The sequence below is a fragment of the Lytechinus pictus genome, chromosome 3 (genome assembly GCF_037042905.1).
Source record: "Lytechinus pictus isolate F3 Inbred chromosome 3, Lp3.0, whole genome shotgun sequence".
Taxonomy (NCBI): Eukaryota; Metazoa; Echinodermata; class Echinoidea; order Temnopleuroida; family Toxopneustidae; genus Lytechinus; species Lytechinus pictus.
Window position 1 is genome coordinate 73,393,327 of NC_087247.1, and position 72,089 is coordinate 73,465,415.

Here is a 72,089-nt window from a genome sequence, read left to right on the forward strand (position 1 = left end):
AAATTGCTGATTTTTGTCATCACGATTAGCAGTGACTTAGTTTTAAAGCTCCAATGGTAGTGTGAGTGAAACTACTAGTGAAACCGAGTAAAAATTTGCAGATCCATGTCTATGATGGCAATAAGAACCAGGGGCCGCAGAACGGTTTTGAAAGTGGGGGGGGGGGGGGGGCTGACCATGCAAAAAAGCCTCCTCAGCCCCCCCCCCCCCCTCAGCCTCCGAGAACTAATGTCATGACTTTGCTGAAAATAAACTCATAGACCTAATCTATGTGTGTTTACTACATGATTCTCATTTGTTGTTATTTCTCTTGACCTTTAAAATTAAGTGGAGTACCGTCACAAAAAAATAATCAAGAGCGAAAGAATTGGAACAAGTGGAGCGCCTCTGGCAGTCTCGTCTGCATTACACGATTCAATATAGCAGCAAAGTTGACTTTGAAAACAACCATCAAATAATTTTTGCAAAAAACGCAATTCATATAATAATATACTACGTTCATTGACCCTAAATGAAATCTGACATTGATCATGTGACCTGAGACTTGTATTTTATTACCCTTATGTCCACATTTCATGAACTATATGTTCCATAAACCAAGGCTCGACATTACCTCAGGGAACCATTATTGAAAAATGCTAGGTCTTGGTGGCCCGAATCGGGCAACTAATAATTTTTAAAGTAACGCAATTTTTCTCCCGATTTTGCCATCATTTTATCAACTTTCTACAATTCAGATTGCAAGCCAGAATGTCTTGCAGCTTTTTCTAGGATCTACACAAAGTTTGCATATTATATGAATATAATGGGTTTGAGAAAGTATTAATTGTGGAAATATTTTTATCCCAGGTTCGCCCGAGGGAAAATAGTAACATTGCCGGACCAACCAAGGATAAAATATTTCCACTACACTTTCGAAAGAAATGCCCGGTATATTTATTTTATATCTCTTCCATATTAAAGTTTGAACATAAATTTTTGGTAATCTAGTCCTAATTGACCCATCTCCATGATCTGGACAAAATGTAGATCGGCTTAGCTCTAATTTAAGCAAAATTGGCTCATCATCGGCTAGCCAGTTCCTGAATAGACTGCGCACGGCTACCACCGGCTCCCATGCAAGCATCACTTGTGGTTTGGTGTTACGCGTCGGCAGTAATGAGGTCGATCTTCTAATAATTCTAATAACAACTTACCGGTTGTTAACTGATCCTGCAGAACTAAAATCAAGCAGCCCGAATCATTCGATCATCATCATTAATATTATTATTTTCAGCATACAGTTTAATTATAAACAAGCAAGACGCGATTTCATATTGACATTTACTTATCGGAGAGTGTGTGATTCAGCGATCATTGCATTTTTACCTGTGTTGATTGCGCTGTGCTAAGCGGACTCCTGATAAGCTTCTGCGCCATTGCATCACTAGACTTGCCCGGTGCAAGCAGTCCGTCGTACGCTGTGACCGAGTGATTGCGTGGTTTTCAGTCAGACGCAAAATAGTAAAGAACTATTCTACTCTGACGTCACGATCTATTCTGATCACCGATGAATTTCATTTTTCTGGTGAAATTATGATTCGACATGTGAAGGGCTCTCGACCAATCAAATAGCAACAAATTTTCAGTAAGGGATATTACAACAAGAGTGTCCCTAAGGCAAGCACATAATACGCCCGCCTGTAACGTGGAAAATGAAGTTATTGGTCAAGCAAGAAAAGTGGAAGGTGGCGACTTCACCTTTGACCTTCTGACCTTAAAATCAATAGAATTGCTGGGATCTATGCTTGTATCATACACAGCAAATTATATGAGCCTAGGTTAAGTTCAACTGAAGTTATCGCATTTACAAGGACTGCAGAATGGTAAGATGAAAATGACACTGTGACCTTGACCTTTTGACCTCAAAATCAATAGGCTTTCTGGGATTCATGCTAGAATCATACACAGCAAATTATATGAGCCTAGGTTAAGTTAAACTGAAGTTATCGCATTTACAAGGACTGCAGAAGGGTATGAGATGAAAATTTGTCACTGTGACCTTGACCTTTGACCTCAAAATCAATAGACTTCCTGAGATCCATGCTAGTATCATACACACCAAATTATATGAGCCTAGGTTATTAAAGTTAAACTGAAGTTATCGCGTTTACAAGGACTGCAGAATGGTAAGATGAAAATATGTCACTGTGACCTTGACCTTTGGACCTCAAATCAATAGGTTTCCTGAGATCCATGCTAGTATCATACACACCACAGTATAAGAGCCTAGGTTAAAGCTCGTGGATAGTGTTGGTAAAGGATACAAAAATTCCAGTTGAATGGATCTTTCCTATTGAATAACGATTGCTGATGATGATTCAATGCGAAATTGACAGAATTTCTTCTTGGAAATATTAAATTTTAAATAAACTCCGAGAAATAAAATCATTCTCCTCGGCTGAATTTCAAAGACAGTTCGCTGAATTTATGCGCACTTATATAGCGCCCACTAGCCGTTCCACTTTTAGCAAACCGAAATATCCCTGCGAGCGTAGTCTGCTAATTCCGTGTACGTCGCTCGTCGATCATTGTTCCTTAGTTTTAGCATGGCCTCCGTCGAGTTTCTCCCCCAGCGAGTTCGGCGAGGAGCACAGGAAACCGTTGAATTTTTGTTAGATGGGTTAGATAATTATTTTAAAAAATGTGGACTAACTTACCCCTTATGCTGTCCCTCCAACCTGTAGTTCACATGTTACAGTAGTTTATTTTGACGTTCATGAAAACGTATTAGAGATGAGTCTGTCAAAATTTTGGCTACAAATTTCCACGTGCGACAAGATTGGTTCATGGTTCTTGAAACTGCGAGATACATTATACTGCATGCTGCGATGCGATGCGATGGACATTGGTCACGCTCGCTCAGCTCGGCGCTTCGGCCTGCATTCTCTCACGCTTTATCCAACTCTATGCATTCTGTTCATACACAGTTTTGCGTGTACGATGTGTTCATGTCTTTCACGTCATATTTCAGCGCATGCATTGGGGAAGGGAAATTAATTTGGAAGTGGGAAAAGGGAGAAAAGAAGAAAGGGAAAGGTAAAAAAAAGAGGATAACAAGTAAAGGAAAAGAAAGAACAAATGAGGCAAGGGAAACAGGAAATAAGAATGGAACGAGCTAACATGAGGCAGATCAATTTCGCGGCCAATATCACGAATATGGGGGGGGGGGGGAATTTTTCACCCATTATTTTCCACGATCGACCGCTCTGAGTTGATTTTTGTTTGTTTCTTTCTTTGAAGGTGTAGACCTAACAGTCAGCTTTATTCTTATAAAACAACATAAATGCAGGGGCCGCAGAATGGTTTTCAAAGTGAGGGGGGGCTGAGTCAAATGTTTTTTTTTTTTGGGGGGGGGGGTGACCATGCAAAAAATCACAATCAAATGGTCATTTTTACTTTTTTGAACACGGTTATGGAAAAAAGCAGGGGCTGGAGCCCCCCCCCCTCGCTTCCGCGACCCCTGAAATGTATAATCCTATACGTACTAGTCAATATAGTGCGAGTGATGCGCGAGTTAAAATTTTTCGTAAATGTCATATTTTGTCCTGAAAATAAAACATCTAACTAATAACTATACTGCAAATACGAAGCACAAGCAGATTTTTTTTTCATATATATTCTGGCCTTATAAACAAGGGACCTGTTCTGATTGTAGTAGCCATGAAGACGATACATAGGCCTATATAATTATGATGGCCTATTTCAAGAATGGAATAATGCGAGCGCGAAGTGCGGGCTGAACATTTTTTGACATTCCAACAAGAAAATTGACATTCTAAGCATTAATCCTGAACTGAATAGGTATATAACTAGACAATACGAGCGATAAGCGCGATGGGGAAAATTAAGATTTAGAGCTAAAAACGGGACACTAGTTCATGTTTTGTAAGGCGTGAAGATGGGTAATTAGGCATCTTCCTACGTAATACGAGCGGGAAGTGCGAGCAGAATTCTAATCTGAAAACTATTTCAAACACTGAAAATGAAACTGACTGGATGTGGATCGCACTCAATAAATGATTCAAGCGCGAAGCTCGAGCGGATATTTTTCGGAAATTATTCTGACCTAGGACGGGAACATTCTAAGGACATTTTGTCATATGAAAATAGAAATTATCTACCTATTAAGTGTCCCCAAGCGCGAGATGAAAATTCTTTCAATTATAAAAAAAGACAATATAGTTATTAGCAATTCATGAAATGTTATTGTTATTATCTTATTTACTACTCTAATAAGCCCAATAAGAGCGAGAAATTTGTTAATATCAATTTCTGAAAACTGGATATTCTAAGTATTTTTCTATTTATGAATAGAAGGCATTGGTTGATATATCTTTAACAATTAATGCGAGCGCAAATCACGAACCGATTTTTTTTAAATAAATTGTCATGAAAAGGGATTTTAAATAGTTTGTTATAGAGATAAATAACTAACCAATCGAAATGTGAGCGCGCAGCGCTAGCTGATATGTTTTGACAATCAGAGCTGATATGTTTTGACAATCAGACCTGAATAAGAATATTTTGAGAATTTATTGTAAATACGAAGACTAGAGATTGGGTACTTGACAAATAATGCGAGCGCGTAGCGCGAGCTGCATTGATACTCGATCAGACCATAAACGGACTACGGCTGCACATTAAAAAAATCAATTTGTAAATCAAGCAACGTGATATTTTAAGCTCCATATCAGCCCATTGAGGATTATTTGTATCTCGATATCAAACATGCAAGTGCGAGCGAAAAATTCATATAGTGATATGAAAGATTCTTATTTTTTTTGTATTTTCCAAGTCTTCTTCTCACCTTATTTTTTTCATTTGTCTTCCTCCTCTTTTCCTCCTTTTTTTCTCCTCTCTTTTCCCTTTTTTTATTTTCCCCACTCCTAGAGGGACCCGGGAACTTCGCCCTGGATCCGCGCTCGCATTATTCATGTTATTAATCTAGAAAGATCCCAAATTACTCATCCTTTTCATTATTTACAAAACATGAATGATGTGTCCCGTTTTAGTCTAAATCTCTTTTTTTTACGCTCGCGCTTCGCCCTCGCATCAATAGTTCAGTGATATATACATATCCTGTTTACGTTTACAAAAAAGCTTAGAATTTCCCTTCTTTAGGTAAAAATGTACTTCTATTTGATTGTTGAAATATGCAACGCATTCATGGCTAACTGCAAGACGTCCTTGACAGGTGCATGGTTCCTTTTCGATCAGATCAAAACGTATATTTAAAATTTCTGTTCACGCTTCGCAGTAATTATTTAGTTGCATATATACACGATTCGTTCAGGCTCACAAACATTGCCCAGAATGTTAAAATTTCAAATACAAAATTAGCTCGCGCTTCGCGCTCGAACTATTTATATAAGGCTTATGAGATTATTAAATATTTATGTTGATTTATAGGAATACAGCTAATGGACTACCCCTTCAAATAAACATACATAAATCAACTTCGAGCGGCCGATTGTGGAAAATGTGACTGAAAAATCCCCCCCCCCCATATCAGCGAAGCTGGATCCGCCCCTGTACCCAACATATCATTTGTAAATATGCCTCTATAAAGGAGCTATATACAGTTCTTTACTTGTGTTTCTGCTCAGACTCATTAGAAAGGTGCAAATTGGAAACTTGAAACTGATCATGCATCCAGTGCCATTTGGCCAGGGTATACCAATCATGGTACAAGAGCGATTTATATAGTTTATGGCAATATCGAATTGGACTGTGTCAGGCAAGGTCGCCAATTATAGTAAAAAGATTCTTATAAAATTTTACGTTGTGAAGAAAGTTCAAAAATTGTCACTCGTTTCGTGTTAGATGTCAAGTAAGATTTTTTATTTATTGGAACGTGGAACAAAAGAAAATGTATCATTTTGGATTTTGAAATAAAAATTGGTGGAAACAGCAAAACAGACGGGCCCATATTTTATAATGGCAATTTTCGTACATTTAGCTCTATTGTGCAAGACTCTCTTACACTGGGGAAATGAAACAGAATATATGATAAATGACCATGCATGAATGAATGAATAAATGCATACAATTATTAAAGTAAATAAATAAAAATGTATGTCTATGAGCAATTTTCAAAATATACCTTGGTCGCCCCCAGCCCTGATCCGCCAATTTACATGTGGAAAGAAAAATTATGGGAAAACTGGCGTATATGCTGTATTCTCGACCGCTGGTCTTTCTCACATTCATAAAATATTTTGGGAATAAGTTTTGACTTTATAAAATTATGAAGTCAGAGATCTTTTCATTACAAGAGATTCGTACTTTGTTTCGTTGACAAACAAAAATTACACGTTTTATACAGCCGAAGGCCAAATACTTCCTCGTGCAGTATTATTTTGTCCACCCTATGCGATTGGTGAGGTTGGGGGGGGGGGTAGGCCTATTGGCGAAGGGATAGGCCATGCAGTTGAACAAATAGGCATTTTCACAAGAAAGTGTGCGTGAAGAAATAATATTACTTCAATGCACTATGAATTATGATGCAATTAATTTAGGCCGATATCGCAACATGTTTGTTTTGGGTTTTTTTGCTTTTCTCTCACTCATAACAGTCCGAGTGACAATATATATCCGGTTATTCATGAGGGACGTGTATCGTTTGGTTGTCAAGTTAGAAACAAAGAATTGCAATAATAAAGTTAGTCAGACTAGACAAATTCCCAACGACTCGTTCCCATGCAGCTCGATCCCCACCCAACCCCCCTCCCCTACGTTCTTTCTTTCTCTATATAATTTCTTTCTTTCATTGCATTTTTTCCCCTTCCCGTTCTTTCACCTCCTTTTTCTGATAATGACTTGAAAATCGATCAGTGCTTGGCTTGTAAATCATTGTCCCTGCCATTTTTTTTGCATCTCTCCCACAGTTCAATGTTTAATTAAAGGTCAAGTCCACCCCAGAAAAAAAAAAGTTGATTTGAATCAATAGAAAAAAATCCAACAAGCATAATTTTGAAAAATTCATCAAAATTGGATGTAAAAATGAGTAAATCAGTATGGCATTTCCAAATTTCACATAGCCTATATTTTTCACAAAATAGTTATATGCACAACTCAGTATTATGCAAATGAGAGTTGATGATGTCCCTCGATCACTACCAACCGCGTAGCCAGGATTTCATTTTGGAGGGGGCGGTAAATGCACGCGAAGCGTGCCAACACTTACAGAGCGCGCGAAGCGCGCTCCCTAGGGGGTGGGTGCAGGGAGGGGGAGTTTCCCCCTCCCTTGCGAAGCTTTTGGTGTTTCATAAATTAAAATGAAAAGGAGCCATCTCTCTTGTCTTTAGTACCTATATATCAGCTCCAATTCAGTTGACTATATTGTGATTTTGAACATTGTTTTCAAAAAAGATTGTGAACGCACAAAAAAGGAATACAATGGAGGAAATTAAAATGATAATAACCCCGCGCGAAGCGCGGAAACTAAAGCGTTTTATCAATTTTTTGCCATGAAAAGGGTCCGAGAAAACGGTATTCTCAAACACATATTGGATACTTCCCTTGGAAAGATCAGATTTGATTACAAACAATTTAGCGACAGTGCATATCTTTAACTCGCAAAACAGAGGAGAAGAAGTGTATATGCCGGGAGGAAGATATTCCTCCCCGCGCAGAACAACGAAACTCTGAAATTTCAAAGGGCAGACGTTTCATCAAATGCAGATATCTCCAATACCCGATCGGCTCTAATTCAATTAATTATTGAACTTCATTACAAGGAAAATAGTGCGCAAAAAGTTGAAACTTCTGTGATTTATTGAAACTATATAAAAAGGATACCTAATTTCTTTGACTTATCCTGAAGCGCTTCATTTTGAATTATAAAGAAACTTTGGTGTCATTCAAAATTTCAAACTGAGGGCGCAAAACAGGACAGGAGATGAATGTGCAGGGAAATGACATGAAGTTTAATAGAATTTGATAAAAAATATTGTACTTTTTTATTTAATAAGATACGAATTTTATACCTTCCTCTTTTTAAATTAGGAACCTGTTTGCCCCAAAAATTATGGTTGTTTAGTAATGAGCTGAAAAGCGGGAGAAGTTGACTTTATGGAGGTGACGGCAGAAATTGATATAAAGATTTCACCCAACCGGAGCCGACCCGACCAGAAGTTGCGCGATCAATTAAAAAAAAAGATAACTTCATATACTTCGGCCTAACCATGCCCTAATGTATACATTTGAACTTTACCCGGCAAGAAACACATATATAGCTGAGGTGGAAAAACAGGGTTAGAGAAAGGGTGGGGGGAACAATGGAGATCTTCAATATTGTCATTTAACCGCGCGCAGCGCGGAAGCAAAATTCATATATAAATCTAAAGCAAGAGTGAAGGAGTTTCTCTTTTGAGAAAAAAAAAGAATAAAAAGAAAAAAAAAACTCAAAGCTACCTTTCTTCCCTTTCCTCCCTTCCCTTTTCCTTTTCTCCTCTCTTTTTTCTCTTTTTTTTCTTTTTGGGGACGTTTTTTTTTTGGGGGGGGGGAGGCGACCGCCCCCACCGCCCCCCTGGCTTGTTTGAATTATATTTCAATTAGAGATTTGAAAATAAGGACCAACTTGACTGAACCATAGATATAATCCTCAGCGGTTATTCCACATATTCAGGAAAAAAATAAAATTATGGGGAAATATATAAAATGATATCGAGGCCCTATATCGACGTTACACCCGACCCACATTATTATTTTTATTGTTCTTTTGGTAGGCCTATTTAGTTAGTGAGATAGTGGTTATTACCATGTGAAATGGCCATATTATGGAAAGATATACGATCAAACTGAATAACATTATTTACAGAACTTTATCCAATAAATTACTTATTCCATAGGATAGCCAGTTTTCTGAAACTCGGCATGCTGAGCTGTATACTAGGCCCATGGTTTCGATTGAATCAAATTATCTCGGGACACGCAGGATCTCTCCATGTACATGACCAGTGAACTGAACTCTTCATGACCTTTAGGAGGCCCGGTATACAAGATCATTGCATGCAATGTATCTGTTGACCTTATTACGTAACGTCTCCACACGCACTATTCAACACAAACACACACACTCATACCGTACACCCACGCACAAGTGAATGAAATTCCCGGCCAGTCCTGCTGCATACACAGAACATACATCCAACGTGCACACTGTACTAGTCTACGAATTCAGACACAATTAACCCAAAGACTGTTTATATATCATTTTAGTGAGAATTAAATCAATGCATTTCCAAAACATAAACAGGATGCACAATCTTGGAATTTTCTTTGAATGTAAGGGTTATTTCTGTTGGTTTCATTTTCCTTTCTTTTCTTTTGAATCCTTAGAATCGTAAAATAAAACTTTTTGTCAATCTGAAACAACATGAGCTGAGGCTAATACGCGGGAAGTCGGAGAAGAACCAAAAAAAGAAGTTTTTCCAATTCTAATTCTGTGCTGTACGTTATATTCATTCTGATTTATAAATTGTTCCAGTGTTATATTAGCAATCAGAGAGCAGATACTTATTTGCAACAGCTAATATCGTGGTTGCATTTTTTTAATGGGAAAGATGGGACGGTCGAGGTTTGTTATATGCAAGCGGCCCCCAGCCAAGGGCAAGTTCAAACTTCAAGGAAGGTAGGAATGAGGTACGTACTCCTAATATCGATCAAGGCTGTTTAGATCTAAAGTCTGCTCTGCCGTTCGTTGTAATGTGATGCAATCATGCAAGGAAAGTCTGGAAACGGCAATGTATCTACGACTATGAGCTTCGTAAAACCATAGAGCTGTAAAAGCTCTATGGTAAAACTGATTGACAACGCAATTGTGTAGCGAGGACTACATTATCGTTCTCGCGTAGCACACGCACGGCAGAGGCGGTGGTGCGCACTTTGAGTGTCTGCATGCAGCTACGTTTAAAAAACCTGGGTATCCCGACAAGGTAAAATCCACACATGTAAGAGCATAATTTATCATGAAAAACACCTTTTCATTTCATATCATCCACATCATGACTGTTTTAGGACATACACATTCATATAATATACAAATTAATTAGAATGGTGACATGCCGATTTTGAGGAATTACCAAAACTATCCACCCTCTTTAAGTAAAACTGAAGTTCTCGCATTTACAAGCATTTACCGACGGACAGACACCGAGCGTGATACCATAATGCGTCCCGTCTAGGACGGGCGTATAATACAAAAGTGGAACACCTCTGGGAGTCTTGCCTGCATTACGCAATTCAATATAGCAGCAGTGATTCCTTTGAAAACAGCCAATGAATAATTATTTACAGAAGAAAACACTGATATAATAATAAAATATTTTATCCATTGCCCCAAAATGACCTTTGCCATGTGACCTAAGACATGCACAAAACAACCATTCATACTTGATTACCCTTATGTCGATGTTTCAAGAGCTAGATCCATAAACTTCTTAAGTTGTGATGCCAATTCAACATACTCCCAACACAGCCAGAGAGCATTGACTTTTAAATAATCTTTGATCTTGGCCATGTTCCTGAAATGCACAAGGGTATTCAGGGATACATTGCTGCTCTTACATGTATGTCCAAGTTTCATGAAAAAGATCCATAGACTTTTAAAGTTATGATGACAATTCCACAAATACCCCCAACATTACCAAACTTTGTTGACCCTAAATGGCCTTTGACCTTGGTCATGTGACCTGAAACTAGCACAGAATGTTCAAGGATACTTGATTGCTCTCATGTCCAAGTTTCATGAACTAGATCCATAAAATTTTAAAGCTATAATGACAATTCCTCAAATTATCCCAACATGGCCAAAGTTTGTTGACCCTAAGTGACCTTTGACCTTAATCATGTGACCTGAAACTCAGGCAAGATCTTCAGTGATACACTATTACCCTTATGTCTAAGTTTTATGAACTAAGTCCATATAGTTTTGAAGTTATGACAACATTTCAAAAACTTAACCTTGGTTAAGATTTCGATATTGATTCCCCCAACATGATTAAGTTCATTGACCCTAAATGAGCTTTGACCTTGTGTCATGTGACCTGAAACTTAGGCAGGATGTTCAATAATACTTGATTACCCTTATGTCCAAGTTTCATGAACTAGGTCCATATACTTTTGAAGTTATGATGACATTTCAGACAAAAACGTAACCTTGGTTAAGCTTTCAATGTTGACGCCGCCGCCGTCGGAAAAGCGGCGCCTATAGTGACAAAAATATAAACACACCGCATTCCCAAAAGTGAAAAATTCTTTGCTTTACTTTTATTATACTCCAGTATGAATGGACTACTTTTGCCACAGCTGCTGAAAAAAAATATTTGAAATAACTTAATGGGATTTTTTTCTTTCCTCCCCCCCCCCCTTCTTTTCTTTTCATTTTTTATTTATTTGACTGTCCTGTTGTTTCTTCTGTTTCTTTTCTTTTCTTATATCATTTTAAATTTCTTTTTTCTTCATGTTCTTTGTATTTTCTTCCCTCATTTTTTTTCTCTTTTGTTTTTATTTCTATTCTTTAATTTATTTTGTTTTCCTTTTTAATTATATTTTGCTCAAATTCTTTTTTTTTTTTGGGGGGGGGTTCCCCCTTTTATGCATTGTTCTAATTTTGCAGCATTTTTCTATCATTTTCTCCTGCTGCAATATGCTGCAACAGAGAGGAAAAAACAACAACTGGATTTGGGACCTGCATACTCTAGGTTTCAGGATTCGAGGAGGAAAAAAGGAAGAATAGTTGTTTTGTGTCTGAGTTTGTTATGAGCATAATTTATTTCCTTTACCATAACTTGTGTGTGTCTGTATGTAGATCATAGAATAAAGTCCACACATGGGAACAATGCAATTCATTTATTCTCTTTCAATCATTTCATGTTTATAATGATATGAACAATTTATATTTTACTTTTGATTTGTAATTCAACAAAAAACCCAAACATGGCCAAAGTTCATTGACCCTAAATGACCTTTGACCATGGTCATGTGTTCTGAAACTCGCATGGGATTTTCAGTGATGATAACTCTTATCAGGGGTGTGAGTGGTCACAAATAAAAAGATCTGAAAAAAGCTGAAGAGTGTTGAAAAAGTCTGAAATAGAAAGAGCTCCCATACTTTTTGTACAGAGGAAGGCCAAAAATAAGCTGAAATTAAGCTGAAAATCAAAACAAAAAATTCTGAAATCAGATAAAAATCTGAACTCTCACACCCCTGTCTTATGTTTAAGTTTAATGAGCTAGATCCATTAACTTTAAAAGTTACTATGGTAATTCAACAAATACCCCCAACATGGCCGAAGTTCATTGACCCTAAATGGCATTTGACCTTAGTCATGTGACCTAAAACTTGGAGAGGATGTTCAGCAATACTTTGTTACCCGTATGTCTAAGTTTCATGAACTAGGTCCATATACTTCGTGATGACATTTCAAAAACTTACTTTGGTTAAGATTTTGATGTTGATTCCCCCAACATGGTCTAAGTTCATTGACTCTAAATGACCTTAGCCTTGGTCATATGACCTGAAACTAAAGCAGGATGTTCAGTAATACTTGATTAACCTTATGTACAAGTTTCATTACCTAGATCCATACACTTTCTAAGTTATGATGACATTTAAACAAGGCAAAAGCGATTTTGTATCTCGCCCACTTATGAAAATAACCAGAAATATTGTGATTTGCAAGGGTATGCAACAGAATTGTATCGAAACTTCATTGTGAAATTACTGGGATGGAATAACACTTGTCATAAGAGCCTTGCACGTAAACTTTAATGTTGACATGAAAATGACCTATGACCTTACCATGTGACCTTCGACTGCAGCATAACATGCTGGTCGTCTAAGTACATCTACCATCCAAGTTTGGTTGAAAAGTGACTTACTGTTGCGGAGTTAGGTGTCATAAGAGAGTCTTGCATGTAAACTTTGATGATGACCTGAAAATGACCTTTGACCTTACCATGTGACCTCCTACTGCAGCATAACATGCAGGTCCCCCAAGTCCATCTACCATCCAAGTTTGGTTGAAAAGTGACTTACGGTTGCAGAGATAGGTGTCAGAAGAGAGTCTTGCATGTAAACTTTAACGTTGACCTGAAAATGACCTTTGACCTTACCATGTGACCTCCGACTGCAGCATAACATGCAGGTCCCCCACGGTTGCGAAGTTAGGTGTCATAAGAGTCTTGCATGTAAACTTTAACGTTGACCTGAAAATGACCTTTGACCTTACCATGTGACCTCCGACTGTAGCATAACATGCAGGTCCCCCAAGTCCATCTACCATCCAAGTTTGGTTGAAAAGCGACTTACAGTTGTGGAGTTACAATGTATGCGTCATAAGGTTTGTGACGGACGGACGACATTTGGATCCCTAAGTCTCGCCTTCACCTCTGGTGGGCGAGACAAAAACTTAACCTTAGGTTAAGATTTGATGTTGACGCTGCCGCTGTCGGAAAAGCACCGCCTATAGTCTCGCTCTGCTATGCAGACAAGACAAAAATTGGGCAAGTAGTTTTTTCTATCAGGGCAAACTTTTTGTTGGGCAAGTGATGAAAAAAAAAATTTTGAGGCCTCTAAAACTGTTCCTCGTCTGCCAGTCAACAACAGCAACAGCTCAATGACCATTCAACCAGTGGAGGAGAGTAAGGTCGTACCTACGCAGTTCCATGTCCCAAGGAAGGTTCAATCATGGTACTGGCATCATACCCTGAGAGGGTCCATGAACTTGATCTGCTTGACATCGGCAATAGCTTCATTAAAAAAAAAACAGCTCCACCTCAAGGTCTTTAAGCCATTATCATAACCATGAAGCCTTGAAATCAAGAGAGCACTATGATTGTAAAATGTGGATACAAACTAGCATTGAGTAGATACAACTATAGTTGTGTTTGTTTTAAGTATCTTGATGAATCTGCAAATCTGCATGAGTGACAGGTATCATCACGATGTACCATTTATCACATGACTTTAAAACTCTTTTTTTTTCTTACCTACCCCATTATTTTGTGTTACTTTGTTTCAATAGGTTTCATCATGTGCCATGTAAGTATCACTTAGTTGATTATGAACTTGTTCCTACTTGCTGTTTTGTACTCCCATCCATCTAAGTGTATTTTTTCCTAATCACCCTTCCCAACATTTTGTTTTGTATGACTTGAAAAATTGAAAGACTTTTTCATCCATTAAGTGAGGAGTACCAAGGACTTACTGAGTAAATAGCTCCACACTGAGAAACGTTTCCCTTCAAAAACCAAGAAAGATAATCTTACGTTCCATGTAAGCATCATGCATTTTCATGAACTACTATATTTTGACATATTTTTTTATTGCATCAGTGTTCAGAGGGAATACAAGTAGAATGCCTCTGGCGGTCTCACCTGCATCACGCGATTCAATATAGCAGCAGTGCTGACTTTGAAAAACACCATTTAAATAATTATTCACAAAAAACACCATTCATATAATGATACAATACTACGTTCATTGACATTGGACCTTGAGCATGTGACCTAAAACTTGTCAGTGATACTTGATTACCCCTATATCCACATTTTATACACTATATCTATAAACTTTGAAAATTATGACAGCAATGTAATAATTACCTCTAAAATGGCCAAAGTTCAATGACCTTAAATGACCTTTGACTTTGGTCATGTGACCTGAAACTCGCATGAGATGTTCAGTGAAACTTGATGACTCTTATGTCCACGTTTTATGAACTAGACCTATACACTTACAGCAGGGTGCGACATAAGCGCTTGCCCGATTGCCCGGGGCAAGCAAAAGTTAGAGTCGGGCAAGTGTTTTGAAGTAAAGACAAAAACTACTTGCCCAAATCGGGCAAGCAAAATTCTCACTGTGAAATTAAATTTTAGAATGTTTCCCCATACTTCACACTCAAAAATACAGAAGAGAAAGAGAGAAAAACAAAGTTAACAACTTCCCTCAATTCAAATTGCAAGCCAGTTTGCGACATTTTTTGTGATCTACACACAAAAACACACACACAGAGTCAGCATACATACATGTGGCTGGTGCACCCAGCCTCCAGCCTGTGTGTGCAGGCATGCATGGATCTCCATGCTGCTGTGCACTATCCCCGATCAAACTCCGAATCAAAGTGAACAAGCTCACATGAAAAATAGTTTTTCCAACAAAATAATCACAAAATCGGCAGGAAATTGTTATACTTATATGGAGTCTCAGATTACTGATTTGGTGATGTGATCGGAGGAGCAAGTTATTGAGTTTTCATAACTCGTTTCAGCCGTTGTTTTGATTTGGTGTTGTGATCGGTGTAGTGGGAAGAAAGATGCGTGCAAGTCCACGATGCCGCGATGATTCATTTGATTTTTAAGTTTGTCAATGTTTCTCTGTGAAATTTTATTTATTTCTCAAACGTTAACTTTTCCAACAATTTTTACAATATATTTTAAACAAATAGCAAGATTTTTGTTAAATGATTGCATTTTTTTGTTTTGTTTTAAATTTGAGCTTTCTTCCTCTTTCTTTTTCTTCCTTCCTTAATCTTTACTTGCTACCTTCCTTCCTTTCATTTTTTCTTTCTTTCTTTTCTATCCTTTCTTCTATCTTTCCCGCTTGCCTTTTTTGTTCCATCTATCTTTTCAAATTTTCCTAGCTTTCTTTCCTGATCTTTTTTTCTCTCTCTCTCTGTTCATTTTTCTTTGTTTCCTTTCCTTTCTTACATGTACTTTCCTTCTTTCTTAAAATTTCTTCTTCTTCCTCTAATTTTTCTTTGCTTCCTTCTCCCTTCCTCTCCTTTTTCTTTTCCTTCTTCCATTATTTTCTTCTTTTTTATTCTCTCTTCACTTCATTCTTTCCTTCCACTAAAGTTTCATCCTTTCTTTCATTCTTTATTTTCTTCTTTCCTCTTTTTCCTTATTCTTTCTTTCCTTTTTTTGCTAATTTCAGTCCTTCCTTCCTATTTTTCCCCTTTCTTTCTTTCTTTCTTTTCTTTCTTTCTTTCAAAAAATGCAGGAAATATTTTTTCTTCATTCTCTCTTTTTTCCCTTTTTCTTACTTTGTTTTCCCCCTTTTTTCTTTCCATTCTTTCTTTCACCCATTAATTCATTTTCCCTTCCTTTCATGTGCTTCTTTCCCTTTTTCTTTATTAATTTCAAAGAATGAAGAAACCTTTTTTTCTTTCCTTTATTATTTCTTTCATCTCCATTCATCTCTTTTCTTTCCTTATTTCTTTCTCTCCTTCATCCTTTCCTTCACCCATTCATTCACCTTCCCTCTTTCTTTCTTTCTTCCTTTCTTCCTTCCTTCCTTCCTTCCCTTTCCTTTCCTTCTTTCTTCTTTAGTTATTTTTAGTGATTCCCCTTATTATTTTTTGTCACGATCATATACAAAAGCACATGAAAATATATGATAGAGAAAATTAATCAAATGGTGTATTGACACCAATTTCGGTCATAGGAGGTAAAATAACTTTGAAAAAAAATATTACAAGGTACAATAGTTCACATTAAAATGAAAGGAAAGGGGCAATGGTATATAAAATGGTAGTACTTTTTTGAAGCGGTAAAACATTATTTTGAAGTATTTTTTTCGGGCAAGTGAAATGTATTTTCAGGCAAGTATTTTCCAACTATTTAGAAATTCACTTGCCCAACTGGGCAAGTGCTTCTAAAAAGTTATGTAGCACCCTGCTTACAGAGATATGATGGTAATTCAACAAATACCCCAAACATGGCCAAAGTTCATTGACCTTACATGAAGTTACATGACCTTTAACCTTAATCATGTGACCTGAAACTCGCACAGGATGTTCAGTGATACTTGATTACTCTTATGTTTAAGTTTCATTAATCAGATCCATAAACTTTCAAAGTTATGATGGTAATTCAACAGATACCCCCAATTTGGCCAAAGTTCATTGACCCTAACCTTTGACCTCGGTCATGTGACGTGAAACTCATGCAGGATGTTCAGTTATACTTGATTAACCTTATGGCCAAGTTTCATGAACTAGGTCCATATATCTTTTAAGTTATGATGACATGTCAAAAACTTAACCTTAGGTTAAGATTTTGATGTTGATTCCCCCAACATGGTCTAAGTTCATTGACCCTAAATTACCTTTGACCTTGGTCATGTGATATGAAACTCAGGCAGGATGTTCAATAATACTTGATTAACCTTATGGCCAAGTTTCATGAACTAGGTCCATATACTTTTTAAGTTATGCTGTCATTTCAAAAACTTAACCTTCGGTTAAGATTTGGTGTTGACGCCGCCGTCGGAAAAGCGGCGCCTATAGTCTCACTCTGCTATGCAGGTGAGACAAAAAAGCATTCATCAGTACGTTCCAAGTACGTATCAATTAGTCAATAATGAACATCTTGTTCCTATTGGTTGTTTTGTACTTCCATCCACCAAAGTGTATTTTCCCTAACCACCCTTACCAACATTTTGTTTTGAATGACAATGCAAAAAACAACAGTCTACTTTGTCAGTCAATTAGTGAGGATTAACAAGGACTTATTGAAAAATGTTTTACTTTGGCAACCAAGAAATATAATCTTGAAAGAAAACAAGTGGAGTGCCTCTAGCAGTCTAACCTGCATTACACGATTCAACATAGTAGCTAGTGCTAAATTTGAAAACTACTATATAATAATTATTCACAAAAAGCACCATTCATATATTGATACAATACTACGTTCATTGACCCTAAATGACATTTGACCTTGATCATGTGACCTAAGACTTGTCAGTGACACTTCATTACCCCTATGTCCACAATTCATAAACTATATCCATAAACTTTCAAAGTTATGAAGGCAATTTAATAATAACCTCCAACATGGCCAAAGTTCATTGACCTTAATGACCTTTGACCTTAGTCATGTGACCTGAAACTCGCACATGATGTTCAGTAATACTTGATTAACCTTATGGCTAAGTTTCATGAACTAGGTCCATATATTTCCTAAGTTATGATGACATTTCAAAAATGTAACCTTAGGTTAAGATTTTGATGTTGATTCCCCCAACATGGTCTAAATTCATTGACCCTAAATGACCTTTGACCTTGGTCATGTGATCAGAAACTCAGGCAGGATGTTCAGTAATACTTGATTAACCTTATGGCCAAGTTTCATGAACTAGGTCCATATATTTTTTAAGTTATGATGATATTTCAAAAACTTAACCTTAGGTTAAGATTTTGATGTTGATTCCCCCAACATGGTCTAAGTTCATTGACCCTAAATGACCTTTGACCTTGGTCATGTGACATGAAACTCAGGCAGGATGTTCAGTAATACTTGATTAACCTAATGGCTAAGTTTCATGAACTAGGTCCATATACTTTTTAAGTTATGCTGTCATTTCAAAAACTTAACCTTCGGTTAAGATTTGGTGTTGACGCCGCCGTCGGAAAAGCGGCGCCTATAGTCTCACTCTGCTATGCAGGTGAGACAAAAAAGCATTCATCAGTACGTTCCAAGTACGTATCAATTAGTCAATAATGAACATCTTGTTCCTATTGGTTGTTTTGTACTTCCATCCACCAAAGTGTATTTTCCCTAACCACCCTTACCAACATTTTGTTTTGAATGACAATGCAAAAAACAACAGTCTACTTTGTCAGTCAATTAGTGAGGATTAACAAGGACTTATTGAAAAATGTTTTACTTAGGTAACCAAGAAATACAATCTTGAAAGAAAACAAGTGGAGTGCTTCTAGCAGTCTCACCTGCATTACCTGATTCAATATAGCAGCTAGTGCTGAATTTGAAAACTACTATAAAATAATTATTCACAAAAAGCACCATTCATATATTGATACAATACTACATTCATTGACCCTAAATGACATTTGACCTTGATCATGCGACCTAAGACTTGTCAGTGACACTTCATTACCCCTATGTCCACAATTCATAAACTATATCCATAAACTTTCAAAGTTATGAAGGCAATTTAATAATAACCTCCAACATGGCCAAAGTTCATTGACCTTAATGACCTTTGACCTTAGTCATGTGACCTGAAACTCACACATGATGTTCAGTGATACCTGATTAACTTTATGTCTAAGTTTTATAAACTAGGTCCATTTTTTTTCCTAAGTTATGATGACATTTCAAAAATTTAATCTTAGGTTAAGATTTTGATGTTGATTCCCCCAAGATGGTCTAAGTTCATTGACCCTAAATGACCTTTGACCTTGGTCATGTGATCAGAAACTCAGGCAGGATGTTCATTAATACTTGATTAACCTTATGGCCAAGTTTCATGAACTGGGTCCACATACTTTTTAAGTTATCCTGTCATTACCAGCCTTATGTTCAATGAACATTTAATCATGAACTACGACTTGATACTGGCCGTTTCATTGTCATAGATTCATTAAAGTATATTTCCCTAAATAATGGCCCCCCAAGAAACAGAAATTGTCCTTATAAATCTTGAGTTATTCACGGGTGACCAACACACAGTCCCCAACATTCTTAATCCATTTGCTCAGGCATGCGGCAGCTGCTCAGATAAAATCAAAATCAAGATGTTTGTTCCACGCCACTTCTGGATGCAATACATGCTTTGGCCACAAAATCCTCAGGTGTCATCCTCCACTCTCATTATTTTTTAATTACAACAATGTTTTTGTTACTAAAATAGGTTTATTTCATTTCCGGAAAAACAAGCCTTATTTCATTTTCCGACTAATGAACCCTTGTTCGTTTTCGGACTAACAAACCTTTGGAAGAACAAACCTGATTTCGTTTTCGGACTAACAAACATTATTTTGTTTTCAGACTAACGAACCTTCGGAACAACAAACCTTTGAAATAACAAACCTTCAGAATATTTGAAACTTTGGAATAACGAACCTTCAGAATAACAAACGTCACCTAAAAATACATCTATTTCGAGAAACTTGATGTGAGTTTTAGCCAGTAATCGCCCTCATTAGGTATTTTTGTACAATCAGAACTTAGGAAGGGAATTTCACCTCAAACTGTTTCTCATGCATTTGTTTCTGTAAAACTTCTATTAATGTCAACAGGGAGGAAAGATACTGACCTTAAGATTTCTGGGTCAAGGTCATCCATATCCTTGGTGAAAAGGTAGGGTGGGTTGCTGACAATGGCATCATACCGGTGTCTGTTTCCATACTTGGAATCAAGACGTAGAGGACTCTCATTAGTCAGAGCAGAGTGGTGAACACAGAGACGATTGCTTAGACCATGCCTGCAATGTTTCAACAAAGCAAAAGCGATTTTGTGTCTCGCCCACTTATGAAAATAACCAGAAATATCGTGATTTGCGAGGGCAAGCAACAGAATTGTATCAAAACTTCATTGTGAAATGACTGGGATGGAATAACACTTGACATAAGAGCCTTGCACGTAAAGTTTAATGTTGACCTGAAAATGACCTTTGACCTTACCATGTGACCTCAGACTGCAGCATAATATGCAGGTCCCCCAAGTTCATCTACCATCCAAGTTTGGTTGAAAAGTGACTTATGGTTGCGGAGTTAGGTGTCATAAGAGTCTTGCATGTAAACTTTAAGGTTGACCTGAAAATGACCTTTGACCTTTCCATGTGACCTCCGACTGCAGCATAACATGCAGGTCCCCCAAGTCCATCTACCATCCAAGTTTGGTTGAAAAGCGACTTACGGTTGCGGAGTTAGGTGTCATAAGAGAATCTTGCATGTAAACTTTAACGTTGACCTGAAAATGACCTTTGACCTTACCATGTGACCTCTAACTGCAGCGTAACATGCAAGTCCCCAGAGTCCATCTACCATCTTAAGGTTGCGGAGTTAGGTGTCATAACAGAGTCTTGCATGTAAACTTTAACGTTGACCTGAAAGTGACCTTTGACCATACCATGTGACCTCCGACTGCAGCATTACATGCAGGTCCCCCAAGTCCATCTATCATCCAAGTTTGGTTGAAAAGCGACTTACGGTTGTGGAGTTATGTGTCATTAGGTTTGTGACGGACGGACGACGGACGACTTTTGGATCCCTAAGTCTCGCCTTCACCTCCGGTGGGCGAGACAAAAAGGAGAGTGGAAATCTTATTAATACATTTTAAATCGAGTAATTATAGATAACTCATAAAAGGTACAGAAATGATATTACTGAAGTCATTGAAGATGCTGTTTTGTTGTTGATTTTTTTTTTATAAGTGATTGCATTCCAACTTGCTGGCATCTGCTGATAAATGAATATCTTTAGCAAGTCCCTTAACCCTAAAAGGCCAGGGGGGATTTCGCCCCCCTCTACATTTTTCACGATAGATCCGCTATGCAAAATTTTTCAACTGCGCCGCTCACTGACTTTATTTTCAAATCTCTCACAAATTTTGAGACCAAATTTGCGACGCCCGGATACGCGGTTACGAAATTACACAACATTATAAAGTGCATGTCAGACCCAAAACTGCTCATAAAAGTGAATTCATACTGTACAAATCCAATGCAAATTGTGTATTTAGTCAAACTATGTATCATTATTTCTACTTTTACTGACTTAATTAATTTTGTCTTGTTTACGATCATAATTAAGTCTGCAACAATTTCTATCAAAAAAACAATAAAAAACAAAGTCAAAAAACAAAGAAATACATAAGAAATTTAAAAACAATGAAATACATAGAAAAAAATTTGCAATACCAAATTTTTTTTAAAGTATATTTGATCAGTACCCTACCCTGCAGAGTCTGTGAATAAAAAATTAGCAGCTTGGGGGCTGTATGATGGTGCTTAGAGCAAATGTTTTATTTCAAGCATAAATTAGCATAATTAATTCATTAAATGAAAAATCTTATTTTTTCGAAAAAATTAACCATACATTCTTGTAGATTTTATCGCACACAACCACTGTGCAAATTTTTGCGGCACTAACCCGATTGAAGACCTGAGATCTCGGCAGATTCAGCCCCCTGGCTCTTTTAGGGTCAATAATGGAGAGGAGTTTACCCTGATGTCAAAAAGCAAGGGTGCTGCTTGCAACAAATGGTGTCAACAAAATGAAAATGAGACCATCAGTATCTCTCTTATTATTCTGGAGATTTCCTTCAAACTTTCATTGACAGGTTTCTCTTGTTTTTCTGCTTAGATGGATACCAACTTGACATCTGGGTGAACTTCCCCTTCAGTTTACAATTTGTACATGTAGCTTGCAATTGACAATCCCACTGATGACTCTAAAATGACAACTGAACTGAACTAAATTGAGGAATACCCTGTATTAACTTCTGTCTTTAATGAGCTAACAACTGGATCAGTTTTACATCTCCACAACTGGCCAGTGAAGTGCACGGTATACCTTTCAAGACTACAGTGGAGTCACAAAATTTAACAAGAAAAAATTTGTTTACGAGTGAAAGGGAAACAGTGAGTGACCTAAGAGAAGTGGCAATTACCTTAAGGCATTTTCTTGTGTTAGCCTAACAGCATCCTTACTTGCATCTATTGCTGTTATGTGTGCCTAAGTGAAATTGAAAAGGTATTAATATGCAAGATGAAATAAAAGTACACAGAATCAAGATTTATTAAGATTACTTCCTCTTCATTGATTGGCATCTCCATAGTAAGTTTTTATGTTTATTAATATAGGAATTCAAATAAAACAAATCACAGGTCTGACCGTCTCGCCTGATATCACAATCGAAAAAAATATGCAATATGGTCTTTTGACCCCTCAATGACCTTTGACCTTATCATAATCATGAACACACGTGTGGAATTGCCCAATGGCTACTTTTACCAGTGTAAACACAACTGATGCAGAAAAAAAAGAAATGAGAGCAATTTGAATAAAACTTGATCTTTTGAACCCTAGATGACGTTTGAACCCATCATCTTCATCACACTTGTGGTATTTGCGGTATTGCCAAAGGATCGTCTCTACCAAGTGTAAGCACAATTGATGCAGAAATAAAGAAATGAGAGCAATTTCAAAAACATGACCTTTTTGGCCCTTACGGAGATGACCCCATCATCATCAACATATGGTATTACCCAAGGATCACTTGAACCAAGTTGAAGTGTGATAAAAATTGATGCAGAAATAATGAAATGAGAGCAAGGTAGACAAAAACTTTATAAAAAAAGGATGGGCATGACATCATTTGACCTTTTGACCCCTAGATGATCTTTGACCCCATCATTCTCATGGACTCACATGTGGTATTACCCAAGGATCCTATGTACCAAGTATGAACTTTTTAATCGATGCTGAAATAAAGAAATGAGAGCAAGTTGAACAAAAACTTTAAGATTTTGGTAACAGACTAACAACAAAAGTGATCACTTGGTCTCTGCCAAACTCTGTTCAGGCGAGACAAAAAGGACAGTGAAAGAATGTGAGCATAGAGCATAATTCACAAAGATTTTGTGTGTATATATTTCTAAATAAACATAACCTTTATGCTGTTTGTGCCAGCTGGATCTGAGGACATAAAATGAAACAAATCAAAGTTAAGTAAAGTTCATTTCAGACATCTCAAGCATTTACCTTTATTAAATTTTGCCATTCTAACTGAAGGTGGGTTTACATTTCATAATTCATGTCATACTCGTTTCTCCACACTTAAATATGACAGAATAATACTTAATAGAAGAAAAAATCAATCCATTTATTTCATGCAAATCACTGCTATATGTAAAGCAGATATCATCGTAGTGGTTCAGGTGTGTAGGGGTGGGTGGGGTGGGGGGCAATGGTGGTGCTCGAGGAAGTGTTTTGGCCAAGGTAATAAGTTATGGATCTTATAGAACTATCCATAGATTATGAAAATATAAAAGGAGAACAGTTTGGGTTTGTTTTAATGGGGAAAGGAGTGGGGGGAGTAGCCATGATGTGAGCATAAATTAATAATTTATTTGGAAAAAATAATCATAATTCATTACCACACAAAATGTTTTATGGACATTCATCTTTCCATTCATAAGAATATAAAACTAAAGCTTTCAACTCTCATTTAATTAATATGGCTAAAACATTTCAGCATCCATTCCAAATTCAACCAAATCATCCAAAGATTTTTTGACTACACCCTCTATGGCCTCTTTGTTTCTGAATCCAACTTCTCCTTGTGAAACAATTAATCTGTGTCATGAACTTGAAATCTTCCAAAGCAACAGGAGCTGATGATGTATTAGCTTATGGGCATTTTCACCACAGATGGACACAGAGGCAAAAAAATCAAGTAGATATTCATGTCAAATGCTTTATGTTTTTTAATAAAACAAGACCTGAAGTTTCTGAGACAAATTTTTTTCCGACTCTGGCAGCCATTTTTTATTTCAAAATGGCTGCCAAAGTATGGATACAAATTAGTGTTGAAAATAGTATATTGATACATATTTTGTTTTGACAGATTTTTAAAGAACAGGTTTGATCATGATGTTTTCGCCTGTGATTTAGCTTGCTATTATAACACTTTTTAAAATCCCACAGAAAGGAACACCAGTAATTCATTCATCTGATAAAAAAACATTGATGAAGTATGTGATATGGTATGTAATGTCAGTTACCGAAAACATGAACTTTTTTTTCTCATTTCCTGGAAAAGAGGATATATTATATGAAACTTGGTAGATTTCCTCTCTAGGTAACACCCCTCCCTTCTACACCAAAATTAAAGATTACCAATTAACAATGAAGCCATAGGGTACCATTAAATATATGTAATGTCAGTTACCAAGTGGAAAATGTAATGTCAGTTACCGAGATGTAATGTCAGTTACCATGATAAAACGTTGGTTACCAATATTGAAATGCAAATATGTGGTAAATTTTATGGTGAAGAAATATTGTATACTTGTTATTTAAGTCTTTCACTTTAAAAGTCACACCAGAAGGAGCTTGCTATTGACTTTTAAAAGGTATAGTTCACAAGGAATACTATATGAAATTATGAAGGAAGTTGCATTCCCATCGTGCAAAAAAAATTACTGTGAAATTGTTTTGTACATGCACTTACCAAGTACCTAATTGTTTGTATCAGACAATTTTTTGTTTGGTTTTCGGGGGGGGGGGGGTAGGGGGTACTTTTCCCAACCTATTGCCTAAATCTGCAACATTTTTTAAGCTTAACATTGTGATGAAGGGGATTTCCAGGGTCCCTTTTTTAGTTTCTAGGATTCTTTTGAGCATTGCCTCGCTAAAAGTAAATTCCTGGTTTTTATACCTGTTAGTAGTGTGGATGTGTGATACAATTTTGTTTTTGGTTTACAAGTATAGATGAAAAGTGAAATTTGACAGTTCTGATCAATGTTGCATGGATCTACTAAAACTGTGGTTTTTTTTTCAATTTTACAAATAGTTCAGTTTCAGTTTAGAAGCTGGAGTTTATTTTTTGTTGACAGCTTATAAAACAAATTAGCAAAGAAAATGATTAAACAAATTATGAAGAGAATTGAAATTGCTTGCACTGACCAGAATAGAAATCAATAAAACTACATGGCTGCATGAGATTCGGGGGAGGGGTACATGTAGCCTAGGGGAGGAGACCCTTATTCATTTTGCCTTTTTTGAGGGGAGGGGGAGGTTGGAGAAGGAAAAGGTTTAAAAAGTCAATATAAAACTGATGAATATATTATGGGTGTATAATCAGAAAAATCCATGTGTACAGTCAATGCAATATTAAATTACTATAGGAAAACATGTAGCTGCTATGACCCCCCCCCCCCCCCCCCCCCCCCCGGAGTAAGTAAAACATACATTTCTTATCTTTGGATAATTAAAAATGTGAAGTATTATGAAACTTTTATGATTTTAAAAAGCCTTACATATAAGTACCAAGAAAATTATGCCTTTGAAAATCATATAGCACTAGTAAATGTTAATGTGTATATTGTCAGTTACCGACTAGTAATGATAAAAATGTTCAAATCAAAGAAAGGAATTAAGAAAAAGAAAAAGTTTTTTCATTGGATTGTTCCTAAAAACTTGGGTATACTTCCCCATCAAGCTCACTTTCATGTGAAGCCCTGCACAGAAGATACAATGCAATGATTCCACACATTTGACTTCCATGTGTTATCTCTATGGCAAATTAAGTGTAATGTCAGTTACCGTAATGTCAGTTACCAGCATGGTTGTGGAAAAATTATCATAGTCCCCAAAAGACAAAAACGAATTGTTTAATATTTTGACACATCTTAACCTAGTAACTGAGGTATATTTACATATTCAAATTATTACTCTATCTACTCAGGGACATGAGATATTTCAATTTTAATGAACACCCTGAAATTGCATGTCCTTTTGCGTAATGTCAGTTACCGACACATTTTTGCTTGCTGATGCGTAAAAAAATGTGGTTACATAGGAAAACTTAGTATCAGAGTATACAGCAAGGTTCACTTTATTAACTCTATCAAAAGCAAACTCCCATCATTTGTTGTTTTAGAGATACACACAATGAAAGGTGTGAAAACATTGTGCTGTGTAATGTCAGTTACCGTGAAAATGCCCTTATGTAGTAAAAAATGTATACACTTTTTGTGGAACCACTTTGTAATGTTTATAATAAATCTCTTGTATCAGGTGTATCCCCAATAAACTGAAAGTGGCCAAAGTTATAAGATAGCAGGGCTCAAAATTAGCAGTTGCCCGGGTGCCATTGGCAACCAAAACTACCGGCAGGCAACCTAAAAGTCCTACCATGGTTGAGGGCCATTATATACATGGAAATATAGCAAAATAAGTGAACAAGTTGAACATCTCTGGCAGTCTCACCTGTATTACGCAAATCAATATAGCAGCAGTGCTGACTTTGAAAATAATTATGAAAAAAAAACACCATTCATAAAATGATACAATACTACATTCATTGACCCTAAATTACATTTGACCTTTATCATGTGACCTAAAACTTGTCAGTGATAATTAATTACCCCTATATCCACATTTCATAAACTATATCCATAAACTTTGACAGTTTTGACAGCAATTTTTAATAATTATCTCCAACATGGACAAAGTTCAATTACCTTAAATGACCTTTGACTTTGGTCATGTGACCTGAAACATGAGATGTTCAGTGATACTTGATTACCCTTATGCTCAAGTTTTATGAACTAGATCCATATACTTTCAGAGTTATGATTGACCTTGGTCATATGACCTGAAACTCGCACAGGATGTTCAGTGATACTTCATAACTCTTATGTCCAAGTTTTATGAACTAGACCAATACACTTACAGAGTTATGATGGTAAGTCAACAAATACCCCAACATGGCCCAAGTTCATTGACCTTGGTCATGTGACCTGAAACTCGCACAGGATGTTCAGTGATACTTGATTACTCTTATGTCCAAGTTTTATGAACTAGACCAATAAATTTTCAAAGTTATGATGGTAATTCAACAAATACCCCAACAAGGCCAAAGTTCATTGACCTTAAATGACCTTTGACATTGATCATGTGACCTGAAACTCGCACAGGATGTTCAGTGATACTTGATTAACCTTATGTCCAAGTTTCATGAACTAGGTCCATATATTTTCTAAGTTATGATGACATTTCAAAAACTTAACCTTAGGTTAAGATTTTGATGTTGATTCCCCCAACATGGTCTAAGTTCATTGACCCTAAATGACCTTTGACCCTGGTCATGTGACCTGAAACTCAGGCAGGATGTTCAGAAATACTTGATTAGCCTTATGGCCAAGTTTCATGAACTAGGTCCATATACTTTCTAAGTTATGATGTAATTTCAAAAACTTAATCTTTGGTTAAGATTTGGTGTTGACGCCGCCGCCGCCGCTGTCGGAAAAGTGGCGCCTATAGTCTCACTCTGCTTCGCATGTTATTATTATAATAAATACTTTTCACAGGTTGACCATATTAAACACAGGAGTAAAATAGCTTGAAATACCTTCCTCTCTATTAGTTATTTGTCTGAAGGAAAACACAATATGCTTAACTCCCTCTCCCATAGATTCTGTGAAAATTTGAATGCTCCCTTTGGCATGAACTTAAATGTAAATCACGGAGTGGCTGGTTAAAAACAAAGGGCCTCTGAAGGTCTAGTATGATTTTTCTGAATTTCAGTTATTATATTTAATACATACTTCATTAACTCAACATAATGTAAGATTTCAGGGTGTCCATGATTGGAATATGTTACCCTGCAATGTAAAATGTTCAACTGTAACAAAATTCAAATATTCATGTAAAAAAATAAATGCTTGATGTTCACCGAGTAGAACCCATTTCTTTCCTTCTCCCCACTCTCTCTCCGTCTCTTTTCATTTTCTTCACTCTTTTGCCATCTTTCTTCCTTACTCACTCTTCATTATTTGGTGATGTTCTGCATGGGGTGTACGCTGGTGCGTTGATCTGAGTGTGCTTGTCATGTATGAGGTATTTTTTTTATTTTTTATTACATTACATTTTATTTGATTAAAATTTGTCTATTTGTTTACTTTGTACAGGTCCCCATATTCGCAAACTTTTCTTGGGGCCCTTCCAATTTTTTACTTGCAAATTTTGTATGTGTTTGCTTTACTTATGTTTTCAATGGAAAATAAATGAAATAAATAAAAGTGAAATAAATATTACTCTCTTACCTTTTCAAATTCACAGAGGAGTGAGAGACAAATGGCACCAGAACCACACCCAACTTCAAGAATTGTAAGTTCTTCATCCTCTTCATAATGACTGACAAGTAGATCTACCAACATCTTTGGATACAAAATGGCAGATTGATAAATAATTTAAAGTTTATAAGAGCAACCAAGTTGAGTATTAAATACTACTACTGCACTTTACATGCTTACAGAGAACATGTACATTTGCATATTTTAATCACAACCAAGGTGGGATGGTTATTAAATTTTCTTACCTCTGTCTCTGGTCTAGGTATAAAAACTGGAGGCTTCATCTTCAGAGTGATGTCACGGAAATCCCATTCTCCTATAATATACTGCATCGGTACTCTGTTAACATATCAAATAAAACAGGTTCAAGGATGTAGCCAATAGTAAGTAGTGAGTACCAAGCAATGTTTTTTTTTTCAGGGGGGGTAGGTGAATTTTCACAACCTAAGTACTGCCACCTGCCTCAATCTGCTCCTTTGGATGAGCTTTAATAATTTCAGTGAATGGGGATTTTCAGGGTTTTTTCATTATTATTTCTGGGGCACTTTTGATCATTTCTGGGGCAAATTGGCCATGACCCCTGCATCATATTTTTATTTCCTTGGTTAGTGCTCCACCAAGTCACAAGTTCATGCTTCAATCTGTACATTTTGGGGTGCAGCACTGTGCATTTTGGGCGAATCATTTTCACCATAGCCACAAAAACCGAGACGATATTTGAAATACACATTCAATCAAAGAAAAGTCTATGGCAGGGATTTTGATGCGCTTTCTTAGGCACACATAGTAAATACCCCATTGACGTCATTATAGAAAGCTGATTTCCACAGCCAATTCATTCTACTGACCTTGTTTTTAAAAAAAATCTAGTTTTAAGATTGATATTAGTGATGACGACATCAAGGGCTTTCACAATGTTATGCAAAAGCATTCAGCACTAGTTGCATATTATAGATACCTTCGACTTCACAGCATCACCACAATTTACACACTTGTAAATTGTTCATCATCATTTAATAAAACACATTTAAGTAAACTGAATTTTGCATGTTGAAATCTAAAAGCATATTGGAATAGGATATGAATATCTAATAGAGCAGAGTATTTGAGTTACAAATAATTGGATCAAGTAATCATTTTTTTTGTTTTTACTTCACAATGCCTGGATTTTATTCCATTTAAATTTAGGCTAGTTGAGGACTTGATGGTAGCATGCAGCACCCCCGGGGGGCCAGTCAAATATATTGCTGTACTGCCTGTACACACGCATGACCAAAAAAAAAACGTGTTTAAAGGGATGTTTTTTCAGTTTTGGACGCGGCCGTGATTTTCAAAATAAAGGGGTAGTTTTGCGATTGACTGGTCAATGGTCAATCAAAGGGTGAAACATATTTAGGGTATTTTTTTTAAAAAGCTTTTTTTTAAGACTAGCCAAACGTGTTTAGGGTATGTTTTTTTTCCCCAAGCTTTTTCTCCAGGGTCATATTCTGGCGACAACTTGTTTAGGAGCCAAAATGTGTAAAGCCCACGAAAAACTTGTTTAGGGGGTTATTTTGCACACAGAGAAAAACTTGTTTAGGGGGTGTTTGGAAATAATTTGGCCATGCGTGTGTACAGCAATACATTTGACTGCCCCCCCCCCCCCCCGGGGCAGCACCCAATTACTAACAACATCCCTGGGGCTACCAAAGTACTAGCCAAGATATCTTGGCTAAAATTGTTTTTTAAATTAAGCAACTTGCACATTAACATTACATCATGTTTGAATTACCTTGCCAATTTCTGACTGGCTAAGTCAGTGATCCTCTTTCTTTCATCAGATGACAAGATCTTTGTTTGGTCTATTCTTGCAAAATCTGAAAGCTGCATTAAGATACATTTTATATATTATAGGTGATATATTACTACAAGACCTAAAAATTTCCCAGTATATGTTGATAGATGCTATCAGAGAATAAAGACTGCTCTATTGACCATCAACAATACAATGTCTACCACCACATCATATAAAATTGACGAGCTTGGGTGCACAAGGTACTACTCCATCTACCTTGTAACTTCAGGGGGGTGTTTCACAAAGATTTAAGTATGACTTACGTCGCACTTAAATGCCAACAAGTACATGATATGCAACGTGCAATCTTATAGATAGATACGCAGTAGTGCGCGTCCTCATGACACAATCTGACCAATGCGATCAAGCCTTTTTTACCGTACGCAACTCGGTATTTAAGTGCGACTCTAAAGGCCACCGCACACCTTACGACCCGACTGGTCGGCGACTGGCTTGCGACTGAGTGAGGGGAGATGAATCGCAAGGCATTCATAAGCCTCGACACCGCACACCTTGCGATCCGATCTGCGACTCACGCATGCGCTTTTTGCTTTTTGGCATTGCAACTGAGAAAGTGCGCTTACTACTGCGTATGCGCGTTGTTTATCATAATACGCATCGTGCAACTCTGCTGTGTGATTGGCTGGAAGTTGGATTGAGCTTGCGATCCAGTCATAAGGATTCGACATGTCAAATCCTTACGATTTTCCTTGCGACTTGTCTCTGACCGGTCTGCGACGCTCAAGCTGACAAGAGCTGTGACGTCACATCTCCCCTCACTCAGTCGCAAGCCAGTCGGCGACCAGTCGGGTCGTAAGGTGTGCGGTGGCCTTTAGTCATACAAAAATCTTTGTGAAACACCCCCCAGATCATGTTTAAAAAAAAACTAAAGAGGTCTCAAAGGAAAAGTGATGAGCTTTCCAATCTATATAGTAGAGTTAATTACTGTTCACCTTCCTTACCTTCCTTCCTTAAATTGCCCAACATAATGTTGACTTCAGTGAGCAAAATGCTAAAAACAAAAAAGTTATTGAATTTTAAAGTTAAGCAATTAAAGGTCAAGTCCACCCCAGAAAATTTTTGATTTGAATAAATAGAGAAAAATCAAACTAGCATAATGCTGAAAATTTCATTAAAATCGGATATAAAATAAGAAAGTTATGACATTTTAGAGTTTCGCTTATTTTTCACAAAACAGTGATATATGCACAACTCAGTGACCTGCAAATGAGACAGGTCTATGATGATGTCCCCCACTCAATTATTCCTTTGTTTTTTATTGTTTGAATTCTACAATATTTCAATTTTTACAGATTTGACAATAACGATCAACTTGACTGAACCATATGCTAATTCCATATATTCAGGGAGGAATTAATTGTTGTTTCACTTGACAATGAGGAGAAAATTCGAATATTTCATATTTTATACAATAAAATACAAAAGACATTAGCATACCAACCAGGATGTGCATGACTGTTTTGTGAAAATTTAAAATATCATTACTTTCTTATTTTACAGCCGATTTTTATGAAATTTTCAGTGTTATTCTTGTTGGATTTTTCTCTTTTTATTCAAATCAACTTTTTGCTGGAGTGGACTTGTGCTTTAAAAAAAAACAGTTATATGCATCAGTAGGCTGATGATGTCTCATCCTCTTTTTCGCCTTTTCAAAACATGAAATCCTAATTATTTCATATGTTGTACGAATAATTATCTTACACACTAAATCAGTAGACAATTTAATTTTGTTCATGGAGGACAAAATTTCAACATAATTTTCATATAAGATACAAAAGAATAAGTGGGCATATGATATCACCAGCTTGACAAGGACTTCAAAAGAGTAAACATGTCACTGTGATCTTGACCTTTTGACCTCAAAATCAATAGGCTTTCTGGGATCCATGCTCGTATCATACACAACAAATTATATGAGCCTAGGTTAAGTAAAACTAAAGTTATCACGTTTACAAGGACTTCAGAAGGGTAAGATGAAAACATGTCACTGTCAGATCTTGACCATTGACCTCAAAATACATAGACTTCCTGGGATCCATGCTCGTATCATACACACCAAATTATATGAGCCTAGATTAAGTTAAACTGAAGTTATCACGTTTACAAGGACTTCAGAAGGGTAAGATGAAAACATGTCACTGTCAGATCTTGACCATTGACCGTTTGACCTCAAAATCAATAGGCTTCCTGGGATCCATGCTCGTTTCATACACACCAAATTATATGAGCCTAGGTTACGTTAAACTGAAGTTGTCACTTTTACAGTACAAAGACTTCAGAAGGGTAAGATGAAAACATGTCACTGTGATCTTGACCTTTTGACCTCAAAATCGATAGGCTTCCTGGGATCCATGCTAGCTAGTATCATACACACCAAATTATATCAGCTTAGGTTTAAGTCAAACTGAAGTTATCGCGTTTACAACGGACGGACAGACAGACGGACGGACATCGAGCTTATAGGTACCATAACACGTCCCGTAGGATGGGCGTTTAAAAAAATTGGCGACAGCCACCCAAAGTGAAACAAGTGAAAATAATTATTCACAAAAAACACCATTCATATAATGAACAAGTGGAACGCCTCTGGCAGTCTCGCCTGCATTTTGCGATTCGATATAGCAGCAGTGCTGACTTTGAAAACAGCTATTAAATAATTATTCACAAAAGAATACTATTTCCATTGACCCAACATGACCTTTGACCATGATCATATGACCTAAGACATGTGCAAAACAATCATTCATACTTGATTACCCTTTATGTCTATGTTTCATGAACTACATGTGTAGATCCATACACTTTCTAAGTTATGATGCAAATTCAACAAAAACCCCAAACATGACCAAAGTTCATTGACCCTAAATGACCTTTGATTTTGGTCATGTGACCAGAAACAAGCACAAGATATTCAGGGATACATGGTTAATCTTATGTCCCAAGTTTCATGAACTAGATCTATAAACTTTAATAAAGTTATGATAATTCCACCAATACCCCCAACATTATCAAAGTTCGTTGACCCTAAATGACCTTTGACGTAGGTCATGTGACCTGAAACTAAGGCAGGATGTTCAGTAATACATGTACTTGATTACCTGTATGTCTAAGTTTCATGAACTAGGTTCATATACTGTACTTTCTAAGTTATGACATTTCAAAACTTTAACCTTGGTTAAGATTTCAATGTTGACGACGCCGCCGTTGCCGTCGGAAAAGCGGCGACTATAGTCTCGCTCTGCTATGCAGGCGAGACAAAAATGCTATGTTCATTGACAATAAACGACATTTGACCTTGATCATGCAACCTAAGACTTGTCAGTAATACTTAATTACCCCTATATCCACATTTTATAAACTAGTATATAGTCTATAAACTTTGAAAGTTAGTACAGCAATCTAATAACCACCTCCAAAATGGCCAAAGTTCAATGACCTTAAATGACCTTTGACTTTGGCCATGTGACCTGAAACTCGCATTTGATCTTCAGTGATACTTGAATACTCTTATGTCCAAGTTTTATGAACTAGATCAATACACTTACAGAGTTATGATGGTTATTCAACAAATACCCCCAACATGGCCAAAGTTCATTGACCTTAAATGACCTTGGTCATGTGACCTGAAATTTGCACAGGATGTTCAGAGATACTTGATTACTCTTATGTCCAAGATTAATGCACTAGACCAATAAATTTTCAAAGTTATGATGGTAATTCAACAAATACTCCCAATTTGGCCAAAGTTCATTGACCTTAAATAACCTTTAACCTTGATCATGTGACCTGAAACTCGCACAGGATGTTCAGTGATACCTGATTACTCTTATGTCCAAGTTTCATGAATCAGATCCATAAACTATCAAAGTTATGATGGTAATTCAACAAATACCCCCTACATAGCCAAAGCTCATTGACCTTTGACCTTGGTCATGTGACCTGAAATTCGCACAGGATGTTCAGTGATACTTGATTACTCTTATGTCCAAGTTTCATGAATCAGATCCATAAACTATCAAAGTTATGATGGTAATTCAACAAATACCCCCAACATGGTCAAAGTTCATTGACCCTAAATGACTTTTGACCTTAGTCATGTGACCTGAAACTCGGGCAGGATGTTCAGTATATAATACTTGATTAACCTTATGGCCAAGTTTCATGAACTAAGTCCATATACTTTCTAAGTAATGCTAGGTAGGACAAAAAAAAAACGAAACAGCATTTCTACTAAAAAGCATTAATTACCTTAATATATTCTTTATTAGCATTATTGTCAAAGACATTGCTAAAAACTTACCATAAAATTTCCTAAATAGGGAAAAATAAGGCTTAAATTCTCCATAAAATGTGTCTGGAAATGCAGAGCATTTTATCCCATCCCCATAGGCTATACTCATTACTGTGTGGGCTAGTGGCTGAAAATAGGCATTTTTAAGTCTTTATGCTGACCTAGACTGTTTGAGCCTCTGTGAGGTGCCATGGAAACATGTCACATTGATAGATTATCAACTTGGCTGCCAGAAAATGTGAAGATGTTGCTACATTAATTTTAATTTTTGAACAAATAATATTTGGTGCCCCATGTCTGCGCACCTATTCACTTTACACACGATTCAGGGATTTTGATCTGAAAGGCTGTAGGCATGGTAGCTTGAGGCCGTCACTTTTCGCACCATTTTCAGTCAGATTTTTTAATAATACCTGTCTTTGCATTTTGCAGATGTAAAGTTTGCGGTCATTGCGTATCTTCTCTCTCTAGAATCGCACAGAAACATGTGTGCGCAAACAAGGGGCCCTGGTTTAGCTAAAAATTAGCATGATTAGGGGTAGACAGCTGGCAGCCGTCTGTTTCGAGGAGTTTTTTAACATTTTTTTTTTTTTTTCTCCTTGTACACAGACGGCTAGCTAGCGTGCAGCCACCATTAGGGGACTTGCAATGCAAAATCCCCCCGTCGGGGCTCTTCAATTTTTGTCTTTAATGAATAAAATTTTTGAAAATTAACGTGACCAAAATGCAAATTAATATTCCCTCTTGGCATTAATTGCCAAAAAACAGAGAAAAATCAAGTTAAAAGGAACAAAAACAGTGACTTACCTCAGCTGTCGTGCAAATTCACTTCCGTTTTATCCGATCTTAAGTACATAAACATATGGCCATTGAGTCCCCTGTACAGATCGCGCTAGAACTTCGGTCTCTGTATTTGGTGAGTGAAGCCAACGGAGTTCAGCTGAACAACCAACATAACAGAGACCGAAGCTTTTGGTCTAGATTAGGGGGACCTTACCTGACCATACAAAGCGATAGGCAATGCAAAAACTTATACTAGAGGAAAAGGCCTACTCATACATAGTCATGATTACAATTGTTCAATTATCATAGTTTTCTTTAATCCCAAGACAAAAGAGGTCTCAATAATTTTAAGCTGAGAGCGAAGAAAACGAAGAAACCGTGTACCTACCTCAGACGATGTTCGTGCAGGCTCCACTCCACTCCGGGTGGGTATAGGTGGAGCGTAATGTAGCGGTAGTGAAGTGGAGACTGGAGTGGAGCCAGCACGAACTTCGCTCGAGGTACCGTATGGGTACTAGTATTCAACCCGGCATAATTCAAAGATTTTGACATATTCCCCAAAATATTTAGAAATAGGGAATTTATCTTAATTTCACACCTTTGTTATTTCCAGGGTAATCTGTTGTCGATATTTTCTTTGTCAATCTGTCGACTGTATGCGCGGAGGATCGAATTATGCGGCGATGGCCTTTTGCACTGAATGGTACTAGTATTCAACCTAGTGAGGATTGATAGCAAATCTCAAAAGGGTTTAGATTGCTAAATTAGATCTAGATCTATGTAAATCTCTGGCTTTGATTAATTCCCTGTTTGGTCTCATCTCAAATGGTCTAGTCCATAGTCGGATGGGACAAGGGCAGATTGAAAGACAGGGCCATCTTTCATCGCTAGGTTGAATACTAGTGCCGACGGGTTGAATACTAGTACCAAAATCCGTCGCCGTATAATTCGATCGCCCGCGCACACAGTCAACTGGTTGAAGAAAAAAATAACGGAAAAAGAATAACCAGCATTTGCTCTTGGAAATAAGACGGGTCTGAAATTCAGGTAAATTCTATATTTCTATATATTTGAGGAAACTCTCCAAACGGGTTGAATACTAGTGCCCTTACGGTAAGTAGCAGTAGACCTACCTGCTGAATTCCTAAAGCATGAGCAACAATATTCTCAGCAGAAACATCTGCTTCTGGAACATCTTCATTTTCAAATTTTTCAACCAGTTTAGAAACCACTCTGGACACACTTTCATCACCATTTGATGTCCATGAAAGGTAAGTTCTTATTCGCTCCTGCCGAATATCATGTTTTGGTCTTTGTTCAACGAAACCTTGAAGTTGAAGTCTGACTTGATTGGAGGACGATGATGAAATTCTTGTATTCAACCTCGAGTTCTGCTGGCGCCAACAATCACTAGTAGATTGTTTGGGTCCCAGAGACGACCCACTTTTCATAACATTAGAAATTAATTTAGGCCTAGTGAAAGACAATCGCATTTTCCCCTGAAAATCACTTGATGACGTCAAAAATGTTTCAATCCAGCCGTAACGACCACTATCGAGTACCGGTAACGTTTTTCAGGGCCCGGACATCGACAATTCGGTATTTGCGCTTGCGCTTGCGAATTGCGAGAGCTATCAAAATCCCTACCAAGTACCAACGAACCAACGAACGTAGAGGGCAGCAACACACAAGCGTCAAGGCCCTATATGTTTATATAGGGCCTTGACAAGCGTCAGAGTTATCAATAGCTAGACCCAGGCCCCCGAAGCTCCGCCATTTTGTTGGAGACATTTGGGCAAATCCTAAGCCCCCATTTGCATATACATGAATAATTCATCAGTTCGCTGCTCCACACATCCTAATAGATTCTTTATATGACGGAACAGAAAGTAGAGATCAGCGTCACGCATGCGCATTGAGCGAGGTCAACTTTGCGTTAATTATTCATGAAATTTAATATATTCATCACGTGATTAATCTACTGCTTACTACTATTGACCAATCAGCGTTGTTCACTACAATGAGTCATCATGCATGCATCGTTTTTCAATCCGTGTATAGAATGCAGAGCCCCGGACCGGTCCACAGCCTGACACTTCTTAATCTTGTTTAACCTGAAGATGGGGGGGGGGGGGTGAATCGGCCGATTTTTTATCTTCTCTTTAACATCGGTGTATAAAATGAAAGGGGAAGATATTTACGAACTAGTTTATTTCACAATAAGTTAACAATACGCCAATATAAATAATGATGTATTTTAGTTTGAACATTTCACTTTAATACTGGTTTTGTAATTTGGTTCTTTCATTTAAAAAAAAATTACGACCTTTCTCGATCTGCTGTTCTCCAGATCAGAATCACTAGATGCATGTTTCACATCGCAGTGTAATTAGAACCTATCAATTTTCTGTAGTAGTGTTGTTTTTTACGCCAAGCTAGCCTTTCCAATTATATTGATAATGATCATTTAATTCTATTTTGCAGGGGGTGGGTAATCTAATTTCTTTGTGTTCACTCTTTAAGAGTACAGATAAGTGACATGTTATTACCAAACCTCATCAATTTCAGGCAGGGTGAATCTAGGATTTTTCCAAAGGGGGGGGGGGCACATTTTCCCAAGGAAAAATTTGACGAGCAAAAAAAAAAAAGGGGGGGGGGTCTTCACTTTCAAAAGGGGGACACACTTCTGTTTTAACAGCATTTTACATTACAATTTTTAATTGAGCCTCTCAAGGGGGGGGGGGCGCACTGGTCGGCTTTGCCCCCCCCCCCCCCACTCTTTATGAATTGTTTCTCCCTCATTTATTCCAGCCTCCTCTCAAAATAAATCAAGAATAAAATGGCCCTTTATGGTTGCTCCCTGTTGGTAATTTGTCAATTGGCTTTGTCCACTCTCTTGTGCACCCTGGCCTATGCCCCTTCACATTATTATTATACATTATCTATTCTTTTAATCTCTCTTCAGCTCTCTCTTTGCCATATCGCACTGTTATTATTCAACCACACACACAACTCTTTCTCTTATATTTTCCACCTCTCATCTCTTCTTGCAATTCATTAAAAAGGGTCAACAGCAAACTTGAAATCACCCATGTATCTTTCCCATTAAAAAAAAATATATTTTTAGAAATTCTCTGTCACATCTACATAACAGCCATGGATCAAAATTCTTTAAGGGGGGGGGGGTGGGGCTTTTGCCCTCCCCCTTTAAGATCCTGGTTTTCAAAAGGATTATTATTTATTTTATTTTCAAATTTATTCATTTTTATATCTTTATATATTTGTTATGTTTTATGTTTTTAATGGGGGGGGGGGGGGGTGGTGATTTTTACAGGGAAAACCCGCAACTACCACCCCCTCCAACCTAGATCCATGGCTGCACAATGTAGGTCTCATTACTCTTAACTTTAACTTTATGCTGCTTGTTCACTTTTGCTCGTCCATTAATTCTACTAGTACTTCCAGTCTCTCCTCAAATAACTTGATTCACCTAAACTCTCGGCTAAAAAGAATCATAGACTACTTGTTAATTTAGTGACAATGACAAAATTATTATTTTAATTCATTTATTCCAAATACATAAATCAGGTAACAATTGTTTTCCTCTTGAGTTTAAAGATCAAATTTTGATCAGAGCTCATTCCCATCTTCTTAATATGAAATGTTGTGAAAGAGACTACTGTCCTCAGTCTTCTCACAAACACAGATGCGATGTCACATCCCCCCGAATTCATTCATAATTTTTGTTAAAAATTCTTCATTGTCAAAATTGTTACACAATTTCATGTACATATTATAGTGCTGAATTATCATATTTATTCATCATTCCTGTTATGTCATTGTAATAAATTTATTATTCGAAGTATTATTATCATTTATAAACATCATCATTATCTACATCCATATTTGTAAAAACTACTGCTACGATCAGCAAGGATAATTACCCCTAAAGTAACCCTATCCCTCTTAAATTGTTTGTGGGTTTTGTTTGCTCAGTGGTGAGGGGGGAAGCGGTTACAATACTCTATTGTAAATACATGCAGTAATTCAGTTTGATATAGGATGTTTGGCATATTGTCAATGCATTATTCCCTAATTCTTCCACCAGAAAATTATTGTTGGAATTAAAAAAACAAACCCTTAATTTGGTCTTGTATTTCTTGAGTCTCTAAAACAAAGGATGTGAAGCAGAGTCATGTTCCATGTCTGTTGAAAAAAACACACACAAAAAGACAGAAATGTTAGCAATTCAATCAAGCCATCATCAAAATAAATAGAAATAAAACAAATATATAAAAGCTTAATGAAATCACAAGCCGAATGAGTCGCCTTTACAATATCTGGTGTTGATTGAAGAATTCAATAAATTGATTACAAATGACTTTCCACTTGCTTAGCCTATTCTGATGTTCTTATTTAATTTTGACAAGCTAGATCTACCGGTAGGTGATATTGTCCCGTGAAAATGAAAATGGAGCCTGTCAAAACGACTCCAGCCTAGTCTCTGAGCTGATTTCATTTTCATTTAGTCAATGAAACTTAGATCTTGGTCTACCGTGCGAGCCCCCCCCCCCCCCCAAAAAAAAAAAAGGGACACCTCACAAAACCCCAATTTAAGGTAAAAATATTTCTTAAACCTAGAATTATATACCACTAGAAAGAGTATATTCTGATTCTCCCAAATAATTTGATATCATATTCATGTTTGGATAGTCAGTATGTATTCTTTGCAGAGATGTAGATTTTGATTTGCACCGAAATAAGGCATGGCTAAAATTAATGACTCCAGATGCCAATGATGTCAAAATCTATGAGTTAGCCAAATTTCAAAGAAATTAATTTGTGTATTGACACTAAAAAGAGTTTACTAAACAATTATCTTGTAAATTATTGAACATGGGTATTGAAATTTGAAATGGATTTTAATATAACCATTGTAGGATTATGAAATCATCGACATCAGGGGAGCGTTTCATGAAAGTTGTCAGCACTGACAAGTTGGTTTTCTCCGACAGTTACCATAGTAACAGTCAGAGGCAAGTGCCTCACAGCCAATCAAACCAAGGATTTCACTGTAATTGTCAGCACTGACAATTTAGTCAGTGCTGACAACTTTCATGAAACACCCCCCACTCGATCATTCTTGGATAAAGTCATTTGGTATGTAAATACATGAAGTCATTCAGTTTGATATATAGGATGATTGTTTTTTTTTACCTTTTTGAATCAGGAGGGTCCTGCAGCTTAATTTGGTCTTGTAATTCTTGAGTCTTTAAATGAGGATGTGAAGCAGCATCATGTTCTATGTCTGTTGATTAAAACAATACACACAGACAGAAATGTTAGCAATACAAGCTATTGTAAAAAAACACATAACACTTGGACTATAGCGTATATATCTAGATCTAGTCATAGACTCTGACGTACATAGATCTGGAACTAAATGTAAGTAGAATACAGTAGTATAGATCTAGATCTACATCAAAAGTAGATCTAAATTTCATATTTGTTAAACCTACCATTCTGCGAACTTCAATGTTTAATGTTATTGAATCATATAAGTGTTAGATCTAGACTAAAGCTGTCTTGACCCAGGGTTTTTTAAATAGTTTCATGACATTTGCTCTGATGACAAGTGCTCCGATGGAAAATCTGCACGTCAGGCCAAGCAAAAGCTAACCTCCAAAATTAAATAAACCCTTTGGCCTTAACTTAAGACCCTGTCCCTGACTGAAATAGGCCTATATAGATTCTACAGGTCGCTTTGACTTTGTTGTAGGCCTAGATCCAAGTCTAGTCTATGTCTATAGACCTATATAAGCTAGATAGGATAGGAGGTAGACATGTTTTCTTTTAGCTTTAGCCAAGACCTGTAATCAGATCTACCGATGAATTAGGCCCAACTTAGTCTTAGACTAGATCTCTACTCCCCTCTCCTCTAGATCTACGTTGCCGAGTCTGAGGCTGTCCGAAGTGGCGACGTTCAGACCCCGGGGTAGGCCCTACATCTAAGTTAGATTAACTTAGACTAGGTCTAGATCTAGGCGGTAGGCCCAACTTTCAAGTTTAAAAAAATAAAAGAAAACATAAGAACTAGCCTAGCCCTAGCACTAACAAAAAAGTTAGGCCCCTAGATCTAATAGTAGAAAGAAGTTTGGGAAAAACATCTTTTTACAAAATGATCGAGGACTAGACTCTAGACTAGATCTACTAGAGCCGAGGCTATGGTCCTAATGTCTTGATATGTGAATTCAAAGGGAACGGGTTAATGGAGTGACTGTCTTTCTAAATTCAATATGTCTAGCCTAAACGTTATCTAGATTCTAGTTCTTTTCATGCCTGCCGAGATCTTCGGTAGGAATCGAAATTTCAGAGAAACTCTCGCCCAAAAGTCTGGCGTGAATTGAATATACGAGGTCTGAAATGGTAGCAGATGGAGATTTACATGTAATATAGCCGCCATATTTAGCTCACGACGATGGAAATAGTTTTGAGTTTTCGCAAGTCGTTTGCTTCCTAATTGTTCACTTTTTATAAACAAAAATTAATTCATGTTATACCCAGACTTCTAAAGATCCCATATAACATAAGATCTTTTGATTTATTTTTGTAAATGAATTAAAATTCAGCGTTAATCTGACAGTACTCACCGAAAATCTTTCAAGGACATAACCTTCTTCTGTGCGGGTGACGTCACCTTTTAGATAGGGGTCAAATTATGACGTACGAATTTCAATAGAAAAATATATTATTCATGAGGTAATGTCCAATCAAATCACAGTATCTTGCGAGTACGCAAAGAAAAAATAAATGATTCATTAGCAATATGCAAATGGGGGCTTAGGATTCGGTTCAAATGTCTCCCAGGAGGTGTGGCCGAAAGTGGTAAAAAATACGCTTATCACCATGGAGCTTCTATGGAGTATCTGTACGTTATATGCAAATGTTATTTAAATGAGGCTTTTCCGCGGGTGCTACCTTTCCGTCTATACGTATTTATTAGTCTATGAGCTAGACCAAAGACCTTATAATATATTACTAGACCGAAAGCTGCGTGCGCGTTCAGCACAAAACAAATGAGATTAGGCTCCGCCTACCGCGATCATTTGAAGACAAAAATAAGCCCTCATTGACATTCATGAGCATGAAGATATTCATAATCCGGCCTTTTCATTGGCTAAGAGCGTCATTAATACGCGATTTCCCCGATTCTTTGTCATCGATACTAGTGGTATCGTGTTACAGAATTAATTATTCATTTGACCTCATTACGTCATCTAATTTATTCATTCTGAAACTTTTCTTTCCACACACAAAATGGACCTACGAACACTCCGGTGAGTACGTATTAATTGATATAACCACATGAATTCAGTGGACTATTTACACATTTCACACTGTATTTTGTGATCTTAGGTTATTTGTTTAACAAATTAGAGAGTTTGCTATTAATCTTCTGTTAAAGGAAGGCAGAATTTGGTCTTTGAAATTGAAGTTAGATTGTCATCGTCGCCCAGCCCTAGTGCAGCCTGTAAGGCTGTATGTTGCTTGCAGTGTTGTGGTTATGCCGTTATACCGCTGTGTTAACCACATGTATTTTGTACGGGCTCCTAGCCGGCTGGGAATCGAGAGATAATCGGGCTGGTTAGTGGTTTGGTTCACCTCCAACAATAAGGACCAACCCACGATTGATTAAAACAAGAAGAATGAGGCTTCTTTTTGTACACTGTAACGTTAGATCTAGAGGGAGATCTGTATCTATCTGTTCAGTAGATCGAGACTCAGTCAGGAATAAACTGTGAAGCGGAGTATGGATGAAGATACGCCTGTCATTGACATTGTGTCAATCCTCACTTTGTTTCAGATATCAAATTTATTTTGCATAACTTCAGGCTTCTGCATTTAGCCCCCACCCATTTTAACTCTTATTGTTATTTATAAATATAGTTAGACTCGGTCTTAGAAATAACATGCTGCTCTGCATGTTTGTCTTATTATCAATAGATCTAGGGCCTAGATCTTCTTAATCCCAGGCCCTAGCCTACTTACTTTATACAAGTTATAGATCTAGGCTACTTTACTTTTATTTATTCATCGATGCTATCAAGACAAGAGCTAGGCCGACCTAATTCAAATCTAGTCTAACTTATACTTTCCCCAACCCTCGACACTTACCCCCAGGGCTTATGATCTAGGTCTGTAATTTAGGCCTAGATCTAGGTTGGGCCTAAACGACTCCGTTTACATGTACGAGTATGACTGTCACAGTGTCAGTGGACCAAGGACTAGATCTAGATCTAGTAATAGTATAATGGCAATGAAGTCTTAGCCAGGAATAAAAGTCAGAGTCAGACATCAAAAATTTCTTAACCGATATAGGGTCTAGATCTCGGTTTAGAACCGAAGCTTTACTTTCTAACTGTTAGGTCTAGATAGATCGAGAGTCCATCGTTAGATCTAGACCTAATTTAGATACATGAATGCTGTCGCACAGCACTGAGTCTTGTTGGACTAGATCTGGACTAAATAGATCTAGACCTATAGTGCATGAGATTATGAAATTATGTTAAAATCAAATGAAATAAGATTCGGAAATAAAAAGATCCAGATTTTTTTTTTTTTTTTTTTTTTTTTTGGGGGGGGGGGCAGACATGTGAAAATTTTTAGAGAAACCTAAAATTCAGAAAGCGAGGGCCAGAAGCGACCGATACTACCTAGGGCCGTTTTGTGCATTTTCTAAAGTAAAATTGAAGGATGTCATGCAATTCTCTTTTTGATTAAGGTTTCACATTTCAGCTCTTACCCAAACCCCTCCCCCTATACATACGGCCATGAAAAAGATCACTTCTTATCATTGTTCTCTTTTCTTTCACAAACAGGTTGAGTTTGAAGAACAAGAAAAACAGTAGAGGTCTACCTATATGGTTCAAGATGATGATCATAAGTGCATGCATCATTTTGCCGATTCTCATCCAGGTATAAAACTTAAACTAACCCATACAAAATTACAGATACATTACATGCATTGAATGTTAACCATGTTTACATTAAATAAAAATAATCCGAGCCACAAAGAGGTAGGATCTGTAATGAATATAGACGCTTCTTAAATATACAGGCTCTCGAGTCTAAAATAGAACCAATGCCAAAAGTTATGTACCTTGGGCAAATTTATAAAATACCGGTAAGGTCATGTCCTTGATCTACTAGTAATTAAATGGCCTTTTTATTTCCTATTTGTTTTAAACAAAGCAATATCTTTTTTCCATATTTTACAAAAATTTATTTTATTCATTCTTTAGTGTGATATTCATATTTCATATTTGTAGATTTACGATTTTTTCTAAATCTTGTTATTTTACATTTTGTCCAATAGGATGATGCAGTTTTACAATTTCCATGGAGGTGATTGATGATGATAAATAATTGGTGAAGGAGGCCTAATAGAACAGCGACTAGACCACAAAGAGAAATACAACCTACAGCAGTTATATGAGTGAGTTAATTAGTGAATATTGTTAATAATGGAGGTTGTTCACATTTTTTTGGCAACAAATAGACCTGCCTTTGAAAAACCCATTTCAATTTTGTTTTTAGATTATAGTTAGTGTCGTTTTTAATCACAGATCAAAATATTCTGTGCAACAAAACATATCAACTTTAATTCTGACTATTTATATAATTTACATATATGTTGATTCATATATTCATATTTATGAGAAATATCTGACATTTTTTCATAGAGTACATGTAGTTATAACGGAGAGTGGTATGTAAACTGTATAGAACAGGTTTAAGTGATATGCTTTATGGAAGTACAAGTTTATAATTAGTAGAAGTAAGATTTCCTGTTATGTGTTGAAGAATCATATATATGTATAGTCTCACTTTTCTTAAAACATTTATGTTTTATAAATCACGACAATTTTAATTTAAATTCATTGATTTTCTTTCTCTATTTTTTCAATCTGCAGGACTGGTGTAACAGATGTTTTCATTCAAGAAATCCAACAATTCAAGAGTCTGACTTAGGAACCACTTGATGAAGATGGAAAAGGTTTTTTTTTTCCAAGTCCAATTTTTCAAAAAAAAAAAAATTATTATTACAACCCCAAATTCATGACGTATGAAATTTCTTGTTGATTTTCATTAAAACTGGTTGCAAAAGGAGAAGCTATAAACATACAAATAGGAGCGGCGGAGTGAAGTTGAAAGTGGGGGGGGCATAGGGAAAATGCTGTATTACGTGAAATTTTTAAGAAGTTGCGAGCGAGCAGAATTTTGACATTTTTAAAAAGAAAATCTAAAATATATATTTTTTTTGGAGGGGGGGGGGCAAGAGTCCTTCAAGCCCCCCCTCCATCTCTACGAAACTGCTTATATTCTCCCACTCATGAATTATTAAACTTAATGCACAAAGGATTTCCTTCATAAGTATATTATCGAAAGGAGAATATTGTTTTCTTGTTTCAAAGGGCAATCGTCATGGTGGCCATTAAACGGATCCTTCTCAGGTGAAAGGGGCACAGAACAAGTTCTTTAGGAGCACTTTTCTTGGGTAAAAGGGGGCAGTGATTCGAGAAAGGGCACTTACAAGAAGGCGAGGGGGCACTCTTTAACACATGAAACGGGCCCTCAGATGAAAGGGCACAGAACACGTTCCAGGGGGGGGGGGGGCATTTTGGGGTTAAAAAATTGCATACAAGGAAGAGCACTTGGTAACACCTAAAACAGGTTCTCGTCAGGTGAAAGGGACACAGTACACGTTCGTGAGGGGGCATTTTTCTTGCATAAAAAGGAACTTTTCAGTGCTTAAAGAAGTAGGGGGAACTGTGCCCCCCCCCCCTCCCCAGGATCGCTGCCCCAGCATACAAAAAAAATATTCTTTTGGTTCAAAGTATTAACATACGGTTAAGAAAAAGGTAAAGCTTAATCCTCTGATAATGTGATATTTTTTTATGGCTAATTAATAAAATTCACCACTAACCAGAGAATTCCTTTATGTCTTTCATTTGTGTTCATATAGTATTTGTACAGAGCTAAAATGAAAGGGATTTGGAATTAGCAAAATTCAAAATGAGATGAAGATCGAGAGAGGGAAAGAGTGATGAGAAGTGGATTGAAAAGAGATGAGAAAGAAATGGAGGGGCACATATGAAGAGATAATTTAGAAGGGGGTGGTAAGAGAGCTAGAATGTGGGAAGTAGGAACAAAAGGGGTGGAAGAGAAATAAGACGAGATTTATGGAAACCAGGAGACAGATAACAAGTGGGAAAAGAAGAAGGAAATATATGAAGAGTTTAGTTGCAAAAGGGGTTAGGGCCACTTTGGACCATTCCGAGAAAAACCATGTTTTTATTCTCACTTATTGCAATATTCTTATGAGAAACTAAATTGTCATGATGTACTACTCTATCATGTGAACATAAAATTGGGTATAAAAGAAATTTACCCGTCTTCAATTTTTTTCTATATACTTAAAAAAATATAATTGTGTACCTAACCCCTTTTGCAAGTAAATTGAAGTGAATCCAATCTCTTTTGATTAAAAAAGTGATTTTTGTTGTGCCACTTCCATTCACGTTTTCATTTGAATTTCAAATTTTCTTTGGTATCATCAGAGTGACTGAAAATTTAGAGGTTTAGAGACAGAAAACAATAAAATATATGAAAAATGGACCTAAACCCTTTTGACAAAAATGAGTTCTTCAGAAGAGTTTAGTTGCCAAAGGGGTTAGGTCCACTCCAAGAAAATAATTCTTTTTTAATTCTCCCATATTGCAATATTCTTATGCGAAACTGAATTTTCATGATACCCTACCATGAGAACATGAAATATTTTTTAAAGATATTATTTTCCAAAAAGAGTCTGTGTGGACCTAACCCCTTTTGCAACTAAACTGAAATGGACCTAACCCCTTTTGAAAAAAAGGTGATTTTTCTTTGCCATATTAGTTCACTTTTTAATAGGAATTTCAACTTTTCTATGGTATCATCTTATATAGCTACTAAAAATCTTTACATTAAGACATAAGAATCAAGTTTGATGAAAAATGGACCTAACCCCTTTTGAAAATGAGCTCTACATATGTCATGTATGTAGGAGAAAGGCGGCACAAAAGAATTTTGAGTGGGAAAATTATTAAATGGAAAAAAACAGAGTAAGAAATGCTGGAGAATAAAGGGGACAGGAAACATGATGAATTGGGGCCCGTTTCATCATGAGTTACAAGTATGGTAATTACGATTTAGGGATGGCAAAAGCACTAGAGACATCTTTACCTAATCACGACTCGATCTACCCTTTTCATCTTCCCTTTTGGAATTAGCAAAGGCCTATAAGACGCAATACAAACAATGCTTTGTTTATAAGTGATATCGCTTGTGATATCGATACTTTATAGAGCGCAACGTATCGTCTCAGATTTGCGCTTGCTTGATTCGCTGAATCCTTCGCGTCACGAGCGCGTAACAAAATGAATACATTAATGAATTTTTCAAGTTGACCTTTGTCATTGCGCTGATGTGCGTATTGTCTAATACACGTACAAAACCACAGTTGACGAGGGAGCATCGTACGAAATTAATATTAATGAGGGCTTATTTTAGCTTCTAATGGATTAAACAAAATGGCGGTAGCTTCGGGGGCTTGAGCTAGACAGAGTGGCGACACGCGCACTGAAAACAGGATACGCGCGGTCAAAGGTCAACCATGGGGGGCTGATTAGTTCCCTCTGCGCGCACATGCAATAATTTGGCAATCATCGCTATTATCATAATTGATTTTCGACAAACTAGCCTAGTTCCGGAAGAAATGATAATGAATCTAATGTAATTTCTTCTCTTTGGTTTAGAGCTTCATGATAGATCCCCCATTTCGGTTGTCTGGCATAATCATTAATATTATTCAAGATGAATTCCACTTTTTTATTGAAAATTAATGTGATGAATTATAGAGACTTGATTTACTCGATGATTGAAAAATGAAAATAAAGAGGAAAATAGGCAAATAAGGAATATGGGAACACGAAAAATTAACAAGGTGATGCTGAAGACATAATGGACTGGAAAACTCGGGGAAAGGGGGCAGCAGGGTGACCAGATTTCACAAAATGAAATACGGGACAATCGACAAAAAAAATCAACATAGAAGGCTACACAGTGTTATAGATTTGTGAAAAAATATAAAGAATGGGAAGGAAGGGTGAACGAAAGAATGAAGGAGAGAAAGAAAATACGAAAGAAGGAAAAGATATTAATTGAGAATAAAGAAATAAAAAAATGAAGGGGAAAATGAAGGAAAAAATAATAAAAGAGAGAAAAAGGTTTCCGTCATTCTTTGAAATGAATATAGAAAGAAAGAAAAAGAAAGGGAGGGAAGATGAACAAATGTGTGAAAGACGAAATAAAGGAGAGAAAGAAAAAAAAGTAAGAAAAAGGAGCGGAAAGAAAGAATGAAGGAAAGATAAATGTTTCCTCCATTCTTTGAAAGAAACTAGGGAAGGAAGGAAGGATGGAAGGGAAAGAAAGAATAAGGGAAAGGAATTAGAAGGGAAAATATAAAGAATGAAAGAATTAGGGAGAAAAGAGAGGGAGGAAAGAATAAAAAAGAGAAAATAATGGAAGGAGAAAAAGAACGAAAAGAAAAAAGGAAAGAAATGGAGAAGAAAGCAAAGAACAGTTTAAAGAAGGAAAGAAGGAAATAATAAAAGGGAAATTTGATAAAGAATGCAAATAAGAGAAAGAAGGAACGAAAGAAAAATGAACACACAGCGAGAGAAAGGATCATGAAAGAAAGATAAGAAATAAAGATAGATGGAGCAAAAAAGAAAAAGAAACGAAAGAAAAATGAACACACAGCGAGAGAAAGGATCATGAAAGAAAGATAAGAAATAAAGATAGATGGAACAAAAAAGTGTCAGCAGCGCGAAGGATAGAATAATGAAGAAAGAAGGATATAAAAGAATGAAAAGGGAAAAATTCAAACTTCCAGCAAACAAAAACAACCATCTGACAAAAATAATAATTATATATGGTGTGTTTTTAATATAATTTTAAAAACTAAAAAAAAAAAAACTTGCAAAAGTTTAGTAATCGATTATCTGTTGGTTATTTGATGAACATTCGTCACTGTTAAATGTATTAACTACATTTTGTTCTATATACTGAAATACGGGAAAAATAGACGTCCCGTGAGGGGTGGGCCGGACAAAGGAGCAAAATATGGGACCATCCCGGGAAATACGGGACGTCTGGTCACCCGGCCTGGGGGCAGTTTTCTTCTTCTGAATCACTGCATTGAAATTTTGTAATCACACCACCGGTATCGTACGTGGAAAATAAACAATTAAGGAGCAAAAAATAGTACCGTGATCACAAAATATAAAGGAAAAGCATATATTTTGACTTTTGAAATGATATATTTCATTAAAAGTTAGAGCATAATTATTTAATATAGTCCCCTGACAAAATGGGCTATTGATCTGTGGTGATTTAGGGGGACGGGCCCAGGTGACAACTCCTAGCTTACACTATTTTCACTGCACTGACTTTCAATCAATAATGGAAATAGGAACATTGTACTCAGATCGAATTTCATGATTTCAACAATCCGAATATTTTTATGCAAAATTTTAACCAACCTTACCCTTTTTTATGTCACATTAAAATTAACCATTTATCTTGATGTTTTGTATAACGAAAAGGGGAATGTTAATGGTAAATTATTTTTTTGTTTTATTGTTGTTTTCATTACTATTACTATTAATATGACGATCAATATTGTCATTAGTAATATTATCATTGAAATCGTTATTTTTTGTTATGATCATTGTCATCGTTATAATTACCATCATCATCAGGGCGGCGAATATCCTGCTTTCTTTCTCTATCTTCTTTTTTAACTAAAAAAAGTTGAGGCAGTTGTTGCCCCCCCCCCCCTAATCATCACTATTAAAAGTATTATTTGTAATATTGAGAATGATCCAATATGTGTAGATTCTTATCAATAAATTTTGAAACTTGAAACTATCTTCTTTTTAATAGGGGACAAAGGACCCAAGCGTTATGTCAACTTTTTTCTCAATCGAAAAATAAGGGGTATAATTACTTAATTTATCTTCTTTGTTTGAACTATTTTAATAAAAAGTAGGGGCGATCAACCAGTGGCGCCCTATCATCATTGTCATAATATCTTGTAAATATCTGAAGAAATGTAATCTATAGTTGTTCATATCCTAACTATAATCAGCGGCTGCCATGTTTTTATTCTAAGTGAAATCATCTTGGCTCATACTGAAATGATTATCTATATAATCAACTCTTACACTCTAACACTCTATAGAAAAATTTGGTGAAAAGTAAGCCATGTGGGAGGGTAATTATGTGTCCATCTAACATCTGACATTTCTTTGGGGCATTTTTATTTATCCAGTGTGATTATTTTTTTGCCCATTCTAAATTAATTGCTGATTATTTTTTAACCTCACTGGACAATATGCTTCCCGCATTGGGTTAACATGGTAAAATACTTTCCAAAATAGGTTGGACACATAATTACCATCATGGTGGTAAAATTTTACTCAAAATTTTTACAGTGTATTTTCGGCACTTTTTTATTTTCCTATAGTAATCGTGATTTCACTTGATTATGAATTTGCTGATTGGCAATAGTTGTCACATAACAAAAATGTTCTTTCCATTTCCTCTGATTGATTTAATCTGACAATTCTGGCAAATGGTGGAAACTGTCAATAATCTTTTAGTTGTGAATATACCCCTCCCTTTATCTATCACTCTCTTTGCCCCTCTCATCTCTGGGTCTCTCTCTTCTGTTCTCCAATTTCCCTCTTCCTTTCTATTGTGTGGTGTAACACTGTGTAATGAAAAAAAGAAAAAAAAAGAAAAACAGAGTCTCAACTAATTAAACGCTTGTAATGCATATTTAAAATGGAAAGCTTATAGCTTTAACAGGATCAAGGACGAATATTGAAAATGATCGGATTTACCTGAAAGAGAAAACAATAAGATATCATAAGTGATTTCCATGTAAGAAATACATCTCTCTATGCACAAGAAGGTGGATCCAAACAATACTTTGTTTGTAATATTGTCTTATGCCACTCCCTCCTTCACATCCACTAAAGGTCAACTGACTATAATCATAAATAACTTTGATTTGCGCGTGCATATCCTGTATATAAGCCTATAACCTATTTAGAATGACAATATAAATGAAAATAAATTTCAATTGGAAAATTACATCTTGGTGAAAAGAATAAGGGTGAACAATTTATTTTTTCAATTTTCCCATTTACATTATCATATGCAGTGAATTAGACATTCAGGCTGTTGAATCGATTTTAAATAAACTAGATTTTTTATTAATGAATTTAAAATTTGAATAACAGACACTATATGGAAATGCATTTTGATATAACCTAAAAAAGATGGGTATATGGAAATAAAAATGTACATCCTGCATAAGGTGATGACAAGGAAATTTTATTGAAAATGTAATACAGTAGTCCCAATGACATGATGCATTTGTGGAAAAAAAGGAAAATATCATAACGACAAATTTATGAAAAAAAAAAATAATACATAAAATTGATATCAATATAAAGTTGTTCATTCTATCAAAATTGCACAATTATTGTTACAAAGGGGAATGAACATATATTTTACTTAAGTTCGATATTGCATTAGGTTCTGATTGTGTTAACATTCATTCCTTGATAAATTGTTTTAAAACATTATCAGCTAAGATATTTCATTTCATTTCATTTATTGGTTTCAGCAACACTTTTTCATACACACATTAACAAAGAAAATACAATAATAATATACGAATAACTGACAAGCACAACATTGAACAAATTGCATTTTATATCAATACATATTGATATTTTTCATTTCATTTATTTATTTATTCATTTTTCCAAAAAAAATTATAATACAATAATTACAATAAATAAAACATATCAGAAAATACAAATGACATAAATCTTCAAATAAACCAAATATGATTTTTAGAAGGTTGCAGGGGTTGCCACTTTAAGCTAAGCTTGACTGCGTGGCAACCCCAGAAAACAATGATAATTATTGATTACAGTCTATGACTTATCAGAAACCACCTTTAAATGAATAAACCCTGTTTCCGGGACTCTGTTCAGCTAGTTGTTTCCAAAGTTGATGCTTAAAACTTGTAGTCACTGAAGTCATTACCTTAATTGCATGACCTTTGAAAGCACATGCCATTATGATAACAAAATTAGTGAGCAAGTACAATTACCAGCAGATAATCCATAATGTGACTATTAGACCTGTGCCATTTTCCTCATCAGTCCAAGCAAGTGTTGTTGTCACAGTTATAAGGTCAAAGCATATACATACGTTAACACATATTGAATTAATCACACAAAGCTAACGTACTCTATGAGTGAATAAAGGTACAGTAGTGAGCACTGTCAGTATAGGCCCTGAACTTGCACTAACATGGTAATAGCTAGATGAACTCATGACAATCACCACACACCAAACACAGATGGGTTACATGCAGCATGGACCTACTAGGTCCATGCATGCAGCAAATCTGTTATTTGTAGATGTAGATCCATTATTGTTTGTGAGGACACAGGTCAAAGCACTTTGAATCATTATTTCTTCTGTTTGCATTAATAAAGTAATCTTAATTGAATCACTGGCTGTCTTGATAGGTAAGCTCTGGTCTTGGACTTGGATTTTTTTTATCTACTAGGACTAGACTAGGTCTACATCTACTATAGATCTTCACTAGACCCTAGACTAGTCCAGAGTAAATAGACTCGAGCACTGCAGTTCCTTTGTTAGATTACAAATTTTAATGTAACAACTCAACTGCACTGCATGCAGTGCTGCCTTCAGTCTTAATATTAACTCTAGTCTTAGGGTCTAAATTAGACCTAGGCATACGGGTTTTCTAAAATCAGGAGTTTTAACACTTTGGCCTTAATAACAAAATAGTCTAAATATATATAGGGATACTTTCCTCTCTAATGGGATATTTCCATCTATATATTAGTAAAATTCAGATTAAGACTAGTAGTAAGTTAGATCTAACTTTAGACCAAAAGCTTCAGTCTCTGTATTTTGGTTGTTCCGCTGAACTGTGTTGGCTCACTCACCAATACATAAATGGGAATTATAGTAAAATGTCAGGAATTGTTGAATAAAATCCCAGAAACGACGGTTATTCCTGTCTAATATAACTTAGACTAAGTTGAAAAGTGCCTTCACCCGTTGAGTTGGTGGCGCCATCCCTGCAATTAACCGCCTACGGCCTATAGAGTGGGCTAAGGTTTCCGCCGCCGAAAGCTCCGGCGGCGCAGCTCCTTATCTTTGGCTAGGGTCTTATGAAGGGTAGTCCCATATGCTAAATTTTATGAACTGTTTTTGGTAGAAAATAAATGGATTTCCCCCAAAATAACATGAAACAACTTGTTAAAAGAGCATTTAACCTTGACAGTCATTGTAAAACACTATTTTCAACACGTTGAGGTAATTTGTGCAAAACATGATTAGGCCTACACAAAACTTGAAAAAATTCAATTTTTCTCTCTTACCAAACACTTTTTTCGACATTATTTTGGAAGCCGATTTATGCAAAATAACACCAGATGTATCTACAAAAAGGTAACTTTATATGTTAAAATACTCACATTGGCGTCTAGAAAATATATCCATGAGTTGAAAGTGTCGAGGTATTTAATCACTAAATGTGAGAAAACGTGTAGTTTATTTAAATTTTCGGAGGCATGCACCAAGCAGAAGATCACAAGCGCAGAAAATATGCCAGAGGGAACTAATTGGGGCTCCATGAAATATCGGACCAATCAGAGCACACTTCCGGTTTCGCCACTCTGTCTATTGATAACTCTGACAAGCGTCACAAGCGTGTTGCTCTAAAGGCCACCGCACACCTTACGACCCGACTGGTCGGCGACTGGCTTGCGACTGAGAGAGGGGAGATGAATCGCAAGGCAGTCATAAGCCTCGACACCGCACACCTTGCGATCCGATCTGCGACTCACGCATGCGCTTTTTGGCATATCATCTGAGAAATTGCGCTTACTACTGCGTATGCGCGTTGTTTATCATAATACGCGTTATGCAACTCTGCTGTCTGATTGGCTGGAGGTTGGATTGTGCTTGCGATCCAGTCGAGTCATAAGGATTCGACATGTCAAATCCTTCCGATTTTCCTTGCGACTTGTCTCTGACCGGTCTGCGACGCTCAAGCTGACAAGAGCTGTGACGTCACATCTACCCTTACTCAGTCGCAAGCCAGCCGGTGTACCGGCGGATCCTGCGCCTGGCAGATACTGTTCTAGGCACCAAATCCGCCGGCGGATATGGTTCTCCTCCGGCGGATTCAGTACCAAAAAAGGCCACTCCCTTCGGAAGATTCGGAAGATATCGTTCTTGCGCTATCGCGATATCCTTCATGCATCACGTTCACACGTCATGCATGCACGCGCACCGCGCGTGAATAACGTTGCGAAATGAAGTTCGAAGAAGAGGTGGGTTAGCCTTAGTCTAATTGAGAGCCAGCTACCTTTCGGATTCTAGTTACATTAGGCCATGAAGAGGAAAGCCTCAACATTTTGCCTTTATTCTGATGATTAGGGACAGAGTCAGACTCAGACTGACGTTAATCAGAGATTAAGTTTGCACAAAGAAGAATCTAACTTTGAGCTATTTTTTGGCATTATATTCAGTAAATAAAATCATATTCTACACTTTTCCTTTGCTTTTCTTTCCTCCTTTCTTTTTGTTCTTGTTTGTAGAACTTTTTGGGACCATAGCCCAACCCTTCCATACGCAGTGCTGTGCGGTTGGGGTCCGGAATTTCTTGATATCAAAGCCATTTAAACCTCGCAGATTGCCGCTATTTTAATCAAATCGCGGGCATGTACAGGATATAGCTTTTACACAACACATTTATTCAACCCAGTTGCGTAATGAACCAAATATTTTGAGGGGCAAAATATAGTAATGTGGGAAAAATCTGTAAAAGTCGCAAAGCGATCGAGCTGGAAAAAAATGCCTTTTGAAATTAAATTCTAATTATGTAATTGATTTTTCCATTAGATTCAGCAACTAACAAATTTCATTGTTTCCATTCATTTCATTATACCTTGTCTCCTTTAATTCATTTTATTTCTCTTGGGTGTGGAACCAAGACCCCCCCCCCCCCCCCCCCCGGCGCATGTGCAGTAATTGAACGTGATTGTGAACGGGAAGCGTTATAGAGCAATTTGAGGTTCAGTATAAATGAAGAGCCCCTACTGTGTGGGGTCTGGGGCAAAGCCCCGGTAGCTTATTTACATAAAATTTGGCTAGCTTATAGCACAATGTTGTATGCAGTCCATCTTTCTTCCCGCTCTTTAATTTCAATCATCGGAAGCCCGGTCGTGTTATTTTTTTTTTTCTTGTCCCTTTTCTTTGTTTTCCAAAAATTAGCTTTTGACTAATTGCATTTTACCTTCGTTTCGCGCTATTGTTTGCCATTTTGTCATCTTTTAATTTATTTCCCACCGTGCTATTGCATTACATATGCCTGTTTTGGAATGATTTGTTCTTTCTCAAATGTTCATTTTCCCGATTTCCTTCCTTTTCCATTAAAAAGGTTTTTTTTCTTCGTTTTCTTTTCACTTTTTCCTTTCCTTTTCCCCTCATTCCCCTTTCCCTTTCTTTCTCCCTCCTTTTTTTTCCTTTCCCGTTTTTCTTTTATTCCTGGTTAAATCCGACAGGGGGCAACCCCCCCCCCCGCCTGTTACGTCATGAATATCCATTAGGTGGACTGATGATGTCACATCTCCACTTGTTCTTTTGTAATTTATTATATGAAATTAGGTTTATTCAAATTTTTTGCTCCAAGAACTAGAAAATTTGGATTGACAACTGATTTAGTGCATTAGATATTTATTGCTGCAACTTATTTCATTATAAGGGAGACATATTATTCACACAAGTATGAAATAAATGAAAAAAATATGGTTTTGTGTGATAACATAAGAAAACGGAAAATGGGGATGTGACATCATCAGCCCAACTAATGAATATTCATGATGACTGTTTTCACAAAATATTGCTTAACTTTAAACTTCAATAACTTTATTATTTGTTATCCGATTTTGATGAAATTTTCTGCATTTTGCTCAGTGAATTCTACTCTATGTATTAAGATATAAATATTTTCAGCCCGGACCATCCCTTTAATTCAGATTCCTTAACAAAAATATTGAAAAAAAAGGAATAAAAAAAAAACAAATTAAAAATAGGCCTACAATAAACTACATAAGATATTAATCATGTTTTGAAATTCTTTTTTAAAATGTTTTCACATAAAATTAGCACTCTACAAGCAATAATATGAGTTAACAGCAATATATATTCATAAACTAATTTGCCTCATTTATTTTGAAATTATGAAGTTTTAACTCGTTGAAAATCTGTAGTTTTATAAAAACTATAGGCCTATATGGGGGTACAAATTTTCGCCAGTCTGGCAAACTTACACTAATCATGGTGTGAAAAAGCACAGTTAAAGATTTCGATGCATACTGCGGACTTAAAGTAGTATAAATTTTCACGTAGGGCCTACAAAACAAAATGATGAAAATTTCATCAAAATCTGATAATAATAAATAGCAAAGTTTTGGCGCATGTGCCAGGTCTATGTATACATGATATATCGAGTCATTGTTTCTCCTATTCCCTCACCCCCATCGAGCCCTTCGTCAAAAGCTGTATGGATCCGCCCCTGAATAAAAATTCACTAAAAGTCTAAAGGCGGACGAAAATCCCCTCCCCCCATTGGTAACGACATTGCCAGAGCCGCGCATGCGCGCGCTGCCGAGGTTGGACGTCTGTCCAAATAAATATTACACGTATCGTCAATAGAACCAAATCCGCCGAGGAACCAAATCTGCAAACATCAAGCCGCGTCAAACCCGGCGGATATGGTTCCGATTAAAAACGATATCGGCCATTAAGAACGATATCTGCCGGCGGATACGGTATCCGCCGGTGGAACCGAATCCGCCGCTACACCGGCGACCAGTCGGGTCGTAAGGTGTGCGGTGGCCTTAAGGACGTTCCACAGTTAAAGTGAAATCCATGTCATTTTCACCAAATTTTGCAGAGAGTTACTTTGGTATATATGCATTATGAAAATGCAAAAAATAATATAGGTTCATGTGCTTATTTATTTTATACGGGTCTTCAAAGTCGCCGTATTTGAATGATATGCAATCTTGCGCAATCAAGAGAATTATGCCTCTCTTAGACCTCACGAATTCACCAAATGAGTTTAAATCACCTTTACTCAGTGGATACCGCATCAAACTTCATCAAATTTTTAAGATATATAACAAAGTGTATACCAAAGTAAGAGAAAGTCTTTTAATTAGTAAAACTATATCTAATTGGAGTCAGCAGCGCCCTCATTTGGCAAGAATGGTGCAAAAACTCGGAAAAAACAAATCTTCAAAGACGTGAGTCTACTCAAAAATTAAAAAAGTATTTTGTAAGCTGCACTTTTTTCAAAATCCATGTCATTTTCATCAAATTCGGCTAAATTGTAGAGGAATGCATATCGAAGGTGTAGGGAAGTTAAAAATATGGGGTCCATGTGCTCGTTTTTTAGCTATGAGTGTCCAAAGTGATGCGAGTTGGCATGAAAATCGCCCAAAATGCGCCCAAAACGTGCAAAAGTCTAATAATGCCGTCTAAAATGCGAATGGTTCCGTAGTTTTGCCCCCAAACATTCAAAATCCATGTCATTTTCATCATACTCTCTACATTTGAAGAAGAATATATTTTGAAGACATTAAAATATAAAAAATATGGGGTCCATGTGCTCGTTTTTAAGCTATTGGTGTCCCAAGTGTTGCAAGTTGGCTTGAAAATCGCCCAAAAAGAGCCGAAAACATGCAAAAGTCTCTTAATACCCTCTAAAATGCAAATGGTTCCATATTTCGCCCCCAAACATTCAAAATCCATGTCATTTTCATCATACTCTCTAAATTTACAGAGGAATATATTCTAAACGCATTAAAATATTAAAAATATGTGCTCGTTTTTAAACTATCAGTGTTCAAAGTGATGCGAGTTGGCTTGAAAATATTGAAATCCACCTAAAATGCGCCGAAAACGTGCAAAAGTCTAATAATACCGTCTAAAATGTGAATAGATCTATAGTTTTGCTCCTAAACATTCAAAATCCATGTCATTTTCATCATACTCTCTAAATTTACAGAGGAATGTATTCTGATGACGTTAAGATATTAAAAAATGGGGTCCATGTGCTCGTTTTTAAGGTATTAGTGTCTAAACTGTTAAGAGTTGGCTTGAAACAGCCCAAAATGCGCCGAAAACAAGTAAAAGTCTGATATAATACCGTCCAAAATGTATAAAATACGAATGGTTCCGTAGTTTTGCTCCCAAACATTCAAAATCCATGTCATTTTCATCATACTCTCTAGATTTGTAGAGGAATATATTCTAAAGACGTTAAAATATTAAAAATATGGGGTCCATGTGCTCGTTTTTAAACTATCAGTGTCCATATTGTTGCGAGTTGGCTTGAAACAGTCTATAATGCGCCGAAACCTGGCAAAAGTCTAATACCGTCCACAATGCATGTCTAAAATACGAACATGACGAATGGTTCCTTAGTCCTGCCCCCAAACATTCAAAATCCATGTCATTTTCATCAAACTCTCTAGATTTGTAGAGAAATATATTCTTAAGAAGTTAAGACACTTAAACTATGGAGTCCATGTGCTCGTTTTTAAACTATCAGTGTCCAAAGTGTTGCGAGTTGGCTTGAAACAGTCTATAATCATGATAATGCGCCTAAAACGGGCAAAAGTCTAATATCGTCCAAAATGTCTAAAATACGAATGGTTCATCAGTCCTGCTCCCAAACATTTAAAATCCATGTCATTTTCATCATACTCTCTAGATTTGTAGAGAAATATATTCTGAAGAAGTTAAGACACTTAAACTATGGGGTCCATGTGCTCGTTTTTAAACTATCAGTGTCCAAAGTGTTGCGAGTTGGCTTGAAACAGTCTATAATCATGATAATGCACCTAAAACGGGCAAAAGTCTAATATCGTCCAAAATGTCTAAAATACGAATGGTTCATCAGTCTTGCTCCCAAACATTTAAAATCCATGTCATTTTCATCATACTCTCTAGATTTGTAGAGAAATATATTCTGAAGAAGTTAAGACACTTAAACTATGGGGTCCATGTGCTCGTTTTTAAACTATCAGTGTCCAAAGTGTTGCGAGTTGGCTTGAAACAGTCTATAATCATGATAATGCGCCTAAAACGGGCAAAAGTCTAATATCGTCCAAAATGTCTAAAATACGAATGGTTCATCAGTCTTGCTCCCAAACATTTAAAATCCATGTCATTTTCATCATACTCTCTAGATTTGTAGAGAAATATATTCTGAAGAAGTTAAGACACTTAAACTATGGGGTCCATGTGCTCATTTTCAAATGATCAGTGTCCAAAGTATTGCGAGTTGGCTTGAAACAGCCCAAAATGCGCTGAAAACAAGCAAAGGTCTGTTAATACAGTCTAAAATGCGAGTGGTTCCGCAGTCTTGCTCCCAAATATTGAAAATCCATGTCGTTTTCATCATACTTTGCATATAGATACTTAGGCACCTGAATATTCCAAATATGCAAAAAATAACATGGGTCCATGTGCTTGATTTTTTGCTATAGAGCTTAAAAATTAACCCAAAATGGATGATGTTCTTAAGAATTGCGCATCCGAAAAAAATCTGGCATTCTTAGACCTCACGAGATCACAACATTGAGTTTAAAGCCCTCAGTCAAAATCCATGAAAATTTCATCAAATTTTGCAATATGATTAATAATCGTATCCGTGAGATGGATAATCTATCTATATTGCTGTCAATTGTTTATTCATTTAAGTCTAACAACACTCTCGGTTCTTAGAAAGAATTTGCGAGAAAGATACTCATATCATGGACCTATTATAGGTCCATGCATATGCAGCCTCAAAAATGTGAAATTTCAATAACAAACTTGAGAAGTGAAAAAAATGCTGCACTTTATTCAAAACCCATGACATTTTCACCAAACTTTGCAAAGTTGTAGAGGAGTGTATACCTAAGAAGGGCAAACATTAAAAAATATGGGTTCATGTGCTTGTTTTCAAACTATCAGCATTCTTATTAGAGTAAATTTGCTTCTTAAAACACCCGAAAACGCGCCAAAAGCAGTATCTATGCATGTGAGGAAAATTTCCGAACCTCTTTTTCATTTATTCATACTCGGGGTCATAATTCATCATACTTTGCAGCACTACAGAAAAACTATTTTTAAATTGTAGAGGAATAAAAAAAATGGTCCATGGAATATTTCCAGTTTATTAGCTTCATAAAATAACACATCAGATCTGCAGTTAGTGCAGATAAGGAGAAAAATCAGCTCACATTACCTATACAGCTGATTAAATCACAAGTTCATCCATTGTGACGTCGGCGCGCAGAGTGTAAAATATGCGCAGATACTGATGCGCACAAACATAACTGTGGAACGTCCTTAAGGAAGGTCAACTCCGCTCGAATTTTGTGACCACTCTAAAAAATAAGGTGGGGTTTTGGGAAATTTGTCGAGTTTATTTTTTTCATTTGTTAATTTCAAATATTTTTTAAGGAACAATTATTAGATCGGTTTTTCTGGGTATAAATATTAAAAATATAATTTTTTATTTTTTTAAAGAAAATATTCAGCTTAAATAATCATGATTTTGACATTTTTCCTCATTTTGGAATATTAAGTCTATGACGAGGATACCCCTAATCTGTTATTTTCTTCTGCTGAATTTCGCTGCACCACTAATAAATGCATAGACAACCACCGTAATAATCGAGGTCATTTTTCCGGCCTGGGTGCGCCGAGTCTGGGCCGGTCGCGCAGCTAGCTAGTGACGTTGATGAAGCCCTGGGCTGGGGCTTCAGGCGACTCGTCATAGACCTTCTAGCAACATAGACAATGACGTCCAATTTGCGTACTCTGATTTGAAGTGCAAATGCTTCAGGGCTGATGTTTATCAACGATGATTGTTCAAGGTTAGATTTCAAATTTTTAATTTCATTCGACTTTTAAATCTATAAATCTGAAATAAAATCATGATCTGGTGAGAACTATAGTTGTAAATTGTAATATTAGTTTTGATACAACTAATAGTATTGATTTTCCCTTTTTTCTTTACTTTATTATTTTTGTACTGGTTCTTTGAATTAAAATAAAGGGCCTATCATCTTGTCTGTACTATGTAAACCATATTTAGAGTTGTGATCGACTCACTCAGTTCTGTAAAATGGCATTAAAAATTGTATATTCTGTAAATGAAAGGAAGAAGAAAAATATCTCATCGCTGTATGCAAATTGACACTTTCCCAGCGTTGGAATTTCAATCATTAATTAATCATCGTCTCATTTTACTAAAGAAAACTTCAATCAATAGATGATGATGGGTGCGCGGTACCAGCGATAATGCTTTTAGTTGGGTATCCAACCGTGTATGTGTGTAAACAATCCGAGAGGGGGTTAATCGTGGGAACTGTTGCTAGCTAGCGCGCAACGAGCTCTATTCGGATCGATCACATGTAACGTGCAGCCCGCCGCGCTGCAGCTGCCGGAGAACTACAGTTAGGGCGCGCTCGGAGAGAGCTAGCTAGACACTATGAACACGAGCAGGAATTTCTCTCGTTTTACTCTCAATAAAACGAGAGCCACTTCTTACATAAAAGTGTCTAAATTTTTAACTATTTTTAACGGATTTTCATCTCAAAATTTTCGAGAGCAAAGTTAGTTTTTATGATCCTCCAGAAGGCCACTTCCAGAACTTAATGGCCGTTTGGCCCTGAATGGCCCAAGCGAATCACTTCGCTGATGGGATTTACGATCCTACAGGGAGTATCCGTTCTCCCTCTCGATTGCGGCCACAATGCGCTTAATCTCACTCCCAGACTTTCACAAAATTTAAAAAACAGTGCAGGCTTACAGTGAATTCTACATTTACACCGATATCTTTAGTAATTAGAATAAGTTTGAAAACAAAAATACATTTTGGTAGAGCATGCGTTGTAGATGAAAAACACGACTACACGGCGGTATTCTGCAGCATTCTTTGGCAGTACAGAAGATCAGAAATATCCATTATTAGTCCTGAAAATGGAAATATGGTAGTATGTCGCGTTTGTGTTGTTTTTATACTTTTACGGATCTGAAAGACCCAGAATTTGGTGGCACCGTCGAACAGGAAACAGAAAAAATATGTGCTGATAAAGTGGCTGTTCCAATCTCATTATTTTTGCAATTTACTGGGAAAACTCCAGCAACACCTTCATCAGTTTTCGAATAGTACGATATCACAGCATGACTTTGATAATATTATATGAATTGTAAATGTTATTATTAATTTATCGCACTTTAAATCTATTACTGTTCTGTGCTATTTTCCACAGATCCCTGCAGAAAGCGTTTTGGCAAAAGGGTTAAAAGTTACGGTTGACTTTACTCCAGTTCTTGTATATTGAAAAAATAGATAAAATGCAAAGTTTACCCAATTATAGTTTTGCTTTTGTTTGTAATGTACATACTGCATGCATTCATCGCATAAGCTGAACACTCATTATTCGCAGCGAATAAAAACATGAAGAATAGATAAGGAAAATGAAACTTTTAAAGGAGACATTAGCTTAGAGTTAGACAACATCCTAAAGAATAATAATTCCCCTTTTTCACCTTTTCATTTTATTTTCAATTTCGAACATACAAATCAATTTTAAACAAAATCAACAGATGGAAATCATCGTGTTATAGCAAAGCAAACTGAATACAATAATCTCAATCACATCAAAATTTTCATAAGATAAACTAAACATTTCTGAAATTAGGCTTATGACTAATTGAATGAATGCGTTTAAAATGAGAACAAAAGCAAAGAAGCGAGAAGGATTATAACACTCATACTGAACGCAAATATGAAAGGAACGTGGAGATGGCCATGGATAAATGGGGTGGGGCTCCACTAAAAGAGAGAATATGATACAAAAGAAGAAGGAAACACCAATTATGAAATATGCACCTAATCAAGGGGGCACGATCGCACAAGTCACACACAAAAAACAGAAACTTGCATGTGTTAGTAATCGTACTCAAATGTCAAAATAATTTTGACACTATAGCGACATACTTTGATGAGTACTTTCACTCAATGAAGGTACTTTGAAAACTCATCTTGTCGAGTATATTTCATTTGACACTATAGTGACACATCAAGTGAGTAAATTTGAATAACTCAATCTAATGAGTAACTTAACCCAGTGTAATGAGTATGTTTAAAGTATATTTACTGACTTTTTGAGTATGTGAGCATATTACACACTTGATTAGTTTTAGCGATAATCTGACGATTAACTGCGCTGAGAAAATGAGTAGTATATGACTCTTGTATGTGAGTTTTGGGGTGTTGAGATCATGCATCCAAGTAATTTTACTCGGATCTCGCGTTAATTGCTTGCGCGCACACGTGATACCGGCCAAATGTGCAGAGCATGAAGACTTTTCTGGTAAGTTCTACATGTCTTTTTATTTATTTTCCCCCTTTTCTTCTATAATTACTTTTCTTGACAATAATAGCTTAGACCTACATGTATGGGGCAAACATAAATGCTATTTATGGTGACAACAGGGTGCATTGATCTACATTCTCATCCATCCGAGGCTCACGCCTCTCGGTTTGGGTAACCACACACCAGCCTGTTGTTGCGCCGCTACCCCGGGGCCAGAAGGGAGTGAAGGCCAGTGTGCCGCTACGATTGCTGGAGTCATTTATGAGGAGGGCAAATAAGTGACATCGTCCATGATTACGATTGCTGGAGTCATTTATGAGGAGGGCAAATAAGTGACATCGTCCATGATTACATAAATCATGGACGATGTCACTTATTTGCCCTCCTCATAAATGACTCCAGCAATCGTAATCATGGACGATGTCACTTATTTGCCCTCCTCATAAATGACTCCAGCAATCGTAGCGGCACACTGGCCTTCACTCCCTTCTGGCCCCGGGGTAGCGGCGCAACAACAGGCTGGTGTGTGGTTACCCAAACCGAGAGGCGTGAGCCTCGGATGGATGAGAATGTAGATCAATGCACCCTGTTGTCACCATAAATAGCATTTATGTTTGCCCCATACATGTAGGTCTAAGCTATAATTGTCAAGAAAAGTAATTATAGAAGAAAAGGGGGAAAATAAATAAAAAGACATGTAGAACTTACCAGAAAAGTCTTCATGCTCTGCACATTTGGCCGGTATCACGTGTGCGCGCAAGCAATTAACGCGAGATCCGAGTAAAATTACTTGGATGCATGATCTCAACACCCCAAAACTCACATACAAGAGTCATATACTACTCATTTTCTCAGCGCAGTTAATCGTCAGATTATCGCTTTACCTGGCTGTGAGTTTTTTCACCCGTTCTGCTATCATACCTTACAAACTTGAAGAAAAACTCATTTGTACGGATTGTTTTACATACTTTCACTGACAGGGATACTCAAGAAAAGTAGTTAATAAGTAATGTCCTTGAAAAAAAGATCAGGTGTAACAGAAACCCAGATTCTCGAGTAAAAACACATACGTTACGAATTTTTGCACTTAATTCTTTATGTAAAAAACAATTTTACTCATGGAAAATAGTTCTCGTTTTTTGTGTGCATACAAGCTCTCTTCTATTGAGAGGAAGGGAATATGGGGGCGTATTGAGTATAAACGGGTTCTACGTAAATGTTGTATGAGTTCTTTGCAGGGGACACTTTTTCTCAAAATATATTGTTAAAGGGATGGTCCAGGCTGGATATATTTATATCTCAATATATAAAGTAAAATTCATAAAGCAAAATGCTGAAAATTTTATCAAAATCGGATAACAAATAACGAAGTATTGAATTTTAAAGATTTGCATTATTCCGGTGAAACGGTTCTTCTAGGCATGTCTTTATAAATATTCATTATAGGTGGGCGGATGAAGTCATATCCCAACTTCTTCTTTTGACTTTTATTATATGAAATTAGGTTTATTCAAACATTCTCTACCATGAACTAAAACAATTGGATGGACAACATATTAAATGCAGTAGTTATTTACTGCCGCAACTTATTTCATCATAAATGAGACATATCATTTACATAATGGAAAAACTAAACATTTATGATTTCATGTAATAACATAAGAAAAAGGAAAGTGGGGAGGTGACATCGGCCAACCTAATGAATATTCATGACGATGTGCATGTAGCTGTTTTCACAAAATATTGATAAACTTTAACATTAAATAACTTATTTGTTTTCCGATTTTGATGAAATATTCAGCATATTGCACTATAAATTTTACTTTATTTAGTTAGATATAAATATTTTCAGCCCGGACCATTGTTGGGGTGGACTTGTCATTTAAATACTAATAGGATCCATGATTAGCGACAACAGTCATCGGGCGCGTGCGACCTTCAACATGCCTGCTTTAGATCAGACTCTACAATGACGCTTACATTAAACCATAATATTAAAAAAAGCAGCAGGTAAAGATAATCTTATTACGCGTAAGCAGTCTGCTGTGCGAACCCTTTACTCAAGGGTCTAAATTGCAGCGTATTCCATGTCTTGTGTAAAAAAAAATGCTGAATATATCACAAATGGTGCTGGTACACTGAAAATTCAAAGTAGCGACGAACTTGTTAAAACGTTATCCCCTCTTGTTAGAATGATTTTCTTTTATATAATGTCTCATAGATCGTCGATCAACAAGCTTATCGTTTTCGGGAAGTAATCCCCCTATTGTTTGCTGATATCTTATTGCTCAGTTTTTTGTTTCATATGTATTTAAATGTTTTGGTCTGTTTTGTTTTCGTAAAAAAATGAATGAATATACAACAAATAATAAAATAAGTCATTAAAAATAATAATAATAAATACAATTGTTACCCTACTTTTCATACAGTAGGTGGCAAAAATAGTTAATCATGACTTATTGCTAAATAAAAACAAGGTATGGAATGGAATAGAAACAGCCATGTGCTATAGTTATGCGTGGAGACACACTTATTGATCAAAGGTTCAGTCAGGGTCTGTGAGGCAAATTTTTGAGGGGGTCAGATATGGCGTATCGGACAAAATTTATCTTTTAAAAAAAGTTGTGAGGGAGCAAAGCGAGCAAGCAAAAAAAATGACAATTTTATTACAAAGATCCAATTTTGTGATAGATTTTGACATAATATTCAGAATATAACACATCGAATTATGAATCACTTTTTATCGAAATAATACAACCTCAAAGAAAAAATATAATTGTCGGCATAATATATAGAAAACCTTCTACAAATGTTACTGAATTTATTGATGACTTTGAAGAATGTTTGAAATTGATTAATCTGGAATGTAAATATGTATATATTATGGGTGATTTTAACATTGATTTAATGAAGTACTCTAATTGTGGACTTGTAAATAGATTTCTAAGTGTAATTTATGCCTATAGTTTCTTGCCCCTGATAGATAAACCGTCAAGGATTACTGAATCATCATTTTCTTCAATAGATAATATTTTTACAAACAATTTTTATTCTGATGTTTCATCTGGTCTACTGGTGAACGACATCTCAGATCATTTTCCTGTATTTCAAATTGCAAACAAATATAATTTGTCTAAAAATACTATTATTTATGAACGCTGCAATATTAATGAAAATACTATTGCTACATTTAAAGAAAAACTTGCTTTTATGGATTGGAATCAAATATTGTTTTGTGAAAATACTGAAATTGCTTATAACTTGTTTTTAGATACATTTTGTGCTTTGTATACTAAGGTTTTTAAGAAAGTCTCCAGAGGTAAAGGAAAAGGTATGAGGAAGAAACCTTGGATTGATTCAGTCTTATTGAAAAATATACGCAAAAAGAATCAATTGTTCAAGAAATATCGTGAGAATCCAAATAATACTTCCAAAACAAAGTATGTCAAATTTAGAAACTTTTTTAATAAATCGTTAAGAAATGCCCGTAAAAAATTTTATGAACATAAATTTCAAGAATCTAGGGGAAACTTAAAAAAGACATGGAATATCATTAAAGATGTTCTTGGTAACAAAAAGAAGAGTCTGCCTGATTTTATTAATGATAATGGTAAAACTATATATGGGAATAAGGATATTGGAAACACTTTTAATAATTTTTTTGTTAAAATTGGTCTCTGCCTAAATGGTAATTGCTCAAGTAGTAAAGATTTTGCCAAATTCTTACCCAATAAGTGTTTGCAATCATTGTTTTTTAAACCAGTGAATCAAAATGAAGTAGTTGATATTGTTAAAAATATAAAATGTAGCAGTAGTTGTGGTATCGATGATTTAAATCCAGTTGTAATCAAGAAAGTGATTGTATTCATTCTGCATCCTTTATGTCATATTTTTAATTTATCACTATCTTCTGCCATAGTTCCTTCTAAAATGAAAATCTCAAAAGTTATTCCTGTACATAAAAAAGGTGATCTACATGATGTCTCTAATTATCGTCCCATTTCACTACTACCATATTTTTCAAAGATTTTAGAAAGAATTGTTTATAATCGATTATATAATTTTCTTAACTGCAACTCTCTTTTAAATGATGTGCAATATGGATTTTTAAAAAATGTTTCCACTGAAATGGCCCTAATTAACTTACATGATTATGTTATCAACTCACTAAATAAAAAATTACACACTATCGGAATATTTTTAGACCTTAGCAAGGCTTTTGACTGCATTGATTATAATATACTTTTACACAAATTACAGTTTTATGGAATTAGGGGTCATGTATTAAGTTGGTTTCAGAATTATTTATTAAATCGTGTGCAATACGTATCATATAAAAATGTTTTATCTGAACCATTAAATGTTTTATGTGGTGTGCCCCAAGGATCAATCCTCGGACCACTATTATTTCTAATATTTATTAATGATTTACCAAAATGTTCAGACAAATTGAAATTTTTGTTATTTGCGGATGATACCAATATTTTAGTTTCTGATAATACACTACAATCTTTGAATAATGTTTTGAATCAAGAATTACCTCATGTAACCGCATGGTTTTACTATAACAAACTCTCTTTGAATATGGATAAATCGAACTATATATTATTTCATGGACATAATAGAGTAAAAGATATTGAAGTATTAGATATTAAAATGAATAATCAAGTTATCAAACGTGTAAGTAACTCAAAGTTTTTAGGCGTTTTAATTGACGAAAGACTTTCATGGAATAATCACATAATGGATGTGACAAATAAAATATCTAAGAATATCGGTATCATCCGCAAACTTAGTGATTTCTTGCCTCAACACATTCTTTTAACTTTGTATAATACCTTAATCTTGCCTTACTTGTCTTACTGTAATGTAGTGTGGGCAAATACATATCCTTCAAAACTAGAAAGATTGTTTATTTTACAAAAAAGAGTAATCCGAATATGTTCATTTTCTCACAGATTGGCCCACACTAAAGAACTTTTCGTGAAATTCAATGTTCTAAATATCTATCAACTCAATTCCTACTTTTGTGCAATATTAATTTTTAAACATAAACATAATATACTCCATAATTCAATATCGTCTATGCTTGATTTAAATGTTAATATTCATGATTACAATACAAGAAACAAAAATAAATATCACTTATGGACTGTAAATAAAAATTATGTATTATTCTCATTTAGACACCATGCTCCAGCTGTTTGGAACAATCTTCCAATAGAAATAAGATCAATCAGTTCAACGAACGCTTTTAGCAGGAAATTGAAACTATATTTAATCAATAGTGTGTGAAAGCAAGGATTTTTACTGCCTTTGTGTGTTTATGTATTGGGTTTGTGCGGTTAAACGTGTTTTAACTTATGTTTATAGTATTACATGTACATGTATTATCAAATGATTTCAGTTATTGAATTAAATTTTAAATGAGCATTTTATCAAATTTGTAATTTCAATTTGGCTTATTTTATTTTTTTATGTAAGGGTGGTTATCTCGACAAACCTTGATAGGTTTTTATGACCACCTAATTCCAATATTGTATCTCTCTATTGTCATTTGTATCTGTTTAATACTTGTTTTACATGTACCTTATATTTTCTTGCCTTATTATTGCACATTGTATTTGTTATTACTGTATTCTATACTCTGTATTGATTTTTATTGGAATTGAATAAAACATTGAATTGAATTGAATTGAAACATCATACCTCACCCTTATCCCTTTCCTTTTTTTTTTGGTCTGTACGCCACTGTGAAAAGGATTGTGGGCGAAAAAGAGGGGCACAATAAGACGCATGTGCCAAAAAGCTGCTTAACATAATTATCTCCCAAACGAGCGAGAAAAAAATCAACTTTTCATGAGGATCTATATTTCTTGACACTTTATTCAGAAAATATACATCACATCTATGCTTTTTCCTTTTGTTCTAAATCAGCAAGCGTTTAGCACTCGCGTTAGATGGCTATGGTGAGATATACAGTAATATTCTCTTAAAGGATTCCTAAAATAAGGTCCTTAAAAATGTCACTGTTTGGGGTCATATACAAAAATGTCAGGTCGCGCTTCGCGCTTGCATTATTTGTTTAGCAAGACAGGTACGTATCATGAATGATTACAAAAATTGCTCATAATGTCCCTTTTTAGGTCTGAATATCAAAACTTTTGAGATGGCGCATCGCGCTCGCATTATTTGATAAGTGAGAATGTGAGATACATATCCGTTCAATGCCAATGGCAGGAATATAACAATTTATGTGCAGTGTCTCCGGAAAAACTACTCTGTTACAATCATCCACTTCTCCAATATTTTGTGTCGTTTTACACCATGTAGTGTACATGTCCCTAGTTCCTGCTTTGTTATTGTAGTTAATTTGCGAGTTAAAAGGTACACCTTCACTCGCGCACATACACCCAAACATAAAATATGATAACTGATCCACTTACCAGATAAATTTTCCTTCGGCAGGGCATTGCACTGTGTTTGCCTCTTTTGGCAGGAACGTGGTTCGTATTATTCTCCATATTTCGTTAGCTTCTGCTGGACTGACCACTGCAGGGCAGAGGCTGCTGGCAGAGGGATGGATTGAAAGGGGGTGGATGGTCGTGGCACAATTTTTAAGGTATATGGTTGGTCGGAACATGGTCTGAATCGCGGAAGCAATCCTATATTGCTTTGGTTCAATTCTGCTTTTAAATAACGATGTTCTAAGGTGAAAGTGTCCTTGACTTTTAGAGGCCAAGCCTGTGGTTAGTCTAATACCAATGTATTTAATCCAAGTGATACATGGAGTAATTGGCTTGAAGCGGGGGTTGGTTATAACTATAAGTAGGTACTATAAGATGTAATGGAAACAAGCCACATCTCCAGTTAAAATTCCATCGGAAGTATTTTGGAGGAACTACAACCAAGTACTAAAGAGCCAATCTCCTCTTACCGACTTTATGCGTGTAGAGAAATCCGACAGACAATCCTCCAATATACATGTATTCAAAGTGTTCCAATTTTTGCACGTTCCCAGTATTTGTATGTGTACGTGTATACACAAAACTACACATATTATTATCACAAAACTAAATTAAGCGGTATTTTTTATTTTTGACGGAGAAACGGTAGTACGATAACTTGTATGTGAGATGAAATGGAAGACACAGTGGATGAAGTTAATTTGCTCCAAGTGAGATGATGGAATTTTGACGACGTTCTCAAAATACGTATACTAAAGTAGAAAACTTTGATAAGCGTGCCAAAGAAGAAAGTAGTAGTTTTCATCTCAAATGTGATGTAGGATGTGAACGGAGAGGGGAAAGAGAGGTACCAATTCAGAGAATTTATAGTGAGTCACAGGTGAGTGTGCTGTGTGAGGGTCATTATTGACCACTTGTTGGCATGTTTATTGCTAAGAAGTGGAAGTAACTGGTATCCAAGGGAAAACGATGGGCAAAGTTGAGAAATGAAAAAGGATAAAATTTGGAAAATACTACAAGCTTTTTTAAACCATGGACCTACTAGTAGGTCCATGTTTAAACCAACTGGTTATTTTGGTGAGTGGACAAATTGGAAATTAGGCCATGTGGATAGTGGACGGGCTGATAGTAAATCATAATTATGATAGTAGACGAGTTGGCATTTGGAAGAATTGGCTTTAGACCAATTGAAAATAAAGGGCGATCATCTTCAATGCCAAAATTTGTATTCATCCGAGGAAAGCAAATGAGAAAACCAGTGGTTCTTTATTATAAGAACATAAGAAAAACAGCGGGATATACTTATTTTTGCCTGTAATATACCTATATGTTTACACCTTGGTCAGCTCGTACTACAAAC

At 36.2% G+C, this 72,089-nt stretch overlaps 1 protein-coding gene and 1 long non-coding RNA gene across 2 annotated transcripts; one reads left to right on the forward strand and one right to left on the reverse strand.

Annotated features, from left to right (window-relative positions):
* Nucleotides 1–15,977: 15,977 nt before the first annotated feature.
* LOC129256722 (MTRF1L release factor glutamine methyltransferase-like) lies at nt 15,978–37,264 on the reverse strand. Its single transcript, XM_064097703.1, has 6 exons — nt 36,720–37,264; nt 30,429–30,520; nt 28,903–28,996; nt 28,628–28,741; nt 22,465–22,529; nt 15,978–20,275 (listed from the first exon to the last, which is right to left on the reverse strand). Exons 1-6 carry the CDS (start codon nt 37,077–37,079, stop codon nt 20,050–20,052), a joined length of 951 nt encoding a protein of 316 aa, XP_063953773.1. The 5' UTR covers nt 37,080–37,264; the 3' UTR covers nt 15,978–20,049.
* A 5,393-nt stretch (nt 37,265–42,657) lies between these two features.
* On the forward strand, nt 42,658–45,831 carry LOC135153780 (uncharacterized). The gene is made up of 4 exons (XR_010293286.1): nt 42,658–42,923; nt 44,466–44,562; nt 44,963–45,082; nt 45,561–45,831. It is a non-coding gene; the product is annotated as an uncharacterized LOC135153780 (long non-coding RNA).
* The last annotated feature ends 26,258 nt before the right edge of the window (nt 45,832–72,089 follow it).

Coding starts and splice junctions, on each gene's coding strand:
- LOC129256722 (XM_064097703.1), bottom strand. CDS start 37,079: ATGCGATTGTCTTTCACTAGGCCTAAATTAATTTCTAATGTTATGAAA. Junction 28,997..30,428: donor GCCAGTCAGAAATTGGCAAG/GTAATTCAAACA, acceptor ATATGTTAACAG/AGTACCGATGCAGTATATTA. Junction 20,276..22,464: donor ACACAAGAAAATGCCTTAAG/GTAATTGCCACT, acceptor GAAACATTGCAG/GCATGGTCTAAGCAATCGTC.